Consider the following 71072-nt stretch of genomic DNA (forward strand, 5'->3'; position numbering starts at 1 on the left):
CCAGGGTCAGAGCAGCCAAGTGGTAAAAAACAGATGCTCTTGGTGCCTGGAGCTGGCCCCTACATGCTCATCGTGGGAGACTTCATTGTCCAGCATGTCTGCATGAACAGGTGCATCACATCTTCTCATTCAGGTGCAGCTGTTACAAACATCACTAACTCCACCCACCATCTATTCCATTAACACCCCTCAGCTTCTACTGTTGTAATACATGCAGGTACAAACTTTTTACAGCTTAACCAGGACAAGACTGAAGTTTTAGTCATTGGTCCTGAGGCTCAGAGAGAGAAACTCTTAGCTAAATTACAGGCATCCGCATTAAACCCATCATCACAAGTAAAAACCTGGGCGCTATTTTTGACTCTGAGCTTGGTTTTATTCCACATATTAAACATGTTACCAAAATAGGATTTTATCATCTAAAACATAGCCAGAGTCCGTCCCATTCTCTCTCGGGCCAACACGGAGATGCTAATGCATGCTTTTATCACCAGTCGTATTGACTACTGTAATGCCCTGCTCTCTGGTCTTCCCAAAAAGAGTATTGCAGCTCTACAACCACTGCAGAACTCAGCTGCTCGTGTGCTGACGAAGACCAGCGGGCGGGCCCACATTACACCGGTTTTAGAATCACTGCATTGGCTCCCCGTGCGTTTCAGGATCAATTTTAAGGTTCTCTTATTGGTTTTTAAATGTCTTAATGGTCTTGGGCCTTCTTATCTTTTAGATTTGCTTTTACCTTATGAACCCTCGCGGCCCCTGAGGTCTTCCGGTACTGGCCTCCTGACTGCACCTAAAGTCAGGACACATACTCACGGAGAGGCAGCTTTCCAGTGGTATGGTCCTCGTCTGTGGAACAGCCTGCCAGAGGAGCTCAGGGCTGCAGAGAACGTTAATGTTTTTAAGAGCAGGCTCAAGACCCACCTTTTTAATTTAGCTTTTACTTAATATTTATTCATTTTATTTTTATTTATTTATTCCCCTAGCCTATTTATTTTTCTATGTTAACCCATTTTTATTTATTTTATGCTTTTATTCTATTTATAATATTTTTAGGTTATTTCTCCAGTGTTTCCTCTGAGGGGCTTTCTGCACCGGGGGCTTTCATCGGCTGTGGCTGCTGCGGCTGCTCACTTGGCCGTGTGCCCTGGGTCGGTGTCCTGGCGGTCGTGGCCTGTGAACAGCTCCCGGTGCAGACGGCTCCCTGTGATAGTGTTTCCTTACCTGGCTCATCTGTGCTCAACCTCACATTAGTCATACTGGTATGTGAGAGGACGCGGGGCGGGAGGGAGTTGTGTGTGTGTTTATGTATGTGTGTGTGTGTGGGGGGGGGGCATTGTTTTAACCATGGAAAGCACTTTGGGCTGCATTTATGTATGAAAAGTACTCTATAAATAAAGACTGATTGATTGATTGATTGAAATGATATCAAGTTCCATCAGTCAGAGACTCTAAAAATGGATTTTATTAACATCATCAACCACATCAAACAGGTAAATAAACACTGCATCATCTCAGGTCCACTTCCTTCACCCCGCTACTGTGACGTCAAGTTCAGCCACATCCGCCAACTTCATATCTGGTTAAAAGGTTACTGTCACTCCATTAGTATTCCATACATCGACAACTTCACCACATTCTACAATAGACCTCACCTTTTCAAATCAGACGGCATACATCCAAATCACATAGGTTCTCATCTTCTCACCATGAACATTGATCTCGCCCTCCAGTCCTGCAAAGCTTTCTCAGATTGACAGTCCAGCAAGTGCACAACATCTCCAGTTAAGGCTTCCTCTCAGACACATCACATACCAGTACACATCACCAGTAGACAGTACAGACATGTCTGTTCACATCCACATACTTCTACCATCAGGTGTATACGTCCCATACATACAGCTCCCAGTACAGAACCCATATCCACAACTTTACAACGGAACTTTCCTGCAACACTAAACATGGCTCTTTTAAACATCAGATCACTGGCAAACAAATCTTTTATTATTAATGATCTGATTTTAGACAATAACATTGACTGTCTCTTTTCAATGGAAACCTGGCTTGGCACTGATGCATCAGTAACTCCCCCAAATTTAATTTTTTTTTTATTTTCGACGGCCCTTTTAAAAATTGTTAATGATCTTAGATCTAACTTAGACTCACAGAAACTTTCTGTCCTGGTTTTACTGGATCTTAGTGCCACCTTTGATATAGTTAATCACCAGATTTTACTAGACAGACTCAGAAGTCTGGTGGGCCTCTCAGGTACTGTTCTTAAATGGTTTTACTCCTATCTCACAGATCGCCAATTTTATGTAAGTATGGATACATGCTCCTCAATAATCCATAAAATCCAATGTGGGGTTCCCCAAGGACCAATTTTAGGCCTGAAACTTTTTAATTTGTATATTGCTGCTTGGGGATGTCATCAGGAGACACAGCATTGATTTTCACAGCTATGCTGATGATACACAACTTTACATCGCCGTGTCTCCTGATGACCTGGAGCCAGTTAATGTCCCTTTAAACTGTATTTTAGATATAAAGTCATGGATGGCAGAGAACTTCTTACAGCTCAATCAGGACAAAACAGAAGTTTTATTTATCGGTCCCGAGGTCAAGAGAGAGAGATTATTTTATCAAAACTACATCCTTTAAATCCCTCTCAGTGTGTGAGAAACCTGGGTGTTCTTTTCGACTAAATTGGATTTTATCATCTTAAAAACGTTGCCAGAGTCCACCTATTGCTCTCTCTTGCCAGCACGGAGGTGCTGATGCATGCTTTTATTTCTAGTAGATTAGACTATTGTAATGCCCTGCTTTCTGGTCTTCCCAAAAAGTCCCTCTCAAACCTACAGCTACTTCAGAACTCGGCGGCACAGGTTCTGACGAGGACCAGAGGGCAGGAACACATTACACCGGTTTTAAAATCGTTGCATTGGCTCCCCGTGCATTTCAGGATTGATTTTAAGGTTCTTTTAGTAGTTTATAAATGTCTTGATGGTCTTGGGCCCTCTTATTTATCAGACCTTCTTTTAAAGGTTGTATATTTTAAACTTTATTAAATTGGTGTAAAGCACTTTGTATTGCCTTTGGTATGAAAAGGGCTTTATACATAAAGTTTGATTTGATTTGATTTAAAAGTTCAGGCAAATTACAGATGACTTCTTGGGTACTGGTATGATGGCTGTGGATTTGAGGCAGGTGGGGACAACAGATAGTTGCAGGGAAAGGTTGGAGATTTTGATTAATACTCCTATTAGCTGGTCAGCACATGATGGTTGTGCTGCAGTTTGGAGACTTTTATTTTACTTAGAGCCAATCTCACTTGATGGTTCTAGACAATGAGAGCTGGTTCTTCTTTGTGAGGGGAAATGCTCTGTGTTTCAAAGCGAGCAACAAACCAGTTCAGTATGTCCGGCAATGTGCTGTCATAGCTGATCTGTGGGCTGCCATGTTTGGTTTTAGTGTTCAAAGTGCTCTTCAGTCTGTTGTTTGTACCTCTGCTTGGCCTTTCTGATGCGTTTTTTTCAGGTTCCTCCTGCCTTCACCGTGTCAATGTTATCAGTAGGCGAGTGCCTTCAAAATGGTGGAGAAAGCTGCGATGACATCACATGCAAATTCTCTATATGCTTTAATCAGCCTCGGGACGTTGCTGAGCAGTGATGACTGAAGGAATGCACATAACAGATGTCACTGTGTATCAAACGAGTCTGGAACAAGGTGTTTTAAGGTGGGTCAAGGCCAATTACATAAAAAGAAATTACACAATAACCAAAAAAGTAACATAAAAACTACATTTCTTCAACATATGTTTGTTTTTCGTGTATTTTTTCTTTTTTACTGGTCAAGATGAAAGTTGCAAAACCATCTAACAAGTGGATGAAGTGCGAATACACTTCTTGTTGCAGAAATTCTCCACTAGATGGAGGAATGGTTGCTTCCTGGTTGTTCTGAAATTCTTTTCTCTCTTCACTGCAAGAGTTTAAGTGACTGTCTGTTTGCAAATTTACACAGTCTTCAATCTCCAAAGCTGTTTTTGTGGATTTTTTTGTTTTTGCTTGTAGTCTATCTTATCAGTAAGAAGTAAATATTAAATGGGGAAACAAGCTGTCAAAATAAATCAATCAAATGAAATGTTTTATTTATTCATTTATTTTCCCTCAAATGCATAAAGTATTCATGTTTCAGAGACTAAAAAGAGTATATACTGTCAAATCCAAATGCTCTGGCAGCACGGTTAAATGTTTATTTATTCTGGTATTCATTTGCACCTCTGGATCTTCACTGTGCACCTCAAAATCCATACAGATAAAGATTGTTAATCCAGTTTTGTAAATCCCAAAACACTGCAAGAAAAAACATTTAAACAAGTTGAACTGGTAACCATGTTATGATTGGTGGAGCATAGTGTCCAATATTCATGTACATTTACCGTAGTACACGCTTTGACACATACAAACCTCACGCTGCTTAGATTTAAGAATCAGACAAAACGCTCTATTTCCTCATTTTAAGAGTTTTATTACAAACGGTAATATAGTTTAATAGTAAATACAGTCACAGAAATTTCTAGACTCTCCTCCACTCTCCAACCTGTTGTTTATCTCTGGATATTCCAATTTCCTGATTCAGTGTCAATTAACTGCAGCTCAACACTGTTTCCCTGTAAGGCCATCATCTGACTCCTACTTGTTAAAACTAAATACAGAAACATTTGCCATGTCCTGACTTAACCTCTACATTAGTCTGTATGCAAATCTTAAATAAGTGAGCATCCACAAAGGCCAAAATAGAATTTTCAACAAAGAGAAAAGAAAAAATGTTTATTTCATGTTTCATCAATAACATTGAAATATTTTTATGTAGAAACAGACACATCTGGTTTCTAAAGGCACACATACACACACACTAAAAAAAAAGGCAACGATAAGAAGCAAATAACATTTTGCCTTTCCTTTACATCGTATCTTACTAAAATGTTTTCACCATTGACACACACGCATGTACTGACAGAAGAACAGGGGTGTTAACTCTTTAATTAAACCAATATGATAAGAAAAACTGGACAATGATGCTGCTGTCTTCATCAGCTAAGAGAACAAGACCAAAGAAATAAGTGGCCCCACCAACAGCAGCAGGCCGGCGCTTGCACTGCTGGCACTGTTGCAGAAGTCGCCCTGACAGCAGCTCATTTCTGCTCCAACAACTCCTGAAAGCTGCGGATTTGAAGCAGCTGTGCAAATCGTCTTGGAGGCACAGCCCTTCATTGTCATCTTATTTCCTCCTACAGCCACTGAGAGAATAAAAACAATGTTATAACTTTAGATTCACTGTTTAATATTAGAACTACTTAAAATTGTTCAGAGCAGAGAAGAGATGTAGAGGAGGACAGAGGAAGCAGCAGGTCTCTTACCTGTTGTTTTGATGCAGTGGTCCTCAGTCCCTTCGCAGTTTACAGTTTTAGTGCATGTTTCTCCTTCACAGGTGAAGCACTTTTTGCCATTTGGAGAGGATTGGCTGGCATCTGCAAAATAAAACATCAGTTATTGGAGGAATAAAGAGTTTTGTAGGAACTAAAAGTAGTGTTTCCTTTTCAATGTGTGATTTAACTGTTTGAAAACCTAGAATGCTAATTCAAAACTAGCAAATGAAAACTTCCATAATCTTAAATAAAAATTGTGGCATAAATTTTACCTTGTGCCATCTTTTCTGATGCAACGTATATTGATTTGAGGAAGATTTATTATCAATATTATTGTTATTATTATTAATAGTCGTTGTTGTTGTAGTAATGGTAGTATTTGTGTTATGATCACTAATAAGATTATTATTATGTTGAACGTTGATCATTTAAACCACAAGATAACAAATGACTTGTATAAACTAGTAAATGAAGCTATACTTCAGAGTCAGGCTCTGAAGTAGCAAACGAATTATCTTTTTTAGCACTTAACATGTTTTTTTGGCCTGATATTACTGCAATCATTTTACACACAGTATAAATTCAACAAACTAGAGTTAGAACAACATGACACAACTTTAAATGAACCAGAATGGAAATTACCAGGAGCAGGTTGGCTGTTGCAACGGTCAGAGTTGCAGCACTTGCTGGTTATCATGGTTTTGGCAACTCCAAAGTTGACTGAACCCTCAAAACATTCTTGAGCCAAAGTACAAGCCTTTGCTTGAATATCAGAAATTTGTGAATCTCCTGCAACCAAAATGCAACAGTTGTAGACTGAGTCAGTGCCAAGACCGGGATCAATGACCAGTGTATATCCCAAAACATACCTGCATATGTTAAAACTCTGATTGCTCCACACTGATGATCTGCTGTGGGACATTGTTTGGTTGTCTCAGTGCAACTTCCAGAGGGTCCCGGTACACACTCATAACATGTCAGGGTGTCGACTGTAAAATCAGTAAGTATAAGGAGCATTTACTGTCAACAAAGTAGCAACAATACTGCGTTTCCACATTAATCATGAAGGAAATTACTCAAAACTATTAACAATGGTGCCACTTAATATTTAAATAAAAGGGCAATATAGAAAATACCTAAAACACAGGCAAAAAAATGCAAAAAAAGAAAAAGTTGAATTATCTGTACAGAAGATGTAGGTTGGACAGAATGTAGAGGGATGTAAAATCAACAGCACAATTACAGATAATTAACTAGATTATAGCATTTCTTTTTTTTTATAAGAAAAAAGTAAAAAAAAATAAAACAACAATGAACAGAAGAAAGCTTGCCTTTTGGAAGAAGCCAGATCCCAAGGACCAGAGTAAAGAGATGCATTGTGTTCTTCGGAGACAAGTGGGTTTCATTTCACTCTGTTCTGGCTTTAAGTAGGTCCTAGGAAGGCTCCTCCCTCCTGCACCAGTGTCTGTTAACTCGCCCTCAATAAGTATTGAATTCACATAAAACTGAATATCTTCTGATTTATTTTTTAGCCGTGCAAATTTTATTTCAGTTTTCACCCTCAATACATCAGAAATTCCACACTATTCTTTATATAAATCATTTTTCCACATTAGTTTGGTGCTGATATTTTCATTAGTGTTGATCAAATTGTCCATCTTCTGATTCTGCTCTTTTTCAGGGAGTTTAAAAAATGCAAGACGGCCACAGAGCAAACATGTCTAACTAGACTCAGTGTTTCCCATGGATGTATTATAGAATATATATATATATATATATATTCTATAATACATCCATGGTGTTTCCTTGATAAATGGTTGAAACAGCAAAGGTCAATAATAAATTTAGGGAAAAAATCCGAGCACTTTAAGGGTCAAATTTCAGAGTGAGGAGAAGCTGTCTGTTACAACACACATACAAAAGCTGCAACACAAACACAAACGTCACAATACAACAAATTAGCCACAACGGAAGTCCAGCGTTATTCTAAAATATTGGAGCTTTGGAAAGTTTACTGGTGTCACACCCACACCAGATCCTGCCACGTCCATGCCCACTCCTGCCACACGTCACCAAAGTCGTTCCCTGAGTATTAATGACCCAAACCTGTTAACAATCACTATCCGGCCTTCTGATACACTAGCTACAGGATCACTCTCCGTCAAACCTCGTTTGGACACAGATGTGCGCTCGGCCTTTCCCTAACTATAATAATAATAATAATAATGGATTAGATTTATATAGCGCTTTTCAAGGCACCCAAAGCGCTTTACATTGTGTGAATCCATTATTCATCCACTCCTCACTCATACCTGGTGATGGTAAGCTACGTGCGTAGCCACAGCTGCCCTGGGGCAAGCTGACGGAAACGTGGCTGCCAGTCTGCGCCTACGGCCTCTCCGACCATCACCGAACATTCATCCACACATTCATACACCAGCGATGCCAACACTGGAGGCAAGGAGGGTTAAGTGTCTTGCCCAAGTACACAACGACAGATGACTGCGGGAGCGGGAATCGAACCGCGGACCTTCCGATCATTGGACGACCTGCTCTATCGCCTGAGCCACTGCCGCCCTCAAACTGGTCTCGACTCCCTTGTTTGATCCCTGAACATCGGACTTTTGCTAAATCCATTCTAAAAACAACTGGACATTATTCAGACTGAATAGACTCATTCAATCACTGCTTTTATAATACGCAATAAAAGCTGTAATACGTGGCCAGATTACCACCACAAACATGCACATTCAAAAAATTTTTCCAGATGGAATAATGCTCTATATGAGAAAGAATTATGGTTTTTCACAGATGCAAATGAAAGTGTTAAGTGAGAACACAGTAATCTGTGTAAAATCCAGTGATAGTGGAGATAAAAGACACTGACTATGGATGCAAATTAGTATCACAATGAGGAAGAGGAAGTTACTTAAATCAAATAGAAAGATGGCTTAGGTTCTCAACTTCTTAACTGGTTAACACCTCTGAAAACAAATACTACACCCACATTCAATACTGCTAGCTAAATTTGAGCTACAGGCAACTCCCCTTCCAAGAACAATTTTACAGCTTTATTTGACCAGTGATAGAAAACTATGAGATTTCTACTTCCTACTAAGTCCGGTAAATGGTAATGAGGCTGAAATTACTTTTTCTTTTTTTACTGATGCACCGAGATGTGTTCAGGACATTGTGAGGGAAACTGATAGTGGTGGACATGCTCATGAACAGATTATTCAGTGAACATACTGAATATATAAAAGGACCATTTCTATATAAGTATTTAAGCCAACAGTCATAACAAAATAGCCTCCGTGTATTGTTTTGCTTGATTAAATGATTTTGTCAGTAAACTGTCAGCAATCTGACCTTGACAACTGTTAATAAATGTGTGCATACAACTCTATTATCTTTTGTTAATGATTTGCTTTGAGCATACAGTACATTATGTCCCAGTTATGTTTGATCATTCTTTACCTGGAAATGAAACAAAAGTTAAGCAAATCTCAAAAAATTCTGTTTTCTGTTCAAAGGACTTGACTTGATTTTATGGTGAAATTAATTTCTAAATACTGTGCCTTAAAATAGCTATATTAATCCAAAATTTTATTATTATTATTATTATTAAAACAAGTTATTGAATGATTTGTGTGAAACTATGTGATGAGAGGTAATGCTCAATCCATCTGCACCCAGCACTCCGCTTTTAGGGTTTGAGAACCTCTGTGCTTTCTGGAGAACCAGCTGTTCACACCAGTTTAACCAGTACCAAAGTGGGAAGACTTTACTCCATAGATATTAAAACCATCATCTTGGAGATTTGGTCCTGAAAGTTGAAGGTCAAGTCGTCAGGCTCCATTATAACCTACAGTTTCCCAAAATAAAAAAAGATTATATTCAGATGACTTGGTGAATTTTAAAAATTTACATGAGTTTCAATAAATGGGCAACAGAAATTTCAATTGGTTGCCAGGCAACATCACAGCACTGACATTTCACTGACACTGACAATGTAGTTTTTAAAGTTACTGTTTATTTTTACAGAGGACTTGACCAGTGCTTCAAATGCAATAAATCTGTGACGGTGCCTTAATTCTACGATCTTTATTCACTAAAGGTGTTGCTGATATTTTCAGGCTTCTTGTCGTTATATTCTTGTCTAGCAGTTTAAACAACCCTGAATAAAACATTGAGTTCATAAGTAAAGACTGAAGAAACTAAGAAACCTTTGCATAAAAGAATACTTTACAACAAACTTCTTATCACATCCACTTTTAACTACTGATAAACCATTTCAAATCCTTTTCACTGTATTCTCTTGGTGATGTTAAATGTTTAAACTGCCTGATTTATGTGTCTAATGGAAACTTGGAAGTATATATCGTATATATAGAAAGTATTGTTAAAGCAACCAATGAAAAAAGTTAGTCTAAAACAAAACTGCCATCATTTACAAGAAAATGAAAGCTAAAGACAATCTTTGCTGCTGCAGGATTTCTCATGTTATTGCATGTTCTGTCATGTTGACAAATTCAACAGTGGTAGCTAAAAGTTTTTTTACTTCAAGTTCTTTTATTCATGTGTGGCTGAAGTTCCACAAAACTTCAGCCACACAGGATCAGTAAGAGCTTGTAAAAGAACATATCTTTCACATTCCCTCGGTACTACATTCATCTTCATGCAGCTGTGTCTACAGACATTAAATTTCCTTAAGCCAGGAGTAAGTAAACTGAGTTGAGTTTCACGTCTCTTCAGTCACAGATTCCACTTTTCAGGTAAATTTCTCTTTATGTTATCCATTTATCAGATATAAAACTTTTTGTATAAGCAGTGGAGGCAGCTGTATTCAGAGGGCTGAAGAAAAAGTGAAACCCGAAAAAAAAAAAACAGAAATGAGGACAGGAAAAAAATAAATTGAAGTAAAGAGGGCGAGGCGCTCTGCAGGTTTCTGCTTTCTCACAGACAATTGAAGAGCTGAGTAACTGTTATTTGAGGTGAAATTTCATCACTTGTTGAAAATATCCTGTTCAACAAGAATTTAAAGATTGGAGAAATTGGTTACTGTGTCTTGTGGTGTGGTTATTTTGAGTGTGTGTTGATTTTTTCAGCAACAGCTAAGTTTCACTAGTCTGTGTTTGACATTCAGATCAGGCTGGTTGAAGGTACACTAAGAAAAAAAAGGCTGGGTCTATAAAATGTTTATAATTAAAAGAAATGAAAAATTAGTCTAAAACAAAACTGTGCCATCATTTACAAGAAAATGAAAGCTACAGACCATCTTTGCTGCTGCAGATTTATCATGTTATTGCATGTTCTAACATGTCAACAAATTCAACAGTGGTGACTAAAAACTCTTCATTTCAAGTTCTTTCATTTCTGTGTAAATGACAAAAGCCTTGCTTTTAAAATGGCATTTAAAAATAATACGAAATAACTTAGAAAAGGCTCAATTTTTATTAGAGAAAACAAGGACGACGGTTCCACAAAACTTCAGCCACAGATGATCAGTAAGAGCTTGCAAAAGAAGATATATCTTACACAGATCTGGTTTTTATACATTTTTCCTGCTATTACAATCATCGCCATCATGCAACTGTATGTACAGATATAATATTTCCTCAGGCCAGGAATAAGCAACTTTCTGTTCTGTAGCAACAAAAGACTGAATAACTACATGTTATGTGACAGTTTGAAATAAACTACAATTTTCCAGTTTCTCGTGTCTCTTTTGTCACAGCTTCCACTTTTTAGGTAAACAGTTCTCTTTGTTATCCATTTATCAGATATAAAACATGTTGTGTATAACAGCAGTTCAGCGCAGGTGCTAGCAGAGGAGGCGGCTGTATTCAGAGAGGGCTGAAGACTTTTTCACACCATCCCAGATCCGAGCTGCGTAGTGAAACCTGCAAAAACAGAGAAATGACTTATCGTCTTACCATGTGAAAATATCTTGCTCAACCAGAACTAAAAGCCAGCAGAAAAAAAATGAATTTTTCAGGCCTCTTTCAGACAAATCAAATGAGAATGAGAAGTTTACCAGTTTTTCTCAGTGAGGATGGTGTGTGACAGCTGACAGCGGGGCATGGCAAGTATCTGGCTGCGCAGTTTTGAGACCATAGTGGAGAAGGAGGGGTGTCCCCTGTACCCCGGAAGCAGAGAGAAGAGTGGGTATGTTCCTGACCCTAAACATAGCAAAAATATTAATTTCAACCTTCAACAATAGAGAAAGGGTTGTGTTTCATCAGCAGTTTCTCAACAACCTGCTTTGTTCAGACTATCCTCTCCATCACCGTCTTGGACAGGAAGCAGGAACATGTTGACCTCAGTAGCCAGATAGTCCTGCCCCAGGCCTGGGAAGATGTTGCAGTCAAGCATGGACAGTGTACCTGTGAAGTCAACAATACACTAGAAAAAGCTGTTATTAGCATAACAGCAAGTGTGAATGCTGTCACGCTGAATGATTGGAATAAAATGCTTAAAAGATGGCTGAAGATGGTTAAAAAAGGCTAAAATGTCTTTTTTGAAGAAGTATTTATTAAGCTGAAGTGAAAAGTTGAAGGATTTAAAGCCCAAACTGGAGTTAAAAGGTGGTGAAACGCTGAAAGGTTGAAGTGAAATGTGCTTAAGATTGCTGAAGATGGCTGAAAAGGGCTGAAATGTGGTGTGGATGAAGAATATATGAAGCTTAAGTCAATAGTAGAAAGATTTTAAAGTCAAACTGGTGTTTAAATGTAGTTAAAATGGTGGAAAGTTGAAGTAAAATGTGGTTAAGATAGTTCAACATGGCTGAAAATGGCTGAAGTCTGGGTGTTGAAGCCTCAGCTGAAGTAATCATGAAGCTGAAGCTAAATAGTTAAAGTATTTAAAGCTGAATGATTGTACTGAAATGCTGAAAAGATGGCTGAAGATAGTGAAAGATAGCTGAAATGTGACTTTTGAAAAAGTATTTATTAAGCTGAAGTGAAAAGTTGAAGGATTGAAAGCTCAAAGTGGAGTTAAAAGGTGCTGAAAGATTGCTGAAGATGGCTGAAAAATGGTTGTTGAAGAAGTATATATGAAGCTGAAATGAAGAGTTCAACCATTTAAAGCACAAATTGGTGTTTAAATGTAGTTAAAATGGTGGAAAGTTGAACTGAAATGTGCTTAAGATAGTGAAACATGGCTGAAAATGGCTGAAGTCTGCTTGCTGAAGCACCAGCTGAAGTAATCATGAAGCTGAAGTCAATAGTTAAAGGATTTACAGCTGAAAGTGAATATTAAAGGTGCTGAACTGGTTGAATGTAGAGCAAATGATTGTAAAAGGCAGAAAGAGCTGAAAAAGAGGTGAATTGGCAGCTGAAACACAGTCAATCATATAAGTGAGCAGCAAAGGACATGATGGGAGGACAGATAGAGGAGGAGAGATAGAGGAGGACATGTGGCCTCAAGGACAAGGAGGAGACAGGAGAAGAGGACAGAGACATATGTGGACTCATTAGGAGGACAAAACCAGGTGAGAAATCCATAATCTGGATCAATAAGACTGAATGTATGAGGTCAAAGGTCAGCTGGCTCCTAACAGCTGAGAGCACTCAGTGAGTTGTCATGACAACAGCCCCTCACTTAACTGACAGGCACAGACTGGGAAAAGAGCAGAGCAGAACTGCCGAATCACTCTGCGCACCTCTCGAACTCCTCGCTCCTGACAGAAAACTTTAGGAGATATCCAAATAATTCTTTCACCGTGAGCGCCAGGAGGGTCTGAGGAAGGCAGGGATGTAATTTATTCATCCCTACTTTGAACAGAATTTAAATGGTGGCGAGTTAAAAACAGAGGAGAAATGCACTTTGACCCAGAATCCTGCCTCTGATTTGAATGGAAGGGTATAGGAGCAAAAGTTGACTTTTGCTCGCTTGGAGAGGCGTAACTCAAAATCTATAAGTCCCAGCTCTGTCGTGCTTGGTTCTATTCGAAGCCAACTTAAATTCCTCCGTTTTGATGTATAATGTATGTCTCTACGATGAAAATTGTAGGAGTTATGAGAATTTGTTTGAGTGGCGGAACAGGCTGAAAAGCTAGAGGGCGCTAGAGTGACAAGAGATTTTGTTGAAAATCAAGATTTTGATGATTTTTAAACTTCCATAAATCCAAAACCGTAAAACATATCGGCAAAAAAAGTCATTTTTAAATAGCCCAATCCATTGTGAGTTGTTTAAAGTTTGAATGGTGTTTCTAGCTGAAAGTATGTAAAAGTAGTAGGAGTTGAAAGAAGCGGAAGTTTTTGAATGAGCTGAAACGTTTTCCATTGATTTCAATGGCAAAATATTTTTGTTTAAAGTTAAATATTTTAAAAAGTATAAAAGTTATAAATACCAAAAGTCAGAGCAGGAATGTCCTGAACGAGCTGAACGTTTTGATACCAAAATTGTTGAAATAGCACAAAAAATGCGGAAGGAGGAAGGTGCCTAAAAACGGCGGAAGAATAATAATAATAATAATAATAATAATAATAAAGAAAAACAGGAAAACTATAGTGTGAATGCTTAACAGCATTCACACAATTATGGGATTATACCACATGACCTGACTGCCATAGCCTTCGGCATTGTGTTGGGTTAAGTACATTGTTTATAGAGTTGCTAAACCAAACTCTTTGGTCTTGCAACACTCAGTTCCAGCAAATAAATAATTTCAGAACTTCTCTGCTCTCTCTTTTGGTGAAGCGCGTCATTTTTTATGTGAATGGAAAAAAATGAAACTTAGTTGTTTTTACTTGTTAAAGGCCAAAGATCACTTTTATCCACTCAATCCCAATTAAAAGACTGGGTTGGCTGACTGAAAACTCTCATTACTTAAACTCAGTTTTACATTACACATAATTTATCCTTAACAACACGGAAATTTGAAGACTTTTGTAGGTTCTGTACCTTTGTATTTGAGGTGAGAATGGGCCATTAGTTTATCCACCACCATGTGCATGTTCTTCAGATTTCTTGGACAGAAATCTTCCCGCCTGGCCTTATTCTGGAGGAAAACTGCATGAGAGGGAGAAACTCACATTTTTAACATGATATAAATCTGGCCAGTATGTGGGCTTGTCTGCACAGACCAGCTACCTATGTGAGGGTAGTATTCTGCTCCATCATCACTGCCAGAGGAGCCAGTGCTGTCGTGGCTTGCAGACGGAGTGGAAGGTTTCAGCATCTCTGCAGTTTGAAGAAACCTGGCACGACAGTAATAAATATTGCTAACTGTAAAATAAACACCTGCAACCACAAACAACAGCTGCAAGTCATGGAAAAAAAAAACTTTTTCTAGAATTTGAGGATTTTAGTAAAACAAATTTCTAATGCAAATAATATGAATGCCAGTTGACATAACTGCTTTAGGGATGTGGCTTTTTAAGAGCCCATTTCACTGATTATATACACCTGAATAATTAGCTGGGCATGTGTGTACACCTTCCACAGCATAACTGTAATATGCACTGAAGACATAAAAATGTGGGATGTGTAGGAATGTTTAATAGTCTAGCTGGGACATGAAATATAATAATGGAATTTTAATTTTAAAGAATTTGTCAAATGTACTTTTGCTTTGTAAAGGCTCTACCGCATGCAAATACTAAAGCAAGTTTAACATGTTTCATGCTACGGTATTCAGGATATTCATTTATACGGCTAATATGTTTTTGAAATTTTTTTTTGAACATTCAAACTGTTCCTCCAGGCTGTAGCGGCTGCAGTGAACTTCCTTTCTGAAGTGAATTTAATGTGAGTGACGTAGGAGGAAATCTTTGCATTCATAAGTTCAGGAAAACTTTATATCAGATTTCAGCAGTTCAGCAGAGAATCCTCTGAAGTTGTTTCTTAAGGTGCAAAATTCCCTCCTTGTTTCTCAACATCCTCTCAAATTTTGTGGAATAATCGTGTTTAACTCTGTGGAAGTTGAAGCTAACCTTTGACTGTGGCTCGTTTTGTTTAGCTTTAGTCAAGTTTAGTACATGAAAGGGAAGTGTCTCACATTAACAATAGGTAACCTATGGGCAGATTAAATGCCATTTCAAGCAGATGAATGGATGTCAGAACATGTTAGGCACACATCTAGTCACTTCTAAGAAGTCTGGCTTTGCTCATATTTGCTGTTTAGAAGACCAACAGAAAGAATAACTTTACTGAGCTTATGAAAAAGCAAAGACAAATATCCTCTCAAGACACAAAATGAAATGCTTAACATTCCTCAGGAAGTAGGGGAGTCTCAAGTTATAGCCAGAGCCCTAAGGACTAAGAACTCCATATATCAAGTGCAAATTTCTTACCGGTAAACGTTCAAGTCAGTGAACCAGTCTTGAACCACAATCACTACATGGCACACTGTAAATAGGAAGGCAGCAATCTGAAGAGACTGTTGGCAGATGGCAATGAAAATATGTTAATATGTGAATGTATGCAAGTGCAGAAGAATTAAGACATCATCCAACAATGATTCAGTGGACTGAAGGAGCAGACTGGTCTAGATTCTGCAACGTCGGTCATGTGATGAACTGCCCTCTGCAGGAAAGCTGTGTACCTGCATCTCCACATATGTGTGAGGAAGGTTGTACTCTGGAGGCAACTTCCGATCGTTGTTGATAAGGTGGTCCAAGATAGATGGACTAAGCATTGGCTGAGGAAACAAGAGATCTATTTTAACACAACTGTGATTTAGTGCTCGTCACCTCTGATCTATACATCCTAATGCTGGGCTTACATCAGAAGACTGAAAAGATTTGGAAAAGACTCTGGGAAAACTATCAGTTATCAAATGCGTAGTCTCAGACTGAGATTTTACAAAGCCTGTGAATCTTGTTGGTGACTAGAAGACTACAACTAGTTTCTTTTAGCATTTTTTGTGGTATGTTGGACAGCTGATATCAAACAGGCTGCCACAAGCCCCACCATCTGCTGGATGGTCCACCTACGATGTTTCATCACCAGTTCTTGTTTGTCCTTTTTATTATTTATTTATTATCTCTATTTTGAATTTTTTTTTTTTTTTTTTCGCTGTTTTTTGTCGTTGCTCTGACTGTTAGGATTCCTGCTTCTGAAGTCAGAGCTCATCTATTGGTTGTTGATTGTGTTAAAATCGTTTGGTGTAAGCCCAGCATAACTCAGTTTGTGAGTGACTGACAGCCAAATGGACACATCACACCAGAAAGAAACAGTGAGTGTACTCATAATACATCTTACCTGCGTATCCAAGAAGACGACTCTCTCCTGTGTAATGAAGAAATCAATGCCTGTGCTCTGGTTACCTCCTCGTTCCTTGATTTCCTGAGACTGAGCTCTAAATACATAACTCCTGTTTAAACAAAAATAATATTCAACACAAAACACGGCACATCTTCCATAACTTGCTCTTTACACCAGCTTGTCTCTGATGGAATGAGAAACTTAGAGATGACAGGAGAGCCCAGACCCTCAAAAATAATGATTAAATCTTTTAAACCAAATCAACAAATACATTTAGAGGATTTAGAGACTGGGAGCAAAGTTCTTTTCTTCAGCAAAACAATACTGTGCTGATTACTGGGCCATGCATATTACAGCATCATCCACTAGGTTTAAAAACTTGTCTTGTTAGAAATAAACAGATTAGGTGAAACACTCCATTACAGAAAAGCACTATATTGCCCCTTTGTGTTCAAAGACCTAGAGACCTGCCCAGGGTGTCTCACACCCAATGTCAGCTGAAAACTCCAAGAACACTAAAATTTCCAAGAACAAAACTCCAACTTTTCAAACAAACATTTGGGAAAAAACCTTGCCTTCGTAAAAATATGCTATGGACAGATGAATCAAAGACAAAGTTGTTGGGCAACAACCTCAAACCAGCGTTGAGGAAGGTCGAGTGAGTATCGTGGTTTGAGGTTTCATAACTCCCACAGAGACTGAGCAGTCTAAAAGATTATTTCAGCTGGGAATTTTGCATCATGGATTAAGAATCTCAAAACACTTATAAGTTCACCAAGAAATTAATTTAAAAAGAAAGAAAAATGGGGGGAAAAAAAGGTTTTAAAGCAGCACAACTAAACTTTGGCAGATTTCCGGACTCTGATGCCTCCTAATAACGAGTAATTCATTATCCGCCTTCTATCCGGCCTCATCAGTGAGCTCTTCCTAGCAAGTAAGAGTCAGTCCGTTGTTGCCTCTTGTCTAATCTCTTGCTCCTTTTACTTTCTCTCTTTTTGTTTCCTGTTTCTTCCAATAATTTTCTCTTGTATTTCTTTGCTGAATTAACCATGGTGCGTGTTTTAAGGTCTGAAACTTTAAACAGGTCAAATCAAAGTCTGAATTTTAATCTCATTAAAATTTTGTGGGGTGATCTGAAATGTGCACCATAGGTAACAAAATCCTGTAATGTCTTGCAGCCAAATGAGTTTTGCACAAATGGAATAGTCAAAAGTTTCACCAATCTACAGAGATTATTATAAAGAAATATGTAAATATAAAAACATAATAAAATAATGAATTAATACATTTCTAAAAAAAAATTATTTATTTGTACTAATGATGTGTTTAGTCTAACAGAGCTACAGGTAATGTATAGTACAAATGTTCTAGTTATGCAGAAAAATAATGTTCAACTTAACTAGGAATAACCTTTATTGATAGCTTTTTACAAAACCAAGAACAGTCCCTTCAGCTCTGGTTTGTGGCCAAATTCACAATCCAAGATTTTAAGATCAGACAAACGTTGGAGAACACTGACAAATGGGCCAGAACTGAAGCAAACTGGTGAACACCACAGACCAGTGACGACTTTTCAGCCTCTGTATATGAGCCACCAGGGCAACCACCTGTGCAACACCACACCCAAGCCACAACATTTCTTTCAAGTTTTCCATAATTATTTTGTTATCTTTAATGCTTATGGCTAGGATAATTGTGTTATGGAAATCTGACATTGTGATAACTTACTTTTAAGTAACAACAAAACCATCCCTAATTACATCATGTTTACATGAGCATGGCATACTATATATGTGTCCTCACAAGTAACGAATCATACTGAGCAGAGTGCAGGATCCTTTTCTTGGTGTTGCCTCCAAACTTACCTTTGATCTTCCTCAGGTGTGTTGGCAGATAATAGTGACATGATCGTAGACTTCCCTGTTCCCTGCAGACCAATAACTCCCACCACTAACATATCTGTCTGGTCCCTCAAAAACTGAAACACATCATAACACAACACACCTTGTTTGTGTGAAAATGTTGTAAAGTTTCTAGAACAAAGCCATCAGAGCCATTCACTCACCTCCATGGCACTGTCACACCAATTCATCTGATCATCCACTAGCTTAATGCTGTGCTTCATCTTCTCTGGAGGAAGGAGTTTAGACTGGCCGACCATGGCTGGAAGTTATAGGAAAAGATTTCATTTTTTCACTGGGCTTTGCTGCAAATTAAAACAAAAGAATTTTGTGAAGTCAATAATGACTCACGGTCCACAGCACTGCTTGATGCAGAAGCACCCATCCCTCTGTTTTGGATCTGATATACAGGCTGAGTAGGTCGCTGTCCTTCCCTCTCCATTTTAGAGGGGCCAGGACCAGAGGACTGCACTGCTGCCTCTGGAGGTGTCCCAGGCTTTCCTCCATCATCCCTGGCTTTCATTAGCATTATTGGCTTCTCCATGACTGGCGCTCCACTGACAGGTGTGTTATGTGATGGTTTAGCCTTGAAAAAGATCCAGCAACAGTGAGGTCAACAGCAAACATGTCCCCCCCCCCCCCCCGATTTAGTTATTTAACTTGAACTGCAATGATACTTGTTTTATGGGCAACGTGACTGATTGACTGTGCATTCAATGTCTGTGCCAAATACAGGAAAAGATTAGATAAGCTGACATACCCTTTCTGCCGGAGGTTTTGCAAGAATGATGGGGGTCTTCTGTATGAGGGGGCCTGGTGGATCCTCGCTGCCATCCTGACGCCCCCCAAAAAAATATTGTAATTATTACCATTATTGTTATTTTAATTTCAGTCACTGCCCTAACACAGACAAGTTAAACAATAACCCAAACCAAGTCAGACACACTCTATTCCCTTGAGTTTGAATTTGCATTACCCTTCGTTCTCTCGGTTGGTATTCCCGATCTCGGCTGGGGCCAGACAGATTTTGACCTGGAGGTCCAGTATCTCTTTCTCCCCGGCGTCGCCTCCTTCTACGTCCCTGGCCGTACATACCTGGCTGACTGTGGCCGGACTCTGACATGTCTTGAGGCACCCGATTAACAGTTTGTATGAACACAATGCTAGCAATACGACCGCAGTCAAAGCAGAACGGGGCTAAAGACAATGTCGCCTCCACTGATATTTTTCCAAACTTGCAGCCTTCTGCGACGTTACAACCCTGTGATATCAGTGTCATCAAAATTAAAACTAATTGTTATATGGAAGTGATGTTTTTTGGCACAACCACTTGTAAACAACGGTGGCGAAAGCTTTCCGGTAGCATGACTGCTTTATGACTGAATGCTTGCAATGCGAGTGGGCGGTTTCGAAATAAGTACACCTTGGAAAGAACTCCGCCCGCCTAAAATTTTCTCTGTTAATAAAACAAACAAATCTCGTTCGTTTACCAAAAGCAGTCGTTCTGAAACAGTTTAATGATACAGGTAGTTCCTCCTTACATGGAAAACAGAAGTTTTAGGGTTTATTTATTTATTTTAAATTATTTTTAATTTTATCCATCTGTATGTTTGTCTTTATAACAATAATCTATACATTCACTGAACGCAGGTCCCTTCAAGTAAAGTTTATCAAAGGCATATTGCCTGAAAATTTTAAAACTTTGTTAAAATGAAGAGAATATTACCATTACATTTTTTTTCTGTTAAACTAAAAGATTTGCTGATTCTTTGCCACCCATGTTATTTGGTATAAGATTTTCTCACATTTTACTTTTAGCCAATCAAAATTCTTGTAAACTGAATTAATCAGGAGTCTAAACTTTAAGATTTTTTTTTCAAATTTAGTAAGTAACATTTTCCACAAAATTTAGAAATATTAAACTGACTTTGTTCCACCTTCAAGTGTTGAACATCCTACATGAGCTGTAGAAGAGTGATGCATCCTGGGAGATGTAGGCACCTCACTTCCTGTTTAAACCGGATGTGGATGAGCTCAGCGTATGCACTTGGACGCCATGACCAAAACCCTTAACTGTACAAATTAAAAAGGTTTTTGTTTATAATGTGGTCAGCTTGTTTTGTAATGTCACCACCAGAACAGTTAGATGTGTTTCAAGCGCCGATATCGAGCGATTGAAAATCGTCTCTTCATTTTTCCGAGAATATTAGGCTATTATTTGTGATTACTATTAATAAAAGTAACCTAACGCAAGCTATTTTTTTCCCATTAAGTGGATTCGCCCAGCTGTCGGGTTCCGCAAATATTTGTGTGTAGGGGTAAGTACAGATTACCTGTGCAGGTGGTGTTAATATATAGTCTTCAGAAATCCATATGATAGCTGAATAATCGACCACTCTTTACACCATAACACAGATCAGATCAATGATGTTAATTTAGCATGGCAGCTCTTTTTAATTAGAACTGCAATGTTCCGGTATGGTTAAGAGTTTGTAACGACGTTATCACGCATGATACGATTATTGTAGGCGAACTAATGTAGGATAAATTACAGTTAAAGCAGTAAAAAATTATAAACTCTTTGCCTCATGGTGGCACTAGACATAGGTATTTTACACGTGTCAAAATTTCAGTTCACGCCTGATATCCACATGCATTTAGGTTTAGGGATTTCTCATTTGTTCAGTCTCAGTTGTTTGGATCTCATTTGTTTAGTCCAAATGTAAAATATGTTAATGTGCATCATTTGCAACCCAGACCACCTCCACATATGGTCTGAGTACATGGCTCTTAATAAATGGTCAGTGTGGTTTGAATGCGTTTGCGCCTGTACTTAGATTTGTTGATATATCATGTACCCAAAATGCATGTTAATATCAGGTGGGAAGTTGACACAGTGCATGTGCTTTCTTGTTCGTGAAGGACTGTGGCAAATTCTGTGTGAGGACCTCTAGTGGATGAATAAGGAAACCACAAACTGTTGTATGAAGAATCTGTCTTTGGATGTTGAGCTGTTACAATAGGTTGGTGACATCTTGCTCTTAAGACAAATAGCTGTAACCTGTGATGGTCGTGCTTAAATGATAATGTATGTAAACTATTATATAAATTTATTCTTATCCACTTTTAAATTGCAGAGCACCAGAGGTTGCCTTGACTAGCTCCTTATGTCTGAAGACTCCAGCAGCGATGGGGAATGGTGTGTACCGACTGAATGGCAGATGAATGGTGCATGCTCAGAGGCCAAATGTTGGGAGTGCGGCAAAAAGATAAGCAACTTGGACAGCTTGATGTTGCACTATAAAAACCATAATATCAAAGCCACCTGCCACATCTGCAAGGTTACTTTCCGTCGCTTGACATCTCTTTCCACACACTTGGATAATGCACACTCGCCCCCCCCTCTGCCATGTGTGCCATCGATCTTTCAGTAATGTGTGGGAGCTGAACAAGCATGCAGAGATATGCTGCACAAACTCGGTTTCATTTCAAGGCTGCTCACCTTTAATATATAGAAGACAGAAAAGTGTTGACTTTTCTAAGGAAGTGACTGTTCAACCAAACACAGCCTCAGTTCTTTATGATTCTGCGATGGATTTAAAATCAGATCAAAACGGCGAAATAAAGTTTGAAATACCAGAGATGTCTGAAAACAGCATTGAATACATACTGGGTGAAGATGATAGGAACACCAGCATGGAAAGTGATTGTGAGAGAGATGATTATTCAGAATCTAGTGATTCATCTAACAGTTCAGACTCTGAGGCAGCCCCCACACCCAACACCAGTGACAGTGGTGTAACCTGTGATAAGTGTGGTAGAGGGCCATTTAGAGCCATAAAGCTCCATTTACTACACTGCAGTGGAGTGTGGTTAAATAAGTATCAGTGTATTTTGTGCAAGAAGCTCTTTCCCACTGAGGCGGCTCTCAAGAAACACCACATGCCTTTAAACTCCTGTGACATCTGCTCTCAGGTTTTCACTAACGAGAACTCATTCTACTCCCACCAGTGTCCCAAGGGATTCAAATTACCTTTGGTGCTTTTTTGCTCTGAATCAATGCCAAAGGCTTGTAACATATGCAAATTATTTTTTACCAGTGAGAAAAGTTTGTCATTGCATGTCACTAAGGTTCACTCATCAGTGGTCAACACCAAAGTATGCGTCATTACTGATCCATCGCAGTTGACTGGTAAAACTGTTGTACAAGCTCTCTATAGCACACAAGTCAAGACAGTCATCGCTCCTCCGGGTATTTTGAACCAGGCCATTAATGGAAAGCTCCGTGTTGGTCAGTACTATGTAGCATCTCTGCCTGGTGTTGTAAAATCTAGCTCTTCATCTCTGTCAGCCTCCTCTCAATCTGGCATGCCTCCTGTCCTGGCACACATGGCGTCTACTGCTGCACATGTCAACAAGCCTTCAAGCCATCTCCCTACCCCTTCACCTGCTGCTCCTGCTGCCACAGACCCACCTCTAGAGACCCCAGACTCCAGCTCTTCAACGACACCCACCATTATGGCCTTGTTTGAGAATCACAGCCAGTCCATTGCTTTGATGAAACGTATGAACACAGGTTGGCGCGCCAAGACCCCTTGCCACTGCAGGCACTGCGGCGCCATCTTCCGGCAGCAGTCCCTTGTCATCAGCCACCGCTACCTCCACAGAGGTCGCCGCTTGCATCAGTGCCAGTGCGGCCGAGCCTTTAAGCACAAGCTGCACCTGCTGCGACATTGTGTTCAGCATGCGGAGGCTACAAGCTACATCTGCGTCAGCTGCGGTGACACTTTCACAGGAGCACAACTGTTAGCGCAGCACTTAAAGGGCAAATCACATAAAAACTCTACTTCTGGACGTACAAAAAAAGTCAAGAAGAGATGCAGAATGCCCTTTACGTGTGACTGTGGACAGCTGTTTTTTAGGCCTTCAGCATACATATGGCACCAGCTTAAAAACCGTTGAAGATTTTTAGAAATTCTTATCTATGGAATTCAAAAACCAAATGCTACATGACAAATTTAGTTTACTTTTCACTTGGTAGTCACTACTTTTTAAATCGTGTGTTAGCAAATGAAAAAAAATTAAAAACACAAACACATTCATTCATAATTCCTTTGAATTAAGCATGTACTGGTTTGGATGGTCATTAACTTGCGTTCAACATGTGCAAATAATACAAAGTCAACAAAACAAAGAACATATCAATATATCAGAGTACAAATGAATCCACAAGCAACTTTTTTTTTTTTTTTTTTTTAATATTGTATGATGTTAAATAGCCTCAAAATTCCAGTTCATCCTATAGAGATAAAGTTAAGTCCAGTTTAGCAGTTTTTTACTTACAAAGTGCTTTCATATTGGAAATATGGGAGTTTAAATTATTTATTTTTTAATGCTGGTGGATCAAGTATTTCACTCCTTTGAGACTATCTTGACATTCAGGTTGAAAAATAGAAAATTTCCCCTTTCTTTTAATGCTTGTCACATGAGTGTTATGATTTTTGACCTTAAATATTTTACTTCACACTTGTCCACCAGAGGGAGCAGTTAAGCTGTCGTTTCAGGCTGGACTCCCCTGTCATTTTTCTCAACTGGTGTAAACTATCAGATGTTTTTCCTGTATCAGACAATTACAACCTTCAATGTACACATTACATTTTGGTTGACAACCACTGGTGTCCCACACGTTTACAGTTGGAAATAAAAAAAATTGTTACTAATTCTTGAAAATTTGTTTCTTCTTTGTCCAATTTCAGTCCCACTTCCTTTCGATTGCTTAAGAAAAGCAGAAATAATGAGGACCTGTTAGATATTTTGTATTTCATTAGAGTTTATAAACAATAATCAGCTTTTTAACCATTAAGCAGTCTGCTAACTGGTTAAAAAAAAAAGGTTTATGAGCGGTTTTTCCAAAACGGATTAGGTTATGGGTGTAAATTATTGCAAAGAACTTACAATAAAATTAAACTAAAACACATTCCACAGGAATCAGACAGTAATAGTGTATATCAATAAAATCATATGTAAAGCAGTTTAAACTGATATTTTTACAAAATCCTCCACAATCCTTGTTTGAGATCAGTTTAGTTGTTGTGCTTTATCACAGATGGATCTACTGAAAGCATAAAAATAGCAAAATTTACTCTGATGGTCTCTGTAATTTTACAGCAATGAATGTTTGCATAGTGCACTCAGCACAGGAGCAGAGGATGAGATCTTGAGCAGGTATGCCAGTCTTCCAAATGATTCCGCATGTCAAGAGTCTGGAGCAGCTCTGGGTGTGGAGGATTCATCATGGGTACTGTAGAAGAAAGCTCTACATATGAGTGTTTGGTGCTATGTCACCTGCCAAAAGACAAAAAATAAATAACACATCCCCCACAAACAGATAGATTTTCTCAAAAGCTGAAACGCTCCAATTCGGCTCAGCTACAGAACCACATCCTGCAGAATGTAGTGATCAGATCTGCACAGCTGTAAGTGCAGTTCACCTGACTACTGGGCTGCGGTGATGCAGAACCTCAGACAGCAGCTCAGATGTTTGCTGGAAGCAGCGACTTAGCTCATCCAGCTTCTGCTCCATGGAGAGGATGCGCTGCTCCAGCTCCCGATACGAGTTATTCCAGTTGGCACTGAGGTCACACATGATCATCTGCATCTGATCAAGGCAACCAAACAACACATATGTAAACTTCAAAACCGATGAAAACCTAAAGATATATTTACAACCAATGGCTAGGTACCTTTGGAAGGTCCACCATCTGACTGACATAATCTCTGAGTTTTCTTTGCTTGAGGCGTAAATGTCGAAATCTGTGCAAAAGACAAAAGAAAATAAAAATGGTTAGATCCGTCATGTGGAGGTATTTCAAACATAAACACTTTTTATTTACACCTTCCTAAATGTTACACTAAGACACAGAAATGAAAACAGAAATTTTTTAGGTCTACAAGGATTAATCTTATAAAGCCAATATTATCACAGGTTAGGGTTTAAAAGCTCCAATATGAGCTCTGGATTGCCTGTCTACAGATCGAGCGTCCTGGCACAAGACAGAACCCCTGATTTGGTCAGGAACATGCTGACAAGTATTCCACTCCTCAGCATGCTGAGTTTGTTAAAAAGCTATTAAACATTGCTAGAGGGTTTTCTGACATATAGAGGTGGAAAATGGATAAATTTAAGACCACAGATGGATAAGAGTAGAGGTATCTGTAAAAAAAAAAGGAAACAAATATCTTAATCAAGTACCCAGCTTGTGAGAATGTGAGAGTGATGGGGTGATGGAGTTTCATTACAGTATGTTAATTTCAAGGTGTAGAGAGTCCTCCTGCTCATACTTTCCACAGACTGTTTATTTGTAGTGGTTCAGCCCAGTTTAAAGCAGGAAGCACAAACCTTTCACACAGGCCAGCATACACTCACATGTAATCACACATGTAATCCTGTTGACAGGATAATGGACCACATAACTACTCTTCTGCAATTCCTGGCTTGTCTGATCCACATGCTCTCAGTAGAAGAGTTTGATGACAGGATTCAGCTTCAAAAAGTGCAAGTAAATAACTGAATAAATATAATACATAATAAAGATAACACATCGTTTCATGTTCTGTTTCTTTTTTAGTGCACAGGAAGGCATGTATTTTTTGTGACTTGCTATCAAATCATGTTCCAATCATTTTAATTTGTCACTTGCTAGGAGGAACTGTCGTGGATTCAGCACAATACAAGGGTGGACCTTGCCCACATTCTTCTACCCTGCCCACATGAGAGAGAGTTGCAAACAAATCTAATTACCAATCTTAATTAGGCGTTACAATCTGTGACTCTGTGGTTAGACATACTGACACAAGTTAATGACCCGTAAAATACACATACAAGGCACATAGACCAACGCCCACTGAAAGCATCAACTCACACTCTGATGGCTTCCAGAAGGCATCTCTGGTGTCTTCGGTGTTCGCCGTGGTTGCCCTTTGGCAGGTTTGCACGATGCAGAAGCCAACACTCTCTAAGAACATTAGCAGCAGCATGGCGGATCTGATAAAAGAGACGGACACACAAGTGAACTGATCAGACACGGTTTCCATAAACAGAAAAAAAAGTGATAAGAATATGACGAAACTTTAATGACAAATATCACACGCAGCTTCTTTATATCTGTTAGATGTTTCAGTACAGGATGTAAAAAAGTCATCCAGAGCAGCTGATTAAATCCAGATAGTCTTTCCTGTTCCACCATTCTGCTCTATTATGCTGATTTCAGATAATGAAGACCTATTAGCTCGTTCTTTTAACAGAGAGCCTTGAAACACAAGATCAGATGACCTAAACTCAGGTCTTTCTACACTTTTCTGTTTGTTTAACTGCACAAATCACTGCGAACTGCCCTGTGATGATGTCACTCTGGCCCTGTTGAGGTGGTTATTAATAGAAATTGTCAGTGTTTGCATCCAGATGTCTTCCCTTATTCCCGTCAGTGTAAATTTGGACTGCACCAGATAGCTCAGAAGGATGCATGCACACACACAAGCCAAGAGAAGCACACGCAAAGCGTAAAAGACGAGCCTAGAGACAGGATGCAGCCACCAGGAGAAAGGAAATGGTTGTATCCTCCTCAGCATTGCAGCTACTGCGGTAAGAGTTTGCTACATGATTGGCAAAGAGTTGTTGCACATTTTACACAACGTTGTAGGATCTCTAATAGTCATTATACTCATATGTATAATCTTTACTTTCTCTCTATATATGTTATATTCTCCATGGACACTCTAGGAAGCTTTTATTACTATTAATCTGCAAACACATGAAACCCCGTCCAAGCTGACAAGCGGAGTAACTCCTCTGAAAACCATTTTTTTCACATGCACATAAGCATAAACACATGCATAAGCTCACAGCTTCCTGTCCTTTACTACACTGACCCAAACTGACACAAGGTTTTTTCCTGACAGATAAGATTATTTCCTCTGTTTGACACCTTGAAAAGACTATAAAGAGGTTGGCAGAGCTTATCTCCCTCCTCTTTTCCAACAGCATCCTGTGCTGTGTGTCAAGGAATGAAATGCACATAAAAACTGAATTAAAAAATCAAACTCGCATGCAACATGGAAAGTTGTGACTCGTCCATCATGGCATTTCTATCTGCTTTATTGAGTTTCATGACTGAACAACATGCAAATGTGACAAAAAGGAAAGACGTTTTATTAGGTTCACATTTTAAATATAACTAGGAAGGTCTGAACAACCAGGCATGAGACCTGGAGGAAGACCAAAGAGGAGATTTCTGGATGTGATGATCGAGGATATGAAGCTTGTTGGTGTAAGAGAAGAGGGTGCAGAGAATAGGGTTAGAATGATAAATGATTTGTGTGCCAACACTTAAAAGGAATAGCTACAACGTTAAAAAAGTATATATATATATTCAGTGTTTGTTTATATATATGCATGGTATGCATGCTCACCCTTTTAGAGATCTGGATGTCCAGCATGAAGAAGTGCACATGTTTCTCTCCTTTGTTCAAAGCCAGCTTCTCTGTCATGATGGCCACCAGCATGGCAGTGCAAGCTACACCCTAAAACCAAACAAATACGCAACTGTTACACAACTGCTTGTCTCCTCCACAGTGCCTTAATGATTCATTTAATTTGATCCAAGATACTAAAGCAAAACTGATGCTAACTTTTACAATCTGACTTTAAATCTGATTTGTCTGAATCCTAAATAGTGTTCTTTGCCCCTTTATTACCCTCAAAGGAAAAAGCTGTTTTTATAAAAAGTAAATGTTTATCGTCATATCTCAAATGGTTTCTTTTAATAAATCATGTTATATTTATACAAAAAGTCCAATGGTTACACAGGCCTCCATGGCACTATAATAGTGCGGGTTTCCTCTGAGAATAGCTTTATGCTATTGCTGGATGGAGACTGCAGAGTGATGGTGAGTAATCCAATGGTCAATGGAGCAAATCTCATCTTGTACCACAAAAAGACATATGCACAATACTCCTCATTTTCATTATGGATAATGACAGAAATTAACCAGTTTTTACCTTTCTTTTCTCTTATTTGGGTTGCAATAGGGAGAAAAAAGAGAGAAAGATAAAGCATAAGCATAAGAGAGCTTTAGCCCACATTTTGAAAGATATGTGTATCTTTACTCCAACAACTACAACGTTTCTATCATTACATAGTCTGCAAAACCTGGGAGGTACAGACTCTTTCCTGGGATCCATCCACACACAGTTATGGGCTGTAAACAATCTTGTCAACCCCCCAACACAGCTGCAAATTGAGTTATGGCTGGAGAGTAGCTGAAGCTTTCAGCCTTGTTACAGGTGTGAGCATCACTACAGTCTTTAGCTCCCAGAGCTGCCCTGATGGGAGTTGGATTTTTTCTTTTTTCCAAAATTGTGGGCACAGGTTGGCACGCCCTGATGTTGTTGTGGTGCCAAAGGCAATAAAGCACCTAAAAATGGATATGGTGGAAAGTTTTCCCTTTAAAAGGGGGGGACTTATAAAAACAAGGCCGATGGAGAAATACAGAGGAAAAGACCAGGAAGGCCTTTTTCCACTCTGTCACAGAGGTGTCTAAACCGGACTTGTGCCCACATCCAGAACCACAGAAGGACTCTTATCTGCTTTTGCTGGAATTTGAGGTGGCAGTAAAGTACATTCATGCTATTTAAACACAGCCACTCCTCACTCTTAGTGAGCTACTGTTTGTCTTACCTTTCTCCAAGTTTTTGCTTTATTACTAACTTCTTTTTCTCAACCTTTTAATCTCCAGCTTTATCTCTGATCTTCCAGTCATCCTGTGACAGTCTGACCCTTTGCATTACAGCACATTTAATCACAGAAAAAATATTGTTTCACTTTTATAAGCTTATTTAGCTTTGATTTGCTCCTCTTCACATGGGCTTGGTAACCAGACCATTTTAATGGCTCTCTGGGACACTCCCTTCTTCCTCATGAAGATAGAAAACAGACAAAAAACCTAACACTACACCTTTACAAAAGCTAATGATTTTGAAAGTCACTGTGTGAAGCAAGCAGTGCATTCTGTTCAATTAAAACTGGGTACTAGCTTAATGTATAGTATAGATACCTAGTACGACAGTACAGAAAAACAATAAATTGAATGCACTGCTTTGAAATGAAACGGCAAAATGTTCATATGAAGAAAGGGAAGGCGAGCTATCATGGAAGAAAATGTAGAACATAGAACAGGACAGATATAATAATAGACTAAATCAGAACTACACTAGGAAGGAATTAAATAAAAGTAAGTGATCAGCAGCAGAGAAAATTAATATAAAGAGATTGGAAAAACAGGGCAAAAGAATCTGAACAATCCAGAAGAGTACAACACATGAGGATAGAAGAGAACGGGACAGAGCTGATGACGCAATACAGATGGACCCAAAGCGAAGGAAGAAGGAAAATAGACCCATTCAGAGACAACATAGCATGACAAAATGAAAAGTACGCTAACAGAATACCTTGTTTCCATGCAAGAGGTTGGCTGCACAAAGTGTTTTCATTCAGAATAGATAGAAAAGTGAAACAAAGACAAGACATTCCTCACACACTGTTCCTTCTGAATCAAGCATTAAATGAGTTTTGTGATGAAATTGTCGCTGATGTCCTGGCATCATAATCCTCTGATAAGAAGCCACAACAACCACTTGAAGAAATATCATGAATGCACACAAGTTAATAAAATTCGAATTCAGACAATTACTCTTGTTATATTTTATAATATTATTACAATATTCTATATTTCTCAACAGGTAAATAAGTCTGTTTACCATGACACCAGTGAAGAGACAAACTGCTTTGCCACAGCTGGTGTTGGGTGCCACATCCCCGTAGCCCACCGTGAGAAAGGTGATGACTATGAGCCACAGAGCCGTATCCATGTGCCCGGTCGATGCTTGGGTCTGCCTGCAAGGAAGAGAGAGCAGGACTAAAAGTTGTCATAGAAAAACGTGTTCAGAAACTCTTATGAATCCCACTTCATTCGTGAAGCTATGACACCTGATATTATTTTGGCACAGCCACAAAAAACTCCCTGAAATCTTTGCAATCTTTACAATACAAGATTTTAATTTGTCTGCCTGCAATGGGAATAAAATCTTGAAAAGGATGTTTAGTAAATTGATTTATAAAAAAAAAGCAGAAAAAAAAGATGCATGATGATTGATGGTAGTTTTTTGTGCATGTTCCTTTTTGCCACAAGTGTCCAGAAGGTGGTAAATTTGAGGACACAAGGGTTGAACACTATTACATATCATTCAACAACATCGTGCATCAACAACTCTTATGTTTAGATGTTTGCATCAAATCAGTACCGTATATGTCTTAAAAAGGATTTCTAGAAAGTCGGCAGATTGCACAGCTTCCGCGACATGAAGTAAACAAAATGTTTGCTGATGTTAATCTAGTAAATTTAAGACTGCAATATCAATGTACAAAATATTAATCAACCAAACATGCTTGTAATCATGCTCCAAAATCCACTAAACTGTCTCGCTCATTAGCTTGCTCATTAATTCCCATAATATTAGTAAAAATGTTAAAGCTATCACTATTGTACAAATGCACCATGGTAATATTTGCAAGGGATGACTGAAGTTTTAGTTCTCATGTTACATATATCCAACACCCTTTATATGGATGTAGTTAAAATCCTAAGATCCTAACTAAAGGGGAATGTTCGATAAAGTGCAATTCTTATTGTTTACAAATCTGCCTGTGACTCTAAGGAATTCATATGTACATTTTTCTGTCTGTAACAGTCATGTGGGTTTACTAAAGGTGTGGCCAACTCAACTCAAACTCTGTTATCAGTGCTGGAAGTCAGTAAGTAGACAGCAGAGTAAACTTGTAAAATATTATAGTGAACAAGTCCAATGTACATGTCTCGGTAACCTCACAATTAGGGCAAAGAGGTGCATGTGTAATATTCTGTAATCAAGTAATGTGGAAAATGACTGGTGTTAGAGTTTGGTGATGATAGGTTAGATGGACTTATCAGAGATCATTCACATGCTCCTTTTTTATTCCTGACAAATGAAAACACACAAGACTGAGACAAACAAAATCTCCCATTAAGCTCTAAATGAACAAATGACCTCACAGTGTTGAAAGAATGAAGCAGACTGCTGAGGATCTGTAAGGCATTTAGTTGAGGGAATTAATGTCAGACCAACAAAACAGAAGATTGGGATGAAATGAGTTATTCAGAAATCCATTTTGAGTTAAGAGGTCCGTTTCACCATCAAGGTTTGGGGAATCATGATAAACTACAGTGCATGAATGTGTATAATAGTGACTGGAAGTTACTGAATAAGCATAAAGTGCTGCTGTGTGTGTCTGTGTTTGAGTAACATGAGTTACCAAAAGACATTTTCTTGGACTTGATTAGAAACATCTATCCCTCCATCCATTTATCTAAAGTTGAAGCCTATCCCATAAATTAGCAGGTGAGAGGCAGGGTTACACCCTGGACAGGTCACCAGTCCATCGCACAGCCGACACAGAGAGAAAAAAACCACACACTCACTCCCGGGGTGAATTTAGAGTGACTAATTAATCTATGTTAAAACATACATGTCTTTGGACTGTAGGAGGAAGCCAGCGTACCCAGAGAGAATCCCCTCACACAGAGAAAACATGCAAACTCTGTATTGAAAAGCTGCTGTTTCTGTTGTGACAGAAAATTAATGAAGACTAAAAGCCTGAGTAATTACTATATACAGTAAAGCAGGTTGTTTGCATTCTTCCACTGTTACCTTTTACTACAAACCGTGATGAGGAGAATAAGCTCTCTTAAAAAAATCCAAAACAATCAAGCAAACATGTCACTCAAAGAAATAAAAAAAAACACTGTCTAAAGGATATTCTTCCAGAAGTTTGGGGGCTTGTCAATTTGAATTATGGCAAATTCCGGTCTGGCTTTTTATTATGTGCTTTTAACAGTGGTGTCCTCCTTGGTCATCTCCCATGAACTGCCATCATTTTTGTTCAGGCCTGTTTCATTAGTTTATATATATATATATATATGTATATATATATATATATATATATATATATATATATATATATATATATATATATATATATATATATATATATATGTATATATATATATATATATATATATATATTAGCAACAATTCAAACGCAATGTCTGATTTTCATTGGTGCATTTTCAGTAAATTTTTGTTTGTTATTACTTTGGTCAGTTTCAAGTGATTTTTAGTGACTTGTGGGTTTTTCTTTCATTAACAGAGTGGTGCCAACAATGTTGTCCATGTCTGTATAGCTTCGAGACAGAGATATCTGATAGTATATTCACACTACTACTACCGGCAAATCAACTGTTGCACTTAAGATTTGTATCTAATGATGCAAAAACATTTTAATTTTGTTTTAATAAGAAACACACCCTTTCCCCCTTACCTTTCACACAAAGTAAGCATCCAAGATGCAGTGAGCCAGAAGAGGAGGATGAAGACCAGCAACGTTCGTGCTGGGTGTTTGTTCATCAGTACCTTGAGGACAAAGCGAAAGGTGAAGTTGATATTGTTGAGCGATCCTATGCTCCTGTAAGAGGCACTCAGTAGCACTTTGCTGTGCAGCAGGATGGCTCTGTGCACCAAGTAAAGACGGAGGAACATCAGCATTGATAGTAACAGTTCCATGTCCAGCAGGGCCTTCCCATGGTGATTGGAAACACAGAGTGGAGCAGCATAGGAAGAGTTGTCATGTTGGCCCACCTCCCAGTATGATCCTACAGGATGGATAACACAGACCAACAGCTCCAGGGCGATCACAAGAACCCTGTGACTAGTCATTGCAATACGCCAGTCCACCTGGTTGTGGTCAATGATGAACAGCTAAAATTAAAAGAAGAACAGCAAATTATACAGAGAAAAAGTATTGTGAAAGTGTTCTTAGAAAATGGAAACAAGTGAAAATCTAAAATCTAAAATCAGAAAATGCAAAGACGCTGGGATGTGGTGATAGTCAGTCAGCATCTATAATAATTTTATCTTGGTTGTTATTCATGTTTACTTTGTATTTCTTCATATTCCTTATGTTTCTTAATATTCATCTCTGCTGTGTCTGCTGTGCTATATTGTCTTTGTCTTCCTGTGTTTGTTTACGTTTGCAGTGCTTGTCTTTTTCTTCCTGTCTTACTTTTACTATCTGTGACCTCTGTCTGTTCATCTCCCTCTTGTTTTCTTGCTGCATCTGGTTATTGCGTCATCCTTTTTGTACCTCCTCCACGGTGAGAGCCAAAGCCAAGACATGTGACTGTTTCTGTTTCTTGGATTGTTAGCAGGATTACCCAAAAACTGCCCATAAAACTCCATGAACATTTGCAGCACGGCCAAAGAAAAGTTCATTAAATTTTTTGTGTATTAGGAATACTACAATATTGGCCTTAGTAGCGGATGAGCTGTCTTGGTGCTCTTGATCTGACTGTTTCCTACCCGCTTTAGTATGGGCTTTGATGGCGTTTGCTTTTTGTTAGCTACCAACCTGTTTACCTCCTTTTCAATCTTGTATTATTTTATATTGATTTACAACATCAATTCCCCAAAAAGTTGGGCCGCTGTGTAAAATGTAAATAAAAACAGAATGCAATCCAGTTTTGACCTTCAGCCTTGCCCCATGCACACAGAGATTTATCCTGTCAATCTCATGAGTCTTTAGTCAGATCGGTGAACCTCTGCCTATCTTTACATCTGAGGGGCTCTCTGAAAAACTCCCTTTTAAACCCGTCATGTTACTGTCCTGCTGCCAGTTATCGTAATTAGTTGTCAAATGCTCCTGCAGTTGTTTTTTTATTTGTGCCAATTACTCTTCCATCCTTTTCTTTACGCTGTTGCAACTTTTTTTTTGAGATGTGTTGCTGCCATCATAGTAACAATTTGTTAAAGTTTTCCATGAAATGATGAAACATCCCAATTTTAACATCTAATCTGTTGTTTATGTTTTGTTGTGAATTAAATGTGGGTTTCTGCTTCTATGGTTTTGTCATTACATTCTGGTCTTATTAACATTTTATACAACATCCCAACTTTTTTAGAATTGCGGTTGTATAAGGAAGTCTTTTTTTTTTTTTTTCCTCAAAATCTATGTTAGTGTGGCCTTAAATTGATCAAGAACAAAAATAAATAAACTGGGCTGTAACAGTGTTAAAAACTTAGTTTTATTAAAACTGTATCATTATTTTATTGCTTGAGTGCTCATATTCTTTAATAACTTGGTTAAAACTGTTAGTAACTGTTGTTTCAAAACTTAAGTACTTAAACTACACCAGACATCGTTCTGCAATGACTCTTCTGCGTCTCCACCCTAAGCCCGCCCTTCCTTATCGCCTCAACACACTTGGTGAGGACCTCTCTTAAATCAGATACACAACATAAACTCTGTAAGTTCATCCACCAGTATGATTAACAGTCAAAGAAACTGAGCTGCGAAAAGTAGTTCAGGCCTTATTAATACTGTGCAGATTTACACTACATTCACCACTTGTTGTCTGCACTGCATTTAATTGAACGTACATGCTGAGTGTTGGAAAGCAAATAAAAAAATGTTTACTGTTTAATTTCAGCCTTGTTGCAGCAGGCCACGTGTACTGGAAGAACATCACAGCTGCAATATTATATATATTATATAATATAATATTATATATATGCTGCTGTGAGAGCTGATGTTTCATCCAGGTTTTTATTATTATTATTAATATTATTATTTATTTATTTATTTATTTATTTATTTATTTATTTATTTATTTATTTATTTATTTATTTATTTATTTATTTATTTATTTACTTACTTACTTACTTATTATTAGTGGGGTTTTTTTCATTGCACATGCTCCAACACAGAGATAATAGGTGTCAAGGCTATCATCAGTGGGCTCAAAGTTCCTTCCAAAAAACTCTTGTCAGGTAATTTAACAAAGCGTGATTTTAACCAGTTTGGAACAAACTGGGCTGGCGAAGAGAGGTGCATAAAACACAGCTCATCCAGCAGAGAGGAAAAAAGTAAACTCACCCTGATGTCCTTATAATGGAAGGCTACAATGAGGATCAGGAGACACGCAGTGGACAGGCTAATGGAACAGCTGATGATTAAGGAGACTTTTGAGCCCTGGAAAGACAGAAACAAAGGAGATAAAGCATAAGAGGAAGGTTCCCACTAATAGCTTTGATTCTAATTCTTTCCATTAACTTTCTTGACTAATAAAGATTTATGAAAGCTTTTGGACTGCACAGTTATTTAGACAACTATGTGTGGAAATATTGCAGGGTATACAAATTAAGTAAAGAAGCTTCTATTATGCTTTGAGATGTGTGGTTGCCTTTAAAAGAGGCTGTTATATTAAAAGTTCTGAGCAGACAGAAAGCACAAACATATTGTCACTGACTGTTAACAAACTCAGAAGAAAATGCCCTGTGTGCAGTAAAATGTGCTTGTCCCTGCAGCAGTATCTTGCAGTCTGTATCTAAGTATATCATGTTCTCACATATCCTGTTAGCTGACCAAAACCGCACCATTAGCAATGGTTTTAAAAAATGCAATAAAGCGGAAACAATTACATTTTTTTCTGTCACAGTCTAGAATGAGTTTTATTTTCCCCAAACAGTCTGGACAGAAAAAATAAATAATTGGTCGACTGTGAGGACATTATCAACTTAGGAATAATAGTGCACCCAAACGTGGACACTCACTGGGTGACAATAAATAAATAAATAAAAAAACATCTGATATGATCAATCCAGGCAACCATATCATTTTAGGGAATAAAAAAACAAAACCTTTTAAATTCAAATTGAGTTGGTTCAGATTTTGGTCAAATTTACTTCATGGTGGTGGAAAATAAGATGATTTCTTTAAAAGGCAATCAAAGAAAATTTCCAAAAAATAATAATGAGTTGTTTTTCTTTAATCATGAATTAATTGTTTCTTATATGGATACAAACTATTTTCTGTTTTAGAATGATAAAGATTCCACGAGTTTTAGTTTAAAAGATTGCAAATGTAATAATCTTGGTCTACTTTGCAGAAAAGGGTCTAATGTAAAGGAATTCATGATTCTATAATGAACTCCAAAAAAAGTACATAAAAAGCTACTCGACTGAGTGTGCTTGTAATTAAATACTTTCCATTCTGGGGAACTGACAGCTGGAGGCACAGATGCACTCAGTGAGATTGGTTTACAAACTGAATGAAGAAGTACTCAGGGCTCTACCACACCACCTTATGTCAGCAGGTTAAAGAGCACCATCACCCATGATTCATGCATCCCAGAGCAAGAGATGCAACGTCAGTGGAAGATTTTAACAGGAAGTGGTTAACACTTAAAATGATAATTGCAAACTTTCAAACTTGAGGAAACTTGAGCATGTAGGTGGTATGGTCCATTGGCAAGGTACGTTGTTTTCCACAGTTTCTGCCGTAGCATCCACATCATGTCTGTGTTTCATCCAGGACTAATTAGAGGACTCCACAAAAGCTCAACATTTCACCATGCACCATAACAGACTGCAACAACAAGTTTCTTGTTGAGTTTTTAAAATTGTTTTTGTAAAACTTTCCTTTTGGAAACAGTCATTTCAAGCCTCCTAATTTGGGTTAACCATTTCACGGATTATTTCTTGTAGTCTTGGACAGACAGTTAGCCTCTGTCACCAGGACAGGCCACCCAGTGCACAGCAAATAAATTGAAAATAAAACATAAAAGCAAGTACTAAAGAATGTGATCTGGTTTGCACCTATACGATCTGGTTTGCACCTATACGATAACTACAAGACTCAGACTGCAAAATTAACCCTTAACACCAGTCAAACGCCAGAGGAGACATTGTTACATATTTGTTTGGCATCATTACCACAAATTGGCACTGTGGCTTATTTGAATTATTCCTGCTTTCTGATTTCTAAAGTACATCTTTAAGGCAGACCTGACTCTCACTTAGTAACGATTGTGTAGTTACTGCTATTTTGTTATGAACCAAATCTACTTCCTTTAGTATAGCCGATGTAGCACAGTGGTTTGACATGTGCTTATTTGCAAAACCTAACAGATACTGTATGTCTGCTTTGGCTTCCATGTGTGAATTTGCTGCAACCACATTGCATCATATTGGCTTTAGAAAGTCTAACATTAACCCAAACAGGTCAACTACAGCACTTGAGAAAACATGGAATTAATTGTTTGTCACTGACAAAGAGAGACGATGCTGTTATATAGTCATTAATGTTCTACACTGTTTCAAAATATTTTTTGAAAATTTAAAAGATATTTTGTAAATATAAATCTGATAGAAGATCTATCTCTTTTCATTATTGATAATCAGTAAGGTGCATCTGCATGAATCCTAACTGGTCACTATGCATTCAGTAAGTGAGGAATTGCCAAAGCAATTGTCAAACAAAAAAAGATAAAGAATCATGACGATCACACAGTAAAGTGTCATCCATGATGCATCTGGACTGTCCTGATGCAACTTTGAAACAATAAAACAGTAACCTGCAAAGCTGTTACTGCGGGAAGACAGATAAAAAGTTTAAAGAGAAGAAGCAGGTGATGTGCAGACCCACAGCAGTTCACTCAATATGTGTATATTAGAATTGTATAAAGCTGCCTGACTGTGCATAACATTAAAACATAGGATCTAATTTGTCATTATATTAAAGAAGATACATCTAGAAATGAACTGAGTGATGAACACAGAAGATAGCCAAGATAAGCATGTAGTTACTGGAAATTACAGTTCTATATACTTAACTAAGTGTTAATATCATTTGTACACCAAGACCAAGAATGTCTGTATCATGTATTTCATGTAATGATGTTCTAAAAAATGTGTTTCCATTTGGACATGTGATGTTCGATCAATCAAAACCAAATTTCTAAATTAAGATAAAGATGATAAATTTGTATTGCATCATTTATCACCATTTTTGGGTAAGGTCATAGTGACCTTATGTTATAGTGTTTTTGATAATATTTCAGGTGATTACACACCTCATGTTTGCCTAGTACAAGATACAATAGGTAACTTTTGTTCTCATCGCATCACTGTATTTTTTTCCCTTTTTGGACCAAAAACCTGTTCATGAATAATGTGGTCAATTCAAAAGAGGTCTAATTTTGGACGTGATGATCAGCAAATTAGTCTCAAAGAGCAACTCTGTGAAAGTTAAAGAAACGATGACTAGATCCAATGCACACACAGAGGCGCACACTCCTTGCACAAGCTCCTGGCACAAGCACTGCCATACAGAGACTTTCTAGACTGGCCATGCAAACACCATAATTATACACTAAATGATGTGGAAAGATAGCCTGGGGTACTGTTAACAATCTTGCTGCAAGGGAAAAGGTAAAATGTGGAAAACGTTCCATAAATAGCCTTGTTTTCATGCATAACCATGCTTGAATATAGCTTTGCATGATGTTAATAACTAATAGAGTGACTCCAAAATATGCTGCAGCATACTTAAAAATATTGTTTAAAAAAGAAAATTATACTGTTGTTCACTGCTCGCTGTAACGACAGGTTGTTTTTATTAACAAAAATTCATGTCAGCCCCAGCTTTCATTAGATAGAGTAAGAAGAATAATTCTAACAAGTTATATAAGCTATGGTTAAATCAGCAGTGCAGCTAGTCCAAATTAATATGCTTTAACTGCACCACAGAACACTTTTCCAGTGCATCAGCATTTCCATGCTACCAAACTGTTGTTAGGAATGATCGGACAACACCTGTTCTCTGTTCGCACAAGTAAACTGGAAAAGAAAAGTCATGCTTGTGCCAATGCAGTTAATTTAACAATGACTCCAGGTCCAGCTCTCTAAATGCATTAGGTATTTTTCAGAAATACCAGCAACATTTCCATAGGTTTGTCTAAGAAGTGTACCTGATGTGTGCTGGAAATGTGGGGCCCTTTGACACTGTAATCAATCACCGACTTCACAGCATGGAGGTGGTCTTTTTTTTTTTTAAGCGGCACGCATGATGACTTTTTTCCACATGTGGAGCTGGCGTGTGCTGTAGGAAGTCAGAGGGAGTTAATAATTTGTTATTGTGTGGCCTAGCATTGTTATCTACTGACATTTGCATGTTAATGTCATGAGGCTGCGCTACCAAAAAGTCTGGGAATGGACTCACTAATCAGTAGGTCAGAGGGGTTCAAAGCCCAGGTGCAGATTCTATTGCTGAAAAGCTCAGGGGTTTGTGATGTCTGCTTATCAGGCAAGTTGTTTTGACAGCAAAAAATATAGTTTGTGAATTATTTTTTAACCACATATGGTCAATTCAGTTACTGAAATATACACAGAGGAAGTGAAAAGCTGTTCTGTGGACATATACAGAGGGAGCTGCTATGCCTGCAGCAGAGAAAATGTGAATAGCTTTAGTTCCAGCATGATGCTGAAAACTGGTTTTTATTTAGTCAAAAATTATATCAATTGATGATCAGCTAAAAAAGAATAATAATAATAAAATGAAAAATCGCACTAAAATTAGTTAAAGAAACATGCCAATTCTATATTGTTAAATATCTGCTTGTTTAGTGCAAGTTTAAACTTCAACTTAAACTTAATTTGGTAAACATTTACCAAAGACCGCATAATGAGAACATCTGCATCATGAAAGACAGTTTTCCGTTATTCTGGTTATTTCTGACATACTAAAATTTAACATATCCAGCTTTTCACTGGCCAAGACATCGTTGTGGTTAGTTTGTAAGACCTACCGGTACATTAACATAGGGGCATATTTCGGCGTGGATTATCATGAGCAGTATCCCGAGCAGAGCTGTGCCCAAAGCCCACGCACAAACGCGCTTTCTGTCCTCTATTAAGAGCTTTCTATCCCGTAGTCTGTAGAGATCATCTCCCTCCATATGAGTGCGCTTCCCGGGAAGTGACAGTGGCACTGAAACTTCTGCCGAGTCCCCGCAGTTTTGCTTGATCAAACCATCGCAATTTACGCAGTCTCGTTTGGAGTCACTGTGCGTGCTGCGGTTTGTCATCTCCATCTCCAGAGCGCACACGAGGCGTCCACTCTCCCCTCTTTCCCGGCCGTAGCTCTCTGCTGTTCCGTCCTCTGACTGTCCAGTCCCCGATGCGACGTCTCCCCGAGCTGGGGAAGGCATAGTCTAACGGAAGAATTGCGCATAAGCTCTTCTCCCGGTTGTTGCTCATCGAAATAGCGGAGTTCCAAAACACTTGGCCGGTCCGCTCTGACGCTCCAACCAACCTGCGCGGAGTGATTACGCGCACTGATGCTGTTTGCACTCAGCTTCGGGCTCTGTAGTCGTATTTGTTTACTATTCTAAAAGTTTGCGTCAGTCCGCCAGAAATAGTGTGTGCTGCATGTGTGTAGCCTACTTGTTATAAGCTTGGTGCGCTCTCAAGGAATTACAACGCCTCTTTGCACCGCATCACCGGAAGACTGCAGGTTCGCTGAAAAAAAGATTCTTTACTAGTTTTAAGTCTGATCCAACAACATGCCGCTGGACAAGGCGTCTGTTTGAATTTAATGACCATGGAACAAACACGATTCTCTCACCACTATTCTGATCAGTTTGCCTATACCTAAAAAATAAACTTAGTGCGCCTTCGCACAAGGATCTGTTTTTATTTGGATTTCATTTGTTCCGCAGCAGGCACAGGGACATCCCGAGGTCTACCTTCAAGGTCTGTCGGTGGTACGCAAAACACAGCTTTTCAAGGTTAACGACTCGCGACTGAACATCCCCTTTTTATCTCATTTGTTCCCTTGACAACAACCGCATGAAAGATCCCACTTTACTGTTTACTGTTGTATCACTTGTGATTTTTAATGGCAAGTCCTCCGTAAGCCACAAAAACGGAGGATCATCGACATGGCCTTGGGTTAAATGACGCACACAGGGGTACTTCCTCTGCAGCATCCTGCTTATGATGACATCGTCAGCTCCATGACAGGATGGATTAAAGTAGAGCGTTCAGAATATAAGGTGTTTTCCAACTAAATAGACTAAATTAAAATTTCACATCAACAACATCAACAAAGACTGTAATTTTAGGTAAAAATTTCTTTTATCTGCATTGTAAAAAATTAAAAGAAAGAAAATGACAGCTGCAAAAGAAAAAAAACTAAATAATGAACACTGAAGTGGCAAGAACAGTAAATAAATATTCATCCAAATAATTACATCAGTGAATACGTGAAGCATGCATTTGTATTCAATTTATAAAGCTGTAGCAGTTTCTCATAAAGACAATTATTTACAATAAATAGCTTAAAAACAGCCCTGGTCTAGCATTAAAAAAGTATCCAGTGAAGTTAGATTTGCAATGTACAGCAGCCACAGTTCATTTAAAAACAGAGAAAAGAAAAAATATATATATAATTTCACATGTTAGATGTAACTTGGGCACCATCCACTGGTGGCCAACAGAATTGCAAGAAAATAGTAAGAAAATATGTGCATCACTGATAAGTAAAAACACTCTTCTTAATATATAGAGATTCTAAATTCAGCTACAAATTATTAAAACCCTGAATCACATTTTACAAAAAGATTAACTGATTTGTACATCATGAACCATCAGAGAACTGGCAAAAGTGATCCAAACCAAAGAGAACAGAGATTATTGTTTGGCATTACAAAAATTGCTGAAATTTCCTGAGTTAATCTACACACCCAGTGGCTGAAGTCATTCTTAATTAGTACAGTACATGAGAAATAAAGCAGTGCAGACACAGCAGGTTCAAGAGTTTTGGCTCAAGTTCAGTGGTATTGCAGCCATGAACTGGCAGGTCACCAGAGGAATTATAAAAGATTTGAACTTCAGGGTGAAAAAATGTTCTCTTTCTGGCCCAAATTTGGCTAAACGCAGAACTTTTACCACATGGCTCAACTGAAGGAGCATACAATGTTCTATGTGCCCTTCATCCTGCAGTTTCTGGACGGTTTAACCCTTCACAGCTCCCCATGGCTGAAGTGTGGCCTGAGGCAAGATGAACTGGGGTGATGGTTGTGGCAAGATGTAGTAGCCAAAAACCTGCTGGGGTGGAGGTGGAGGTGCTGGAGGTGCACACACTGTGGTCAGGAACACCGGAGTACCCTTTTTATACTGAGGCCACACTGGTGTTGGGTGGTAGAAGTACTGGAGAGAAGCAGGGATCTGCAGACAAAGATTGGACACGGTGTAAGAGCTGGAGGGAATTTATGCCTTTGGATTAAAAGTGAAAATATACAAGCAAAAAAAAAAAAAACTTTTAGTCATTTCAATCTCTGTTTTTTTCCCCAGATATCTTCCTCTACCCCTGGCTTTGTGAAGTTTTTCTGTTTCCTCCATCCCCTAATACATGAGTATTTATGACATAAGTACTCTAGTCAGTATTCATAGCGGATGGAGGTGTGTGTGGGACGGATTCAAACAACAGTGCTCATGTTCATGGTAGCTGAAGAACACGTTGTTCCCGGCTGCTGTGTGGCTCATCAGTGTGGTTTTTAGATAACAATGAAACTCTGTAGCACAGACCAACAGGCACGTTTAACAGACAAAATTACTGAGGAGCCTGTGAGAAAAAAAAAAAAACACTTTAAACATAAAGAGATATTGAAATTAAAAATTACCTTCTTCCCAATGTATTTGACTTTATTTATTCCGTCTCCGTGCCATTTCCTAGTCCTGGGCACCATGGTTATTGTCACATTCTTCTTCACAACCTCCCCATCTTTTTCTTGCTCTCCCTCCAGCTCGCCATCTTTAGCCTCCTCTTCTGTGTCGCTCGACGGAGTGGAACCACAATCCGAAGAGGTAGCAGAGTGGTAATCTGACGTATCCAGGTTCACAGAAGCGTCATCCTGCTCTCCCTTAACAAGCTCCTCATCTTCCTCTTTTTCACTGAAGCAGGCTATTGTGAAGGGCCTGCTGTTCTCCCCAGATCTGTGAGGAGGGAGCGGATTATTTTAAGACTGTGCATGTCATGTTTAATCCAAGTATCACTATATTCCTACATTTTTAAATCCTAACACATTGCTTACAGATTGTATCATGATGACGACTCACTCTTAATTGCTAGACTAGACTAAGAAAGCTCCCTTCTTGTTGTGACTTGTCTGTCTGAATCATTCTTTGTCTCAGCAGGCCAGCCAATGACTCACCTTGCACACACCTCCATTGGGTCAATCCACAGAGTGATTTCATGTGGAAGACCCAGCTTGCTGGGCGATAGCTCACTCTCCTCACAGGCCTTAACAACCACTTCATCACAGGGTACTCCGTTATTTATCCGAATGCACCTGTAAACATTCAGATCCAGCAATTAGGATTAGGATCTAATCATCTCTGTGTGAAAACAGCATTCTGTGACAACAGTTTTACACTATATCGATGACTACCTGTATGCCTGGCCTTTACTGGGACAGTCAGGGTACCAGTGGTCATCGTATTTGTCACATAATAGTTTCTGCAGCTTCTCAGCAAACAATTCTGCCTTGGCTTCATCGAGCTTGCCACGTGCCACAGCCAGACGTTTCAGGAAGTTGACTCCAGCCTTCACCTCTCGTTTCATGGTATCTGCACAAACAGAAACAAAGGAAAATCTTTATATTTCCATCTCATGTTTGAGTGTTTTGTTTTTTTTTTTTTTTTTACATGTTGGGATTTTCCTCCCAAGAGATGAGGGGGAGCGGGAATGTTGGTGGTAGTTATAAAAACAGTTCCCTGTGCAGCTGCCCCTGAGTCCTCTATCTTAATAACCTTTAGGAGACCTCTGTGCTAAGCATGACTGAAAGGGTGTCAGGGATTTTGCAATGTTCACATGGCTCTGTGTCGGCAAAATTACTACAGTTAATACACAGGCAAACAATATGCAAACTACTCATGCCGTGTTGGTGTGCAAATGCAAATCCAATGAGCTATCTGTGTTGTTTATCTTCTGATAGCATGTCTGTTTAGGTGCCAGTGTCAAGCTGACCAGAGTGAAATAGTGTTCAGTGGAGGCCAAAGCAATTCAAACTCTGCAGTTGACCCAGCCTGAGTGTGCCAACATCATGATATTGTCCCTGACAAGAGAGTTGGGCCTTGAACTTTGAGATGGTTGGTTGTTATTGTGGCTTTCAACACACCAACACTGCTTCAGTCAGTAAGGTGCTTAAATTATTATTTGCTCTTGTAGATGAAGCCGCAGCTTTCCCTTAAGAGTGGCGAGCAGTGACACAAGTGAGCGCTGCAGCAACTTTAAACCCCAAACAAATGTTTTGCTGATAAATGAGAGCACACACGTGACTGGCCTCATTTTTAGACCGTTAAACAGCAGCTTTGATAAAAGTCAATAATCAGTCTGTGAAGAAAATTGCATGTTTTCCTCAAAGTGTTGTTCTTCATTTACTTTGTTTTGCATTTCTTATGTCACCAGATGGCAAAACACTTTGCAATGTGCAGACCTGAAAGATGTCACCCGGACTGGGGAGAAAAAAAACAAACAAACAAAAAAAAAAAACATGCACTTAAAGCAAGTTTTTCCAGTGGGTTCTTTAGTTTGAGATTTATGAGGTGACAACAAAGAATGTTCAAAGAAGACTTTTACTTGAATTGCAACTGTGGCGAAATGTGAATCGTTTGAAACATGTCAGATGTTTTGGGAATGTCTACAGTTCCTTTAGCACCAGGTTAGCATTCAGCATGCCATTTCTACCTCCTGATTATTCACTTCTTTGAACTTTAAACCAAAAATGTGTGAATCATTTTGCTTATTCCAGTTATCTTCATATCTGATAAGAATACCCTGTGATTTTAAGATATTACATCACTTTCTTTAAATATTTTTTTGTAATATTCTTATTGAAGGAGCATGCATTTCAATATCTGGAACATTCAATGATATTTATTTATTTTATGGATAAACAAATGCATCAGTTAGGCTCAAGTTGGCTCATAATTTCCTAATACACCTAAATGTTGAATTCACTGCTTTGATTGGTTAACAAAGCCAATCTTTGTTGGCTAAAACTGAAAATATTTTGAGACAATTAGACATAAAAGGCCGATATTATTTATTATTATGACAAATTAAGGGTTGACTTTTAGAAAATGTTTTCCCAAAAGGATGATGCAAGATTTTGTCCCCTTATTCCAACTGAGTTTTATGTTCTTGTGGCCAGGTATCACTGCTGATTCAGTACATTCGCTGTCTAAAGCTTACAGCTGATTTATGTCACACAAATTAAAAAATGTGGAAACTAAAGGAATAGAAAGATTTTTACATCACTGGTACTGTTTATTTTCTCTGATTACTTCGTGTGTGCCATTTCAAGAGTCTAACTTCTTTGATCTAATCAACAGATCACTGAAGCCCTTTGAAAAAACAAAGGGAAAAAGAAAAGCTCAGCATGTTTGTTTAGTGTCCAGTGACCTGCATATTATGACTGACGGTGTAGGTTCAGTATAGAATGTACACCAAACTTGACCTATTTTCAGAATGACCTGCACTGTTTGTCATCAATATAAAGCCTTAGACATACCTTAAAACAACACCGACTGGATGCTTTCCTTTGTGTACCACTTTGTCGATGCACTCAGGAGGGACTGTAGCGTGCAGTGACTTACCACTGTTACTCTACAACTTCTGTAAAAGTGATTGATGGCGGATACAGCGGAAGATTACTGACCTTTTTGTTGTGTGGTTTCGTCGATTCACTTTAGGGTCGCTACTAAACTTGTTTTTTTTTTTTTTTGTTTGTTTGTTTGTTTTGTTTTTTTGTTTTTAGCGTTAGCGTGGGACAAAGTCTACATAACAAAGCCGACACGCAACTTGCCACAAGAAGAGTGCACGTGCTTGTGGTAGAAGCCTGAGGATACAGTAGTTACAAAAATAAAATAATCTCAGGAGAGTTTCTCATTTGTTTGTACTGTTTTGATGTGTTGTAACAGAGGAAATTTGGCTGAGCTACCTACTAGAAACGCGTTTGGGTTTTTCTGACATTGCAGGAAACCCCCCGCCCGATGGAAACTCGAAGTTAGCAGAAACCAGCCTACGGATGCAATTACGGTAGGCAAGGCAAACTACTTTAAAAGGAAACTTGTCTTAATTTTGAAAAATAAAATAAAATAAAGTTTGATATATTTACATGTTAATTCATATGTTCCCAACTAAATAACCTAAAAAAAAAGAGAAATGTATCAACATCAACTAAGTGAGACATTTAAAGACAATCGAAAATATGACAATGGTCACAACTTCACCAATATCCGCATTTTGTTCAGTGTAAAATAAAATATGTTGTACTTACATTGTGTTATCAAATATCCTGCCTGTGAATATCCAGTTAAGCGATGAGCTCCTCTCTCTCGTCTGCGATGATGTGTTGTTGGAGTTATTATGGTCGGCACATGTTGCTTCCTTGTTCTCTGTTCTATCTACGCTGCTGCAATAGGGACGTAAGATTACCGTCAGCGTGACTCACTTCCTTTACTCATCGCCATGAGCAAGTTGTGTCTGCCTCCGACACCCCGCCCGGTCCAAATATGGGCAGCGGAGGTAAAAAGCTCAGCGGGGGTATTTCATTTTTGTTACAGTAAAAGCACTTTTCTTACACCAGACCACAGAGACGATTTCCCTCTCCACTCAGGAAACATGAAGTATTGTTGTTATAATGAAAGTACAGTCCCTTTCAGTTTTCTGTTGGAGGTGCGTGCCAGATAACAGCTTTACTTTGTTTATCATATTCATTTTGTTCCACTTCCTGTTGAGACTGCCCTTATTTATTCAGTTAAAACGAATGTTCTATGACAAAAAAAGTATTGGAACACTAAAAGGTGAATGTAGTCAGATAAAACTATTAAATAAAAATAAACTCAAAGTTCTGTTTATATATGCTTTGGATTCCACACTTATTACAAGCAGTTATCAATAATAGCTCAGAAAGAAATTAATTATTATTTACGAACACCAATGTATATTATCTTAGGGGTCATGGCTCAAAAAGTTTGGGAGCCTCTGCATTAACATATAGCGTAGAGAGGCAGAATGCTGAGAGGGGGTGACCAGGCAGAGGCCCAGGAGCTCAACAAGCTGGGGTCCCTCTGTCTTAGATCAGTTTTACAATACATAACCCAGAAAAAGAGATAAAACATAATCAGCTTCTCTCGCAGAGATAATGTCAAAATTACGATTTTTAATATGGCATGTGTACTAACTTTGTTGTTTATGTGGTAATGTGTAAAAAAAATTAAGGTGCTTATTGTAAAGATTTATTTATTCATTAATGGTAAAATTTTGACAGCCCTGGTAAAAAATATATATATATATATTTGATAAATGTAGGCTATATATTTCTTACAATTATCTGGTGACCCCCTGATATTATTAAGATACAATTCAGATTAACTCTGGTACTAATGCAAATCCTACAGTCAGAAGTTTACTTGCAATAATTAACTTTCATCCATAAATAACCCAACAAATGTAAGTGTAGACTTGCCACCCAAGGGGGAAAAAATGGAATTTCTCACATTATCATGATCATTTATTGTAAAAATGTGAAACTTATCATGTTATTACATGACATAATACAATTTATTTCCTTGGATGGCAGCTCTTCGCTTCTGTAAAAACATTATTACTGCACAGTAACAGTTTGCAGTCAACAGGTATGCTGAAATAAAAAAAAATAAAAATAATAAAAAAAAGATGCATTAATATTTTTACTTAAAGCAGTGCATTCAGACAAGCTGTCTGTGATTACATGTTTTGGTGGTAAAAAATAATATATATTTTGTAATGTTACTTCATAATGGCACTCACATAAATCCATCCATCCATCCATCCATCCATCCATCCATCCATCCATCCATCCATCCATCCATCCATCCATCCATCCATCCATCCATTTTGCAGTTGCTGTGAATACAGTGGAATTAAAAGTACAGTATTTTCCTCTGAACTGTACTAAAAAAGTACTCCATTACACTTTGTTTTTTTCTACTTGAAATTTTTTTTGCTTAACAGAAGTCCCATTAGAAATACACATACTTTTATTATTCACATACTGTTGATGCCAGTTGAATTTGGGTGATTTCTAATCTGATCATAGACTTTGTTCATAAATATTTGATCTGCACAGTGATAATATTTAAATGGTCATACATTTCATGGTGTAAAAAGTGAAATGTTTGACCGTAAAACATACAGAAGACATATCATGTAGCTATAGAAGGAAATACTTTAAGCTCTTCCTCTGGTGTTGACTGTGACTTCAATTATGTTTGGGATTTTGTGGTAAGTACACACTGAATACATTACACAGCCGGTTTAACAGCTCTTTTAATGTCTTCTGTGTGGTTTTGCGTCAATAAAAGTCATACGATTATGACATTTTTCTTCGTTTAGATTTATCTAGGGTTATTTTGAAAGAACTGTGAACTGCAGCTCTGCCTTATACAGTCAGTTCCAGCCAAAACAATATGTGAGTCGGTATATTTCAGATCAATAATGCATCTAGAAATATCAGCAGTTCACAGCAACACAGACTGAGAGACTCCAGCTCATGCACAGTATCATCATATCATATTAACAAGATGGTTCAAATGAGTGTTTGTGCTCTTTAAATTGCCCCTACCATGTCATCTCAATCAGGCAGAATAAATGCATGTGTTAAACGTGTTTATGGTTTGCACATGGTGGTGTGGTGGTTAAGTACCACTGCCTGGTTTGAACCTTAGCTGGGGCCTTTCTGTGTGGCCTTTCTTTCTCTGTTCTCTCAAGATACACTGGCTTCCTCCCACAGCCCAAACACATGTATGTTAAGTTCGTTGGCGATTCAAGTGATTATTTAATATCTTCTTTGAACATTGGCTGTTTTTTTTAACCCATTTCTGTTCAGTCATTGTAACTTTTTCAGATATGTTTTTGTTTGTTTGTTTTTTAAGCAACTGAACACTGACCATGACCTGTTCAAGTATAATCACATGTACTTAACTCAAGTGATAAGCCAGTGTTGTGACTACAAATAGCAGACAACTTGACAAGTAACACATTTTAAATAGTTTCTTTATGCCTTTAGTTAGTAGTAACCTCCCACAAAGACACAGGCATGTTAACCATTTCTTTAGTTGCATTTACAAACATTATGCATTACAAAAAATTAAAAAAGGCAAGGCAAACATATCACAGATAACACAGTTCACTAGACAAATGGAAGACTAAAGAAATGTCAGGGATTTTAAAAATAGCTACAGTTGACCAGTCCCTGAAGGTTATAAGGACTATGATTACATTCAAAGGATATACAAGGAGGGTAGCACATGAAGGGTAAAAATGGTGATCACGGTTGTGATTATTGGATTGTAAAAAGAAAGTATTTTATGACTATGATGTTTTTGTTATCGCATCCAAGAAGTTTATATGTCTAATAATAACCAAATAATGCAGTAGTCTAAAGCCAACCAGCAGCTGTCATCCCTCCCACCCTTCTTATGTAGACAACGTCGCTTGAAATGACTAAATAGACTAGATATGAACAAATGACCAATATGACTTAAGTTCAACAATTGGACTGAAAACAGGTTTTATGGAGTGATGAATCCAAATTTAAAATCTTTGGTTTACACAGTTATCAATATGTAACTAGGAAAATTAGCACAGACAACACTGAGGCAAGACAAAGCAAGTTTATTTGTATCGCACATTTCATGTATAAGACAACTCAAAGTGCTTTACATAAAACATTAAAACGTAGAATGCACAACAGTCCACCATCAGTTAAGGATTAGCTTCCCAGGAGCCCAGGTCACAGTTACTGAAGCAGACTAGGATCATCTTGACTTAGAGCAGGTTAAAAGGTAGCCTACGTTTGATGAAAACCTTTGAACTCTCCTCCAAGAAGCCTGGAAAACTAACCCTGAAGACAACTTACAAGAAAGTCTGCCTGAGACAGCTATGGATGTGTTGGGGAGAGTGGTCAGAATTGTAAAAAGTCTTCTCTTTTTTGTATTCCTGTTTGTGTTTGCAAGTTTTAATAAATATGTTTACATTGTTTTACATTTTCTGGTCTTTTTATATATATATATAAAAAAAAAGCAGTGGCTCAAGACTTTTTCACAGGACTGTATTAAATCATAGTTTTATGAGTTAGCAGGCTTTGAATGTTGCAGCTGATGGAGGTTTGTAATAGATAAGACAAGATAAGACAAGACAAGACAAGACAAGATAAGATAAGATAAGATAAGATAAGATAAGATGAGATGAGATGAGATGAGATGTGCATGTTGCTTCCACAGTCTTATACAAGGAATGAGGGGTGTTGGTCATGATGGTTGTCAGCTTAGCCAAAATCCTCCTCTCACTCACCACCTCTAGAGGACAGCCCAGGGCAGAACTGGCAGCATGTCCAGTCCCCCCCTCTTGTCTCTCTCAGTGGACCAACTTCCACAACAGACCACAGCATAGAAGTTGGCCGAAGCAACTATTGTGTCATAAAAAGTCTTCAGGAGTGTTTTGCAATGACCTGAGTCTCCTGAGTAAGTAGAGACAACTCTGGCCCTTATACAGGACATGCGTGTTGCTCAACCAGTCCAGTTAAACATTTCAGTGTACACCCAGGTACCTGTAGTCCTTCACCAACTTATTGTCCAGTCCCTGGATGTTCATTTGAGCAGGATATGATTTTTTTTCTTCTTGAAATTGATCACCATTTCCTTTGAATAACTCCTTTAAAGTGTTTGTTATGAGTGTGTTGTCTGTGTTTCAAGAAAACTACTTTTGTGACCACTGGAGGGCAGCCTGGTGTCTTTTCTCAAATGTCATGTGGTAGAGTTCAAATGTCTTATTTTTTTCCTCTTGAAACATAAGTTCTGCCACAGTACTATGATCATTTATCATTAACTAGAGTTAATAAGATAGGGAAATGTAGTTAGGTGATTTTTTTCTCTGTACTGTTTCATGTATGCAGCATATATGATCACATTTATACATGGTTGTTACTGTTGTTTACATATGTACACCCTCTCTGCTTTCTTTCTCACACTCATTCACCCTTTATTCTCTGCTTTTGCTTGTGTCAGTGGCTGAGCACAGTGTGTTGGATCTGTGTGGGGTTCTCTTCCTCACTCCTGACTCCACAGGATCACACTCATCTGCCCCAGATGCCAACTCAAGAGTAAATTATCGCTGAGAGTGTGCCGGAAAGAGATAGAAATAGACCGAGAGGCAAAGAGAGAGGGATGAGAGTGGTAGAAAGTGTTGAAGAGTGGGTGTCTTTTGTATTGATTAGCATTGTTCTGACAACAGATGGAAATTAAATTGCCTTCTTTGCCTTTGTTTGCCTTCTGTCTCTGTTTCTCACTCATTGCTCTTGTTGACCTCCTTCCCACTCGATATTCCTGAGCTGAACCTGTGTAGGCAATCCTGTTATTAACTGTTAGACTGATTGCATTACAGTGTCTTTAAATAAACAATTACATTTCTCATAATCTTGAAATCTGTTTGTATACTAGAATACACTGCATACTGTACACCGTATTGTTCAGAAGATGTTCTTTAGATGTTTGAAAGGCTACCAGCTTGACTCGAGGTAGGGTTTGAGTTACAGACTAACAAAAAAGGTGGTGAGCTTTGTTAGTATTTGGACTGATCAGAATGTATTGTATGTGGTTATCTTTTGTGGCTAAGTTTTTAAACACATACACATACACAATATCTTCCTTCTTTCTTTCTTTCTTTCTTCTTTCTTTCTTTCTTTATTTCTTTCTTTCTTTCTTTCTTTCTTTCTTTCTTTCTTTCTTTCTTTCTTTCTTTCTTTCTTTCTTTCTAATCCTAATGCAACCCCACAGACCTCACTTCTGTCTGTGTAACTTTCTCCATCTAAAATCTATTGATTTTCTCCTCTCAATGTGTCATTTGTGCTCCTCAGACACTGGCCAATATTCTGCTGTGATAATGGGAAGCCAGACTGGGACATGCACACTTTCCATTCACTTATTTCTCACACGTGTCATGATTTTACAGATAAGTATTGGAAATTAATCCCCTTGACCTCGAAATGTGATAGTTCTTTTTCAGCAATGGCTTCTTACTGAATGCGCCTGGCCGTATCAATGAAGCCCACACGCATACACCACATGCAGCCCGCTTCGCCTTTAAAAACATATTGATTTCTCTCTTTCGCAGGGAGCTTAACGCGATCGATTGTAGGGGCCCTTTCAAGATCAGCGCCAGTATAAGCATCTCTTCCCCTAACACACATGCTGCCTCTTTCCCCTCAGGTAATGATTGTCCTTGGGCTGGGGGAATAGTTTGTCTGCATTTAAAGGAAGAAGTGTTTCTCTTGACATCCAGTCCATCTCCCTCATCTCTCTCAAGCATTGTGGTTAAGTATGGAATGTATATTTGCCTCTTTAACAAAATGTGGCAAATGCAGCACACACCTCCTTTGACCTTTATCGTCTCTTTCCTCCACCACCACCTCCCTTCTCCACCTGTCAGTGGGTCGATACCCCTTTGTATTTGTAATGCATTACACCAGAGCCTTCTGTTTAAGTTAAAAATGTTGGCTTTTCCAGTTTAGTGGCCTTTTTTTTTAAATGAACCGGTTAAGATTTTTTTTTTAATATATATCATTTTTACTTTATTTACTATAATATGTCAATATTTTGGGATCAGACTTTATGCAAAAATCCATGGAAATGATAAGATGCTTCTCTTCAAACATAAATGGTTCTGTGCAGAACCTCACATGATGCATGAGGCCTCAAAGGTTTGTGGATCTTAAAACTTTGAGTGCCCTTATAAAATGTGACTGCTTGCAAAGTTTGCCACAGAAGGCGATCTCCAATACCTTTCTGTCTTACATTGGACTTAACAAAGCCTCACACTGAGCACACCGTTGTTTCTTCACTGTGTTGTGTAGAGGGTGTGAAGAATCGTCCATTATTTTCAGCAGCTTGTGCAACATTCTTTTCTGGACAATCACCTCCAGCAGCTCCAGAGTTATCCCCCAGCATAGAACTAGCCTTCTCGATCAGTTGGTTCAGTCTCTTTAATTCTCTGGCTCTGATGCTGCTGCCCCAACAGATGGCTGAAGATATGCAACATCTTGGTGCAGACTTTGAATGATCATAGTTTCCTTAAGAAGTAGAGTTGACGTCATTGCTTGTAGATGCTTCTGTGTTGCATTTCCAGTCGTGTCTGTTGTCTAGCTGAACTCCAAGGTACTTTTATTCCTTTACTTCCACTTCTCTTCCCAGGATGCAGACAGCGCTTTGATTACTCCTGTTCCTCCTGAAGTCAACAATCATCTCTTCTGTTTTGTTTGTGTTCAAGATGAGGTGATGGATTCTGCACATCTCACAAATTGACTAATCAGTTCTCTGTACTCAGCTGTTTGTTCATCCCTGATACTCCCCAGACCTGCAGAGTAATCAGAGTATTTCTGCTGATGAGGACTCAGAGTTGTATTGGAAGTCTGAAGTGTGCAGTGTGGAGAGAAATGGGGAGAGTACAGTCCCTTGTGGTGCTCCTGTGCTGCTGATTACCATCTCAATCTTTCAGTCTCACAATGTGGTCTGTTTGATAGGTAGTCATAATTCCAGGTGGTTGTGGAAGTGTCCACCAGGAATCATAGAGCTTCTCACCTAATAAACCAGGCTGAATTGTATTAAAAGCAATAGAAAAATAAAAGAACATGATCATCAAAGTGCTGCCTGATTGGTCCAGATGAGAGTGGACTCTCTAAAGCAGTCAACCCCAAATCTGTTACGATAAACAAACTGTAATGGGTCCCGAAAGGTGTTCACTAGCTTATAGAAATGAGCCTATATCCGTATCTGCAGGACTTTTATGATGTGAAATGTTAGGACATAAAGTCATGGATGGCAGTGAATTTCTTGCAGCTCAACCAGGACAAAACTGAGGTTTTAGTCATCGGTCCTGAAGACAAGAGAGAGATAATTTCCTGCAGACTGAAAAACTTCAAACCCTCTCAGTGTGTGAGAAATCTGGGTGTCCTTTTCGACTCTGAGCTGAATTTTATTTCACACATCAGAAATGTCACAAAGACAGGCTTTTATCATCTTAAAAACATCGCCAGAGTTCGCCCATTTCTCTCTCTTGCCAGCACGGAGGTGCTAATGCATGCTTTTATTTCCAGCAGGCTAGATTATTGTAATGCCCTGCTCTCTGGTCTTCCCAAAAAGTCTATTTCTAGTTTACAGTTACTGCAAAACTCGGCAGCACGAGTTCTGACGAGGACCGGGGGGCGGGAACACATTACACCGGTTTTAAAATCGCTGCATTGGCTCCCCGTGCGCTTCAGGATTGATTTTAAGGTTCTCTTACTTGTTTATAAATGTCGTAATGGTCTTGGGCCTTCTTATTTATCTGACTTGTTTTCAAATTATGAGCCCTCGCGGACCCTGAGGTCCTCTGGTACCGGCCTTTTAACTATTCCCAAAGTTAGATCTAAAACACACGGTGAGGCCTCGTTTCATCATTTTGGTCCTCAACTGTGGAACAGCCTGCCAGAGAGCCTCAGGGCTGCAGAGACTGTTGATGTTTTTAAGAAGAGGCTCAAGACCTTCCTTTTTAGTTTAGCCTTTTGATTTGACTTTATTCATTTTCTGTTATTTATCTCATCTTATCTTATCTTATCTGTCTCATTTATCTATTTTATTTTATTATATTTTATTATAGCTTCTTAACTGTTTCCCTATTTTATCGTTGTTTTAACTGTTTTAACATTTTTAACATTTTTAACTCCAGTGTTTCTTTATGGGGATCCTAAACTCTGGGAGTCAAGCCTGCTTGGTCTGCCCTCTGCAAACATGGCTTGACTGGCTCCTGGTGTAAATGGGTCCCCAAAAATGCCGTTTCCTCACAGCAGCGCCAAGCCAAAGACAGATATTAAGAGTTTGTGTGTGTGTGTGTGTGTGTGTGTGGATGGGTGAGGGGGGGGGTTGGGGGGGGGGGGGTGTGGGAGGTGTTTAATCTGTCACATAACTGGGTGTGTAAAGGGCTTATTGTTTTTGTTCTGTGATTTTCTTTTTTTTCATTTTAATATACATTCATTTATACTATGTAAAGCACTTTGTGTTGCCTTTGCATGAAAAGCGCTTTATAAATAAAATTTGATTTGATTTGATTTGATTTGATTTTTTGGCACTGAAACAAGGCAGGATGTGTTCCACAGCACAGGAACTCTTTCTGACTCAGGCTGGTGTTGAAAAGGTGCTGGAGAATTTGACATAGTTGTTGGGTTTTCAGAACCCTGTGGCTGACACCTTCTATACCTACAGCCTTGTTCCAGTTCAGTCTCCAGTTGTTTCTTCACCTAACTGCAGAAGACAGATAGGCTAGAGGTGGAGACAGACGAGGTCTCATTGGAGGGTGTTCTGATGTGAAGGAAGATGAGGCTGTGTTAAGGTCCATGACTGCGCTGCAGGGTGACAGAGTGGAGATGTGACAGGAAAGTGGTACTCTCAGGGAGGCTGTGTGGTCTGTTGGGCTGGAAGCAGGGGGGATGATGTTGAACTTTGTTTTGAAATGCACCTGTTAAAGAACATTTTCAGGTCATTAGCTCTGTCCAGACTTCCACCAGTCAGATCTCCCTAAAACTTGAAGTAGGGGATCTTTTTCATTCTTGACTACACATCCCTCACATCTTTCTCCAGGATGTAGTTATCCTTGCACTTCTTAATCTTTGTTTTGATTTTTTTTTTTTTTTTTTTTTTTTTTTTTTGTATGTGTGTTGTCTTTAATAACTTCCTGTCTCCATCATTAAAGGCTTCCTTTTTATGTTGAGCATCTTTTTCAGGTCACTGGTGATCCAGGGCTTGTTGTGGAAACTTCTCACTGTTCTTGCTGGGATGATGCTGTCCACACAGAAGTTGATATAATCAGTCACACACTCAGTCATGGCATTGATGTAATCTCCATGTGGTTGACAGAGGGCATTCCAGTCTATGGTCACAAAGCACCCTCTCAGAGCATCTTCAGCTTCATTAGACCAGGTTTAAATAGTTTGTGTGAGGACCGGTTGCTGCTGAGTTGTTACTGAGATGCGGAGAACCCAATTAAGGTCTGATCATCCTAAAAGAGGCAGAGCAGAGGGACTGTATGCATTTTTGACATTTGCATTAAATAAGTTTAACTTATGTCATCTGACAAACTGTTGGAATGTTGGTAATGTTGGAGAGAGGGATATGTTGAAGTTTCAAGAGATTGGAGTGAATGCATTAGGATGCTGTGTTTGTAGCCTAGCAACAACAGAGCTGATGGCATCATAGGCTGTGTCTTATGATATGATATAAATCGCTTAAATAGTTAAGAGCCATGTTGGCAAACATTTGCTATTCATGCGTATAAAGGCCAATCTACGGGAACCAAAGACTACACACTTTTATCTAATTATTGTCACTTCTGGCTCCAAAAAAGATCATGTAGCAACGGCCAAATGCGAAAATTTACACCTTAAATTGGGATCTGGAACTTAAAGATGATGAGTTCCATAAATTAATAAACAAACAAACAAACACATGAATAAGTAAACAAAGACATTATACATTTTAGTGTCGAAAAAAAAACGAAAACTACAAAACTAAAAACTAGACAACCTAAACCCTCACTTCACACAAAAAGAAAGAAAGAAAGAAAGAAAGAAAGAAAGAAAGAAAGAAAGAAAGAAAGAAAGAAAGAAAGAAAGAAAGAAAGAAAGAAAGAAAGAAAGCATCCAGTTTCCTAATTTTTTTTTTCTCAACCTCAAATTCAAATTATGCTGCATTCACAACACCTTCGATATGGAAATTTCAAATTATTTGCATTTAGCATTTTGCTATTTACATAAGATTTTCTTTAGCAGTTCCCTTCACTGTAGAAGAGAATGCTAATAAGGATCTACTAGTGCCCTTTTTAATGATATATCCCATCTAGAAAATCTAACTTCATGTATGTTAGATATGTGTTTTTTCCTCCACAGTTTGATGTTGGAGAATCTCATTTACAGTTTTGTATATGAATGCACCACCTACGTGTAGAAAGACCAACTCCAGTTCAAAGTAAACCGTTTAAGTTGTAGTGCTTTATGTTGCCAGAAAAAAAAAAAAGAAACAAAGGAATGGAGTGAAAGTGAAGTTCATGATTTATATGAGACAGAAAATTATGGCGTGATTTTTGACAAGTGTATTAACTTGTCATCGTTGCTGTGTTTTACTAAACTGGGTAGGTTTGAACCATGACTCGGAATGAGTTTTTTTGTCTAAAAGAGGAATCTGTGCCAACTGTCCGAGGTTGAACTTCTGAGGAGGTAAATGTAAGTATTTGAGAATAAAATGTCAATGGTTCTGTTAGTTTGTGTGGAAGTGTTAGCTTGGCTAAATGTGTTTGCTAATATTAGCTCTCATGCTAGGTACTGTGTACGTCCAAACATTTTTTTCCTTGTTTGTCTATGCTGGTCTTTGTGACTACACAAGCTAGTTGTAAAACCATCACATCAACAATTCAGTGTAGTACAAGTGCATCTCCAAACATGTAAAATCTTCACTGATGCGCCTGCCATGTTTTAACATTTGCTGAAACACGGGAAAGGAGGTGATGTGTGGTTGCCCTGAAATGAGTTTAAAGCTTGTTCACTTTCCAATTTTGCCATAATTTGCTTTTGAACTTTAGACAATAAAGGTATCATATAAGGGAGGGCACTAACATATCTCCATCTTCCAATGTTAAAGTTTTATTGACTAAATTTTTCCTATTAAAATGGCATGTTTGGGTTGAGTTGAGATCTGCTGTCATGATCAATACTGAAGCCGCTTTCCCTGACTTAATCAATTAAACCACTTCAAATAACAGTCCATGTGATAAATGTGGAATTATACAGGTGCTTCTCCAGCTCCCAACATACAACTAATATACTAATTAATACTAATTTGCAGATATTGAGCGATTACTGTTAATTAAATCTGATTTTCATCTGTTTATACCCATTTTTTCCAAAGTTCATGACCTTTTAGCAGAAAGTACCTAATTATGTTCATTAGCTACAACAGTTTGTGTCTATATTGCTTGAGTTGATAGTGCTTAGTGTTGTTGTTTCTTTTTAAGTTAATATCTGCAAACAGCTGCCTGCTGTTGCTAAATATATCACTAAAAAAAGCAGTGGGAATAAATAGCAGCACACCTGGGAAGTAAACAAACACAAAAAGCCGAGAAATACAATAACGCTTCCTGTATCTGAGGAAAACTGTGGATTCAGATTATCTCTGGTGTTTGAGTTACTCCTTTTATATAAAATTTGTCATTTTCATGCATAAATATGAAAAAAAATCAGCTTTTAGTATTTTGTGCTCAAAACACACTTGCATCTCCTTGTGGTGAACGCTGACATTTTTCAGGAAACCTGAAAAGAAAGGGTTAATGTTTTGGACTGAACTTTGCACAGTTCACATGTATTTTATGCAAGATCTGTCTCAATAAGACGGTTGGGAAAAGCCACTGGCCTAAGATGGAAAGGTCCAACCTCATACTGATAATTATGTTATTTTATCCAAACAAAATTTCCAAGTGGTAATTTTTAAGAAGACAGTATTTTCACCCAAAGTACACTAACAAATTAATATGATTATTTCCAACATTTCAGGTGAAAAAGCCTCCTTGCCTTTCCTCAGTTTTGCAGGCAGCCCCTGGTTTGATGTCATGTAAGTCATGTTGACATTTTTTGCTCTGCTCATGTTTTCTCTGTAGATAAGACAGCCTTACATCAGTCCTTATACCTTGTTGATCTAAGCTTTACCATGAGTTTAATCAACAAGAAAGTCTTTTCCCACTAGATTTTATTCAGTTGGGGACTTATTAATTACCCATTTTCAGCTCCTCTCCTTGGTTCACACGGATGCAGTCCAAACATGGCATTCATTAGAGCTCCAACGATCTTCAAAGTCTGTTATGGATAAACATGGCAATACTTAAGAAAATCTTTCAGAAGAATAAATCAATAATTGTTCAACAATCTTCAAGGGATTTTCATGTTTGTATAAAACATATGGTTCATATTCAAAAAGCTGCAAACTATGTTTCCTGTTTTTAAAAATTAATTTCACATGCCCTTGAGTTCCTGAAGTTTCCTCCCTGCTAGCTGCTAAAGTTTTGAAGGTCCAGTGTGAATGTGTACATGCTGGTACATGCTAAGATTTTCGATAATTTCGATAATGTGTCTTATATTTTATTTTTATTTTATTAAAAAATTCTGTTCCAAGACTCACAGATAACCACAGATACAGTATGGTATGCAGTCTGCTGACATAACATCAGGATCTGCACATGTACACATTCAGGGACTGCTTGCACAATGGAAAACAATTAAGTCTGTGCTGTGGGAGGCACTGTGTGGTTCAGTTTACCGTGTGCCTGTGGCCTACTATCTGATCCTGACTGCCTCCCCCCAACCCCTCCTGCTGTCTCAACAATTTAATCAGTCAAGGTGAGTGGACTGCCCACTCCTTTTCTCTTATTAAAAAAGGGAAGAAAGAAAGGGGCTGTTAAGAAAAAAAATGTGAGTCCATTTTATGACCTACAACACAAACAAATTGTTTGATTATGAAACATTTCACCTGTATGCCAGCAGTTGCCATGGAGATTTTGTGCAGATATGTGAGGCTGTGCTTAATGGTGTGACCTTAACCTTGCACTTACTCGACTGCGTGCTGTCATGATGTTACAAGCACACAGCTGTACTTCATCCCGTAAAGCAGCATTTCAGCAGCACTCTATTATTTTCGGTTTCCTCACAGACGTTAACCATTACTTTAAAATCAGCACACCCCTGTTTGTTGCTGTTCATATGCTGAATGTCCTCTGTATTTCTTGGGCAGATTATCCAGAGCCTTGAAGCACCACTTGCAAACCTTTCCCCCTCCCCCATCTACATTTCTTTTTCTGCCCCTTTTTGCCCCTCTGTCCTGCTCTGTCTCTCCTGCAAGCTGCCTCTCTTTCCTGTGTGCTGGGGGCCAGCAGAGGGGAAGTACACTGAGAAAGAAAAGCACTCTCTGAGTTCAAGTGCACGAGCTTAAAGACACAGCTGGCTTTAACAAAGGGCTCTATGACAAGGAGAAAACAGTCATGGAAGGGCAGAATAATAACCTATTGACAAGGTAGTTGTGTACACAGAGACAGCATGGGGATCGTTTCACAAAGAGGGAGAAATAAAAAAAAAAAAAAAAATGCAAACGGGAAAACTGAGGAAAAATGTCTCCTCCCCTTTTCCTCTTTCCACGTACACTCCCTCCCACCTTCCTTTCTTTCAATCCGTCCCTCCCGCTCTCCTCTTTTTCATTGCTATCCTGCATGCATACACTCACACTCGCGCAATGACTGATGCTTTTTCCTTCCTCTTGCATGCTCTGTTTCTTGAGCACCCTCTCTCTGCACCACTGAGAGTTTTGATTGTTTCTCCTCTGGGTGTAGCGTACGGTGGAACCAGTTTTTCACTGCTCTAGCACATGCTGTCCCAGCCACAAACTGAGCAGCAGCAGCGGATCAGCCTGCCTCTCACTTTACTGCCTGTGACTTTATCCCCTGCTTTTCCCTCCTGCGCTCCCTTCACGGTACTGACTTCCTTTGTCCATAAGGCATGTTTCCCTTCAAAGTCCTGAACGCGAAGGGATGAAGAAAAGCGAAATCCTGTTTGAGGAAGAGGAGCTCAGGCAGCTGTGGATGAAATTTGACAAGGCTGGATTGACAGAAAGGAAAGGCAAGGGTACGACTTAAGAGGGAAAGCAGAAACCTGGGTCTGAGGATGAGGGGACGGAGAGGAACAATCAAGTTGAATTCAGGAAGGAAACACTGGAAAAGGTAAAAAAAAAAAAAAAAAGAAAAAAGAAAAAAATAGAAACAACCTGATGTGTCAGCACATTTTGTTATTCCTCTACTGAATTGTTGTTTTAAAAGAAATTATGTCCATGTTAGTTTTGTGTTTTACAGTTTTGCTGTGTTTTCTCTGCTTTGGTTACTTTTTTCTTTCTTTTTTTTTTTTTTTTTTTTTTTTTTTTTTTTTGTAAAGTCATTTTCCTTCCTCCCTCTCCAACCAGATTGTTTTCCCTGTTTCCAAGCTTCCTCAAAGATCCAGCCATGTAATTTATCTCCAGTTTATGCTTGGCAGAATGTGTCTTAGCCTACAGAGCTTTTCCCTGGAAACAAGTTCAGTTCTAGCTAAAGGCTGGTGTTGGGGCCCAGCTGGGAGGATGAAGGGGAAGGAAGAATGAGGTTGGAACATTTACTTTTTTGCCATTGTTGTGTCAATCTCTGTAAATCCTACCATTAACTGTGTTATTGCTACATTTTGTGAGTGTTTTTCGGCATGGTGTTTGTTCTTAGTTTCAGCCAATATGAAGCTAAAGGATGTGATAAAGTATTTGAATTATTTGGCCGTCAGCCTCCCTGCTCTGGAATCGACACGTCCCACCCTCTACTTCCCCTCACTGTTTGTTTGTGGTCTCAGTATGCATCCCTGTTATGCTAGTAACCAAACCTCATCTGTGTATCTTTAAGCGAACAACAACAATTTTACACCACAGAATACAATTATGCTTTGTGCATGCACAGTCTCACCGTCCTGCCGGTTCACAGCTCTGCCTCCATTGTTTAATATCAGCTTCTCTCGCATGTTGAAGATCTGTGAAATCTCCTCATCTATGTTCTTAACAAGCCTGTACCTCTCCTTGGCGACATAATACATGCTCCCAGTCCTAATACCCCAACATGCACACCCATAAAGATACCCCAGTTGTCTTTCTGTCACTGAGCGCCATTTGGCAGAGGGCAGAAATTGGGATTTTCTTGATCTGTGGATCAGAGGGTGACTGTGGGGATTATGGTAGTCTTGATAGTCATGCATGACTTAGTCCTGAAACTGCAGTCCAAAATGGACAACCTTGATGGCTGATGGCTAGTTTCAGCATAGTATAGCAATGGCTTTAAAGGAAAAGGAGAGGGAAAAAATTAAATATTTGTTATAATGATTGAAAAAGTATACTCACTCATTCAATAACTAATCTGTTAACTAATTTGTTCTTAATTTGGCTTTAAGTTGAAGTATGAACTTAAGCAATAAAGTTATCACAACCGCTAAAGAAAGCCCAATGAATAAGAGAACCAAAATAACCAGAATTAAGTGGCTGCCTGTTATTTGTCATTTTACCACAGTATATATTATTTCAACCTTTTTTTAGGGGACATAGATGCATGGATGTACAAATTATGACAATCCACTAAAAGTACTTAAAATTTAGATTATACCCACTACTTTTAAAAACTGTTTTGTTCATAAGAAACAAAAGGGATATTGCTCCAACACTGCATATGAGTTACTTCACAGTTTCGTCAGCTAAAATACAAAAACTACCGTAAAAATAATCAGGATAATTATAGAGGACAGTGACCTTAATGCCCGAATTAGTGATTGGTGTGATGTTATCCGGCAGTGAAAGCACAAAGTGGTATGACTACTGCTACAGTGATGATTTGTGGAGCTTATCCAAGACAGCTGTTTGCATGGCTGTGTGTCCCTTGACCTTAATACACTTAACCACCAACAGACCGATTTTTTTAATCCCTACGTTAACTTAAAACTACATGTTTTTTCCTGATTTTCTCTATGTCTTAAAATATTAATCCAGTGTTGGCCTTTTGCCCTTCCTGTCATTCATTTAAGTTTCACTCAAATTTTGGCTTAGCTAAAGTAAATATTTTGTTTTGGAGTCATTTTTATCGAATATCAATTTTTCACATACTTCAAAGTAGAACCTGCATTAGATAACTGTTATGAAGAGCAGAAATCAATAAGCTTATTTATATTGCTATGCTTAGATTTTACAGGCAGTCGAGACATTCAAAGCATCACCGCAGGACTGCTTTACTGTAACAATACTGAACACTGTGGCAGAAATAATGGATTGCCATGGATTTTTGTACTAACAAAGAACCTATTAGTTATTCAAAACCTTTTCAACTTGAGTATACCACTTACTGACCCCAGCACATCTAAACATGAGCAGAGAGGAAGCCATTGATGTATTTTACTTTATGAAGCATAGCTCAGGCTTCATTATCAGTGATGTTGTTCTGGTGTGAAAGAGATGGGAAAAGGGCCACACACAATGAGTAGTGAGGTCCAGCGTGGAGAGAAAGCACTACACCATGTGACTGCGAGATGTATTCGCGCTCTCTCACGGCCTGAGTGAGAGCTATTCCCCCTGGACTCAGTGTTCCAGTTGCATCAGTGTTTGTCTGCTTTCTCTAGGACATGGGGGCTGAAATGGGGCTGGAACTGATAGAGCTCCATCTGGATACCCACAGGGTTTTTCTACATTATTAGCACAGAACTGATAATGTTTCTCTTTGTTGCACCAGTTGACATCTCTAACTGGTGTTGTATTTTTGTTCCAGATGCAAAAGGTTCATGTCTATTTTACTTTAAGCAGTTTAGTAAGGTTGATATGTCTGAGGTCCTGCTGAGGAAGAGATCTTTAGCAATTTATAAATGCCGTAGACTACTTTAATATGGCACGACTACTTTAATATGGCACTGATGTTAATTGTTTGCTAACTAGGCCTATAATTAGCTTGTAAAATGTGATGAATTGCTTTACACAAAATAACCAATTTAATTGTTAATAAGCTTCATCAAGACCAACTACATTAATGTGTTAACTCAAATATATTTATTCCTATATTCAGAGATTTAAGATTTAAGGGATACTTCTTTCATAACCGATATATAGTGTCTTCTGCTTAAGCTTGATATCACCTAGAAATGACAGCTCTTAAACCACAGATTAGAGGGGATTATCTAGAGCAGAGCAACAGTAATAAATTGACATGGCTACAAAAGTATATGAGAGATATAATAGTATCAGCTTATGTTAGCTAAAGAGTAATTGCAATATCCCAAATATGTCTGAGGTAGTTTAAAAAAAAACACTTTCATGGCAGAGTTGATCCACCACTGTTAATTAGTTTTTTACGCTGTAATATTTTACACTGCAAGCCTGTTTTTACTCTGAAGACATCACCTACCCATGTTTGGTTAGCATCTTTTGGGATCAGAAAATGACAGCATGTGATCATGCATCAGCTTTACCACATCAGGTAAAAGCTGCAGAACAGTGTATTTGGAGTCTTTTTTTTTTTTTTTTTTTTTTTTTTTTGCTTTATTAATCCCATTTGGAAAATTTGGCTCTGCATCTTACTCATCTCTAGATGTAGTAGAGGGCAGTAAGCTACATTGTTTTGGCTCTGGGGCGAGGGGAGTTTAAGGTCCTTGCTCAGGGGCTCTCTGTGATTCGCCTCTGCTGGTGTACCACCACCCCTCTAACCTCTGTGTGTGAACTTTGATAAATGTTCATAGCCATGAGCACCAGCTGGAGTTATAACGTTGGTTACGTGTTTATTTTTAACATTAGTTTATCATACAACAAAAAAATATTTGAAATGTGTTCAGTAATACATTTTATAAGTGTTGAATTGTTTCACATGTTTTACTGGCAGCACAAGGTCAAGGTCAAGATATTTCAATAAATTTATGGACTCATGTAAATGGAAATATTTAGGCAGTACACTGTGAAGAAGGGGCTTTCAGTACATTGTAATGGGAGTATATTGGAATAAATCAATGTTAAATAAGTTGTAATTCACATGCACAAATACAGAATACATAATAATAGGCTGAGTGGCTTGTTTAGTTTGTAGATTATAAATTCATCCTTATGGTAATTTTTAAATTGTGAGGGTCGTTTTTACTCATGTAATTATTGCAGTGAAATATTAGATATGTGTGAACACTTAACATGAGATTTAGTGAAAAACCACTTCAAAATTATGTTAGGTTGTTTTTGTTCCTTGTGTAAAATTGATAATCTAACACGATCAAGACATTGTCAGCTTTGACAAAACATCTCAAAGTATCTCGGACACAAGGTTGTGTTTGGTTTTTTTTCTTTAATTTAACCTTTATTATCAGTATGGAATGATAAAATGTTAACAGGTTGGCTAGAAAAAGTAAAAACAAAAACAACTTGTGGACCTTTGTTAAATATCTAAATGTTCCTGGTTCATATCTGGATAACCTGAGCTCCATGTCACTGCTTTTGGGTCCACATATTATTGAATATAGTATAAATAAATAAATAAATAAAAGCCAACATGACAACATGTACATGTTTAAAGGTGTCTACACAAAACAAACTAGAGCTCTTCAGTATGAAGTGTGTTTCCAGTCTGAAGTGAAACATTATAACTGTTGCTCCTCTTTAACCTCTAGTATCATAAAACAGAAAACACAGCCTTTGTCCCGAGTCCTATGATGAAGTTTGCCTATGTGATTTCTTTGTACTACAGTAGAAACTACCAGTGAATATCACAGTTTATGCGTGCTGGTGTCTTTCATCTTTTTACCTCCCTCCCACTACTGTTGAGTGAGTTCATATCAATGAATAGTTTCCTCATGGAGGGGCCAGGTGGCTGCCTTGTGTGTTGAGAGGCAGACAGAGGCGGTGAGGTGGGGGTTAATATTTGCAGGCTGTAGGAATGTGTTTGCAGTCAGCAGTGAGAATTCCTCAGTTCTGCATTAGTAGGTCACAGCATTGCCTCTTAGTTCCCCGATATCAATTCCCTCATGCTGTCTCCTCTTTCTTCCTATACCACTCTCATCTTTATTACCACGTTCCTACCCATCTCATTCTCGATGCACATCTTTTTCTTCTGTATGCTATCGCTCAACTTTTGATCCTCACCATTTCCACTCTCCTCTCAATCTCTTTAGATGTCTCACAGACATCTTTAGAGCCTCAGGAGTTGGGGGTTGGGTAAAAAGCAAAAGATAGTGCAACTGTGCGCGAGTGTGATAATGTTCTCTCTCCTACTGGCCTCGTGTTCTCAGTACATCAGTCATGTATGATTTATGGAGCAGGTTCCTGAGGAACAAGCTCAGTTGATGTTATCGGGTATTTGGCCATTTGTGTTGTTTCACAAGTTTAGATCCACAGGCCCCCAGGAAAACAGATATTAAGACTGTTAATTGTAGTTGTGAAATGAAGAGAGAAGTCATAGTGAAAGGAAACCATCCACCTGAACTTGTCTTGGCAAGATTTATGTGAAGCTTTTCACTGAGGGCCAATGATAAAACCACCTGAACCTGTTGGACAATGCTCTAGAAGATGAAGCTAGTTCAGAAGTGGTTAAAGTTAGGGATGGGCGCCGATACTTTGATATCTGCCAGTCAAAATATCAGATTCAATATCATACCATGCCATAAATATTGCAATACCACTAATATTAGTTGCATGTTTAATATCGCAAACATTAAACATTTGTTTTGACTTCCCATTAGATGTCATGCTGCTGGTGATGATGCTACTGTTAGAGATTATATATATATATATATATATATATATATATATATATATTTTTTTTTTTTTTTTTTTTTTTTTTTTTTTTTTTACTGGTTTAATGAAGGTCCTTGATCACTGAGTTTTATGATATATATATATATATATATATATATATATATATATATATATATATATATATATATATATATATATAATGTTACTTTATATACTATTTAAGAAATTGTATTACTTTTATATTAATTTGTAGTCATTCATTCATTCATTCATTCATTCTATGTACTGCTTAGTCCATTACAGGTCGTGGGTAAGCAGGAGCCTATTCCAGCATTTTTAGCAGGTGAGAGGCAGGGGAATGTTCATCTCATTTTTACTTGATTTAATAATAGATACATTTTAATATATTTTTTAAGCATTTCTTTCAAGTTTTTATGTTTTAATTCACATTTCATGTCGCCCTCACCTTTAACATATTAATGCATACTGTACAATTGAGTAATTTCTGCTTTAAGGAAAAAAAGTATTGTCAATTGCATCACCACGTACAGCCTCTAGGGACTTCACTTTGTGTAATTTTAAAATGTACAAATTCAAGGATATGCAAAAACAGTGTTTTATGACTGCATGTAAGAAATTAATTAATGAAATCTGATCCCTTTTCTGGCTCATAAGAGAAGATAAACCAGTGAGAGTATTTTCAGATATATTCAGCTGTTTGTTAGTTTAAGTACTATTTGGGGTCTGAGGCTGTTACAAGGCACTATAACAATTAAAAAGATTTTCTAAAAACCTGTAACATATCAAAATCATGTCCTTTTTTGTTTCAATAAACAAATATGTGGATAATTTTGTTATGGCGAGTAAAAATATGCATGCATACAAATATGATGTAAAAGTTAAACAAGTTCTATTTAAAACAAGGCCTCAGTGCCAGTAGGATCCTTGCTAAATGTTGCACTTACAAATCAAATTCCCCTAAATTACTCTTTAAAATTAACTTCACTATAATCACTTTCGTTAATGGAAAGTCAGTTTTCCTTCAAGTCGGTTTGGTGTCATTCACTCCATCTAATCCTGTGCTGGTGGAACTTACTGAAAATAATTAAATAATTCTTCCTTTTTTTTTAGCTTTTTTTTTTTCCTTTTTGTACTTATTGATAATGTTTTATGTAATTTTCTTCATCACATAACATTAACTTCCCTTGGAGTTCCAGCTGTAGCAGTTTCCCGTTGCAAAGTTGTAGCATTGGTGGCATCCCCAGTGTTGTAGAGCTTCACACAGTCTGCAGGTGCCTCTTCAAATCTGAGTCCTTTGTTTCTGACAAACACTTTTTATCACCCGGGTGCCTCATGGTTGCGATTGTCCTTTTCAAACACAAATTCAAAATCATGTGAGAACTTCCACATGGAAAGTGCTATCCTGTCTGCTGTCTCACCTCAGTGAGTTGCATATGCACGTTGAGTTTTTGTTTCAACAAAACACAGAGGTTGGCATTGTAAATTGTAAACAATAATAGATGGCTTATTTGAGTGTAATTAACAACAGATTACCTGAGTTGTGAAAATACTATACCACATTACTTTAAGATGGCCAAATACCAGACTTGAAGTTTCAAAAGGAGAGTTGATAAAGCACTAGGCGAGGTCACAGAGGGTTCACACACTCATTTTTATGCAATCTCTTGATATCACGCAATTGCAAGATGCTGCCAGGTTTTCGCTTGAATGGATTCTCCATATGACATGAAATGAAACAGGAATATGGTTTACATGCAGTTGAATAAATGGCATAAACAGGTTGTTTGAATTTTTTTCTTTTTTTTTTTATCTTGGGGTATTTGTGTTCTTTTGTTTGGGAAAGAATTATTATGTTCAAACCACTTAAACTGTCAATCTACCTCGATGTTGCAGGTTTTGCCCTCTTAAGGAAACTGTTTTTTTCTTTTTTTTTTCTTTCTTTTTTTTAGTGAGTCCTACAACATTGCTGATAGGGGCAGTGTGAAATTGTTGAAAATACAAAGTACAATGAATTTTCACAAGTTAAGATTGACACCATAGTGTAAACATTAGTCTGATAACTTGGGGTAATAGGACATCAGTCTTTTTAGAGGTTGGAAATCCACCCACCATTACCTAGGGTTGGCCGATTAATCAAATTTTAATCTCAATTACGATCTGGGTTTTCAACAATCATAAAAATAAAATGTAATTTTTTGCTCCTTCACAGTTTATTCTTAAGCTAGTTTCAGTTGCAAATCGAGCACCACTGGCAGTCCAATGTTTGGCCACCGCTATGGACCTGTGGTCAAGCCGCACCATAGAGCTGTATATACACACTACATTTCATTGGCGCAGATTTCAACGTGATTTCTTTTCAACGAAATGTGCCCAGACGTAATTTTTTCCAAATCGCACCGATCAGAACATAGCTGCTTGTCTGAGACAAATGAAAAATAGGACCTGGGTGGAAAAAAACTAGTCTGTATTACCACAGACAACACTTCAAATGTCATACTGGCTGCCTACATACATACATACATATATATATATATATATAGATATATATAAATTCACATTATCAAAGTGAATAATGATTTCAGTCAAAATAATCGTGATGATTATTTTTGCCGTAATTGAGCAGCCCTAGAGTTACCTTTTATTGCTGGTAGGCCAGTTTGGTTTCTTGTGAACAAAGCCAGATTAATGGTTTCCCAGCTGTTTCCAGTAGAAAACACCTATTTGTTTTTGTTTTAACTCTTTAAGCCAACACTTTTGATAGTGAGTGTTCATTTTTTATCAAGCAGAAGTAAGTAGGTGAAATGTGTGTGCTGAAAGCATATTAATTTACTGACAGTGCTTTGAACTGACACTACATCTACTCTTGGTAACATAACGGTAGCATTTGCAACGCTCTCCATTACACTTTGCAGTAATACACATGCTCTGCAATGGTGTTGGAGGTGTTGGTGTTGCCCGCATCACACAACGAGTCCCTCAAGCATGCCAGCTCTTTGGTGCCAGACAGGGGAGGAGGAGAGCGTACGGCAGAGAGGAGGAGGGGTGAAAATGCTGTGAAAAGAAAAAAGGGGAAAATAAAGATGAAGGCATAAAGGAACGGGCTGTCTGAGAGGTAGAGACAAGTGGGTGAAAAAACAAGACAGAAGAGCGTCTGAGGGAGAAGAAAGGGTTTGATGCAACAGAATGGGAGGAGGTGAAGAAAGTGAAAAGGAGAAAGAGGAGGGATTATTTGCATTTAATGTCGGCTCAGTGAGTCATTTCAAAATGAACCTCACGGTTCAGAAGACCAACCGTCACCACAATGGCATCAAACAAACTCACAGCAAGCAAACTTTTACAAGTCAAGGATGAAGGAGTTCGTTGTAGAAGCAAAACCTGCCATTGCTGGTTGTTCTTTGGTCAGTGAGGGTTATCAGGGTCACTTGTGTAAGATGAAAGGAGAAACTACGGTTGGTTGCTTTCAAAGGGGGAAGGAGAGGTCAGGAAGTGGCCCCAGCACAAACACCAGACTCATTGTTCAAGTTCAAGGTAAAACTGAATAGGGTTTTCATTCACTTAACCCACCAGGCTGTGACAAGTCATCACTTTTAAAGAGGTCGTAATTAGAGGAAAACATTGCTCTTGGCATCATCTGACGTTGGTGTCATGCTGTTAAAATTGTAAACTAATTATGTCAGTTTTATCTATTTAATTAGGAGTTTTGATGCTGACTTGAGGGGATTGGGGGAAGGGAGAGTGCAGGGGGTGTCACAGCCTTTTTTGACAGAACATGTATTTCTTTTGTCATTTTTAAAAATCTTAACATATGAGCGCATTGTGTTCACATGTTGCCTGTGCTCAGGTGTGTCCAGCCTCTGTCCCCTCCAGACAATGAACAAGGTCACAGCCAGGGGGTCAGATGTCAGGGCAGCATTACCCCCCTCCTCCACCTCCAGCAGCTACCCTCCCTCCCCTCCCCTCTATGTTGTGTCTGCTCAGTCGTCGGCTCCTCATTAACTCCTCACAGGGGGATTTCCTGTTCACCTCCTTCACTTCCCCGTTCCTGCTGAAAATGGAGCAGCGTATTAGCTCTTTTTACAAAGCATTAATA

The 71072-nt window shown here is 38.4% G+C and overlaps 5 protein-coding genes across 9 annotated transcripts; 1 reads left to right on the forward strand and 4 right to left on the reverse strand.

Annotated features, from left to right (window-relative positions):
- Window positions 1-5025: 5025 nt before the first annotated feature.
- On the reverse strand, window positions 5026-6827 carry LOC121641457 (urokinase plasminogen activator surface receptor-like). The gene is made up of 5 exons (XM_041987594.1): window positions 6760-6827; window positions 6298-6417; window positions 6071-6217; window positions 5420-5530; window positions 5026-5299 (listed from the first exon to the last, which is right to left on the reverse strand). The coding sequence occupies exons 1-5, from the start codon at window positions 6803-6805 to the stop codon at window positions 5097-5099; spliced, it is 627 nt and encodes a 208-aa protein (XP_041843528.1). The 5' UTR covers window positions 6806-6827; the 3' UTR covers window positions 5026-5096.
- Window positions 6828-10867: 4040 nt separating this feature from the next.
- Window positions 10868-19922, reverse strand: smg9 (SMG9 nonsense mediated mRNA decay factor). Of its 2 annotated transcripts, none has more exons than XM_041989049.1 (13): window positions 19517-19922; window positions 19301-19375; window positions 18892-19126; window positions 18705-18802; window positions 18505-18617; window positions 16637-16748; window positions 15978-16073; window positions 15727-15812; window positions 14525-14631; window positions 14336-14443; window positions 11689-11778; window positions 11466-11610; window positions 10868-11331 (listed from the first exon to the last, which is right to left on the reverse strand). In XM_041989049.1, exons 1-13 carry the CDS (start codon window positions 19817-19819, stop codon window positions 11253-11255), a joined length of 1647 nt encoding a protein of 548 aa, XP_041844983.1. In that variant the 5' UTR covers window positions 19820-19922; the 3' UTR covers window positions 10868-11252. The 2 variants fall into 2 exon arrangements, with proteins under 2 accessions (XP_041844983.1, XP_041844982.1); XM_041989048.1 differs by having other exon boundaries at window positions 11689-11814.
- Window positions 19923-20566: 644 nt separating this feature from the next.
- Window positions 20567-23985, forward strand: si:dkey-79d12.4 (zinc finger protein 135). 2 transcript variants are annotated; one of them, XM_041988301.1, is made up of 3 exons: window positions 20567-20858; window positions 21463-21563; window positions 21678-23985. In XM_041988301.1, exon 3 carries the CDS (start codon window positions 21925-21927, stop codon window positions 23500-23502), a length of 1578 nt encoding a protein of 525 aa, XP_041844235.1. In that variant the 5' UTR covers window positions 20567-20858; window positions 21463-21563; window positions 21678-21924; the 3' UTR covers window positions 23503-23985. The 2 variants fall into 2 exon arrangements, with proteins under 2 accessions (XP_041844235.1, XP_041844234.1); XM_041988300.1 differs by lacking the exon at window positions 21463-21563.
- Window positions 23986-24078: 93 nt separating this feature from the next.
- Window positions 24079-41119, reverse strand: kcnn4 (potassium intermediate/small conductance calcium-activated channel, subfamily N, member 4). Of its 3 annotated transcripts, XM_041988299.1 has the most exons (10): window positions 40333-41117; window positions 35622-35717; window positions 33329-33448; window positions 33012-33103; window positions 30356-30491; window positions 28009-28119; window positions 26463-26584; window positions 25284-25353; window positions 25032-25198; window positions 24079-24841 (listed from the first exon to the last, which is right to left on the reverse strand). In XM_041988299.1, exons 1-10 carry the CDS (start codon window positions 40732-40734, stop codon window positions 24796-24798), a joined length of 1362 nt encoding a protein of 453 aa, XP_041844233.1. In that variant the 5' UTR covers window positions 40735-41117; the 3' UTR covers window positions 24079-24795. The 3 variants fall into 3 exon arrangements, with proteins under 3 accessions (XP_041844233.1, XP_041844231.1, XP_041844230.1); XM_041988297.1 differs by having other exon boundaries at window positions 24079-24885; window positions 33012-33448; window positions 40333-41119; XM_041988296.1 differs by having other exon boundaries at window positions 33012-33448; window positions 40333-41118.
- A 525-nt stretch (window positions 41120-41644) lies between these two features.
- On the reverse strand, window positions 41645-47002 carry si:dkey-79d12.5 (protein BTG4). The gene is made up of 5 exons (XM_041988774.1): window positions 46870-47002; window positions 43978-44155; window positions 43741-43878; window positions 43210-43522; window positions 41645-42754 (listed from the first exon to the last, which is right to left on the reverse strand). Exons 2-5 carry the CDS (start codon window positions 44148-44150, stop codon window positions 42542-42544), a joined length of 837 nt encoding a protein of 278 aa, XP_041844708.1. The 5' UTR covers window positions 44151-44155; window positions 46870-47002; the 3' UTR covers window positions 41645-42541.
- Between the last annotated feature and the right edge of the window lie 24070 nt (window positions 47003-71072).

Source organism: Melanotaenia boesemani, chromosome 6, assembly GCF_017639745.1.
Source record: "Melanotaenia boesemani isolate fMelBoe1 chromosome 6, fMelBoe1.pri, whole genome shotgun sequence".
Taxonomy (NCBI): Eukaryota; Metazoa; Chordata; class Actinopteri; order Atheriniformes; family Melanotaeniidae; genus Melanotaenia; species Melanotaenia boesemani.

Bases quoted from the DNA above. Each gene is read 5' to 3' on its own strand.
- LOC121641457 (XM_041987594.1), bottom strand. From the start codon at position 6,805: ATGCATCTCTTTACTCTGGTCCTTGGGATCTGGCTTCTTCCAAAAG. The intron at 6,218-6,297 runs GTATGTTTTGGG...TTTTGGTTGCAG, and splicing joins CAGAGTTTTAACATATGCAG to GAGATTCACAAATTTCTGAT. The intron at 5,531-6,070 runs GTAATTTCCATT...TTTATTTTGCAG, and splicing joins CAACAGCCAACCTGCTCCTG to ATGCCAGCCAATCCTCTCCA.
- smg9 (XM_041989048.1), bottom strand. From the start codon at position 19,819: ATGACACTGATATCACAGGGTTGTAACGTCGCAGAAGGCTGCAAGTTT. The intron at 16,074-16,636 runs GTAAGATGTATT...TTGTTTCCTCAG, and splicing joins TCGTCTTCTTGGATACGCAG to CCAATGCTTAGTCCATCTAT. The intron at 14,444-14,524 runs GTAGCTGGTCTG...CCTCTCATGCAG, and splicing joins AGAATACTACCCTCACATAG to TTTTCCTCCAGAATAAGGCC.
- si:dkey-79d12.4 (XM_041988301.1), top strand. From the start codon at position 21,925: ATGCACACTCGCCCCCCCCTCTGCCATGTGTGCCATCGATCTTTCAGT.
- kcnn4 (XM_041988296.1), bottom strand. From the start codon at position 40,734: ATGCCTTCCCCAGCTCGGGGAGACGTCGCATCGGGGACTGGACAGTCA. The intron at 35,718-40,332 runs GTAGGTCTTACA...CTGTCTTTCCAG, and splicing joins GCCCCTATGTTAATGTACCG to GGCTCAAAAGTCTCCTTAAT. The intron at 33,449-35,621 runs GTGAGTTTACTT...TTTTAATTTTAG, and splicing joins TCCATTATAAGGACATCAGG to CTGTTCATCATTGACCACAA.
- si:dkey-79d12.5 (XM_041988774.1), bottom strand. From the start codon at position 44,150: ATGAAACGAGAGGTGAAGGCTGGAGTCAACTTCCTGAAACGTCTGGCT. The intron at 43,523-43,740 runs GTGAGTCATTGG...CCCTCCTCACAG, and splicing joins CCAATGGAGGTGTGTGCAAG to ATCTGGGGAGAACAGCAGGC. The intron at 42,755-43,209 runs GTAATTTTTAAT...CTTTGTCTGCAG, and splicing joins TCAAATACATTGGGAAGAAG to ATCCCTGCTTCTCTCCAGTA.